Source organism: Catharus ustulatus, chromosome 6 (genome assembly GCF_009819885.2).
Source record: "Catharus ustulatus isolate bCatUst1 chromosome 6, bCatUst1.pri.v2, whole genome shotgun sequence".
Taxonomy (NCBI): domain Eukaryota; kingdom Metazoa; phylum Chordata; class Aves; order Passeriformes; family Turdidae; genus Catharus; species Catharus ustulatus.
In genome coordinates, this window is record NC_046226.1 from 20435396 (window position 1) to 20507484 (window position 72089).

Sequence of the window (72089 nt, forward strand, 5' to 3'; positions counted from 1 at the left end):
TACATAACCTTCAGGCTCAGAATCCTTCGTAACACACACAGTACCAGAAAAGTCAAGCTTGTAAGCTGAAGTGATTTCACAAAAACAGAAAGGGGAAAAGGGGAAAATGTGAGACACCTGGGTGAAATAAAGGAAGTCTGGGCTTAGAGCACCGAATTGCAATGTTTCTTGTGTGCTATTCAACATTTTCCTGTGCTAAAAGGCCACCCTAGATTTATAGCATATGAGGGTGTTTATAGTATAGACTATAAACTGCTCTCTGAAATATTTGGCACAAATATATTTCCAAAGATGAAAAATGGCTTACAACCAAAAAGAAAGTTAGACATTTGAGGTCATTGCTTTTACAAACCTCAGAGCGTCCTTGGCCTTAATTAAGCACGGGATTGGGAGTAACATCTGAGAAAAATTGTATCAGATTTTAACTATAAAAATTGATTTCTACTAGTTTATTCTCTCCTCTTTATTTCCGTTTTTATTTTCTAAAAATAAAAAGAGAAGCTTTGTAATATTCTACCTTCTGGTTTTAGTTTCTGTAAATCAAAGTCTACAGAGGCCAAAAAAATGAACTGAGGAATTTCTCATGCTTGTCCTGGGAACAATTAGGAATTAAAGATTGAAATAAGACTGCCTAATTTAAGCACATTTCAACTGAATAGTTTTTCAAAGACTGTTAAATGATGGTTCTGTTAGGTCCATCACTTGGCAAATACATCACATTTAGTAAAATGTATTCTGGGTGGGACAGAGCTATGCAGCTTGAAATGAAAAAGATTATTATGTTTGTGGTGATATTACATTACTAAAGAACTGTACTTTAAGCATGAACTCATTTTCATGCAGGTTCTGTATTTGGGAGGATTATTTTAATTATATAAATGCAGATAATATGTAGCAAAAAACAAAACAGCAACCAAAAACTTCTTAGAACTTTTCATCACAGATTTCCTGGAAGTACTCAGCGAGTTTGAAGTCTTATCTAGATCTTCAGGTTGCTCCCTGCAAGCAGCAGCCTCAAGGATAAAATGCAGCAAGTACTTAAAAGGCCCAGGAGAGTACTGGAATCTAGAACAGAAGATAAAACACACAAGCCAGAGGGCCAGGCTAGGTAGCTGCTGCCCTGGGAATTTCTGCATAGCACAGGATTTAACATCTGCTGCTGCAGAGATCCCATGGGCTGCCATCATAGTCCCTCAGTGTCTTTCTTGCAGCTTTTAAAAACAGCCCAGGTTAACCCACTAAAAAGAGCAGATTCTTTCCTGTCTATGCATCAGGCATGTGTTTTATATTTAATTTTGTAATACTGTGACTAGGCTGATTTTCCTATTAATATATTCATTAAGGCAAAAGAAAAAAAAATAGATAAAATAAGAGGGCAAAGGGAGTTCATAGTAAGAATTTTGAACAGCCACCACTTTGTCAGGTTCTAACAGATGCCAGATTATCCCCCAGTAGCAATCTGGTGACTCTGTTCACCATTGTAGCACACCACAAAACACCTTTGCTAATCAGACTAACCAAATTAATTCAGCTCTATTATGACTTGCTGTGGCTGAATATTTTTTTCAAAATACACTGTGTATATTCATTAAATATGAAGAAAGAGCCCACATGAATATTAAAGTTATGTCATTAAGGAGGAGAGGAGAATTAACATAGCAAAATCACTGTAGTACAAATTTTTATAGACCATTTGAAAATTACATGTTCTTTCATATTTAGAGTTGTCCAGAAGGCACATGAAATACCAGACTCACAGATATTAATATTGTTTATAACATTCCTTAAGTAGATTATAATTTCTCATGGCTGCTGTGCTGGTGTAAAATACTGTTAACATAATTTTTAGGTAAAACTATATCTAAAGACTTTAAAACATCAGAAGGCTGATCTTGTGACAGAAAAAATATTCATCCTGAAAGAAGCTTAGCATATTTCTGTTGCCTTATATATGATTATCAAAAGAATTTTCTTTACAAATTTATCCTCTCAACATATTTATTGATCTTGGGGATTGTGGGTCTGAGAGAGGGTCAGATTTGGTAACCTGTACACCAGAGCTAAACCAATTAATGCTGCCCTAATGGTTCCTGTTGGTCACTATTTACAGAATGTGATGTCTGTGCACCATAGCTAACCCTAATTATAGAAGCCAATATTTGCTGGTGCAGGTCAGAGCTCACTCCATATTATGTAAAAAGGTTACACTTCATAAAGAACTGCAGGCCAGTTGAGAATGAGCATCTAATGCATTTCTGCATTTTCCCTGATTTCTCCAAAGATTTATCTTTCTTCTTTATTAGCATAATGGCTTTCAGATTCAGGATCAGAACTGATTTGGAGAAGCTGGATTATTTTCCTTGATAAAGATATGTTACTGTCATTGAGTTCTGAATACAGAAGATACTAAATGAATATTCTATCAAGGCATTTAGTCTCAAGCATAAGCACAAAGATATGTAAAACTCATTCATATTAATGTCAGATGAATCAAAATCTTTTCCAGTGCCCTTTTTCAACCCACATTCACCCTCCCTAGGCTTTCTCTTAAACAGTGTTTACCCAAGTTACACATGGTGATGATTAATCAGCAACCCTGTTTTATCGTGTCTCCTGCCTACAGGCACAGAAAACTTTTCAGAGCAGTAGCTGTCTGTCTGTATCAGATGCTGCATTTTATTTTCAGCACAGTGTTTTAGCTGAGAAAAGAGATTACATATTACTCAGAGAAGTAGGCTTTCACTACCCAGCTTGCTGATCACTCAGCCTGATTTCATGCAATCCACACCAACAATAAAATAATCATTTTTCTAAATACTGATGTGGTATCTCTTTAGCTGCCTGTCAGCATCAACAGGAATGCCAAAGCAGTAGAACCTTTCACCCTGAGAAACCTTATAGAGGAGGCATTTAACCTCCTGGAGATGTAAAATTGAACTGGAGACTAGATTATGCAATAGCACAGGGGGAAGCACAGTGTAAAACGAAAATGCCATCTACAGGAAAAATGCTTCTGTTTTCTAAATGTAATATGAAATTCTCAATTCATTAATATTTGACTAAACATTGGAAATTTTGTCTCAATTTCTATTGACTACAGTTCATATGATTTCACAGTAACTCCATCCCAATTTCTCTACTATGGATCAATATTTTATTCAATTTGTTAAATACAGTATTCAATTCTGCTCATGTGGAATCTAATGTGTAGTCTCTGCTTTTGTCTGTCTGCTAGCACAGGAATATTGATGGAAATCAATGGTGTAATTGACCTTTCGTTTTTCCTTATGCCTGGAAAAGTTGAAACTTCAGCTTGAACTAAAATGTTAGGTAACTGAATCAGATGAAGGGAGGAGAAGGAAGGAATTTACAGTCTGAAATAAGATCTAGATGAAATACAAAAATGGCATTTTAATTTCTTAATTACGTCAAAATAATAGTCTCTATAGCCAGAGCAGATCTTAACTGGCACTTGTAAAGCACTTAGAAGCAATTGCACAGAGTCCTGTAACAGAACCATTTTACTACTGTTAGTTAAAGATGGTTTCTCATTTAAGTTTTTGATGTATTTATTCCTACTACTAAAAATCAGTGCTGCATTTGAAACACTATTTTTTGTTAGTTTGGCCTAATTGTATATCCCAGAAATATCCTATGCATTTTGACTGAAATCTGTAATTCCACACAAAGTTTTACTCTGACATAATTAGTCAAAAAGTATTTCAGTTTGCAGAAACAATCTGCCAGTGCCTAATTGTGGACGTATATTGCTCAAGTTATGGAAACCAGGAGACTTCATACATGGCATAATGCATTCAGACAGGACACTTTAGAGACTTGGTGTTTGGATGATTAGCAGAGCAGATGTTAAATGAATATTTTTAAATTACGTTTCCTAATTTGTAAATATAATTTTCCCCCTGGTCTTCAGTATGATAAACAAAACATTCATGGAGTTGGAATCAGAAAATTCTCTTTGTTCCATAATTTCTGCTTTGCTGCTGTTCAATTACCTGGCCCCACCAGGCTTCAAATTGCATGGGTGGTGAACTTTAACCAAGATCATATAAAGATTTTAGGTAACTACATTTTAAGTTTCCAGATGACTAAGAAACATACTAAAATACGTGGTTTAAAATATTATCTTCCAAAAATCCTAAAATTAACATCATGCTTATGGCAATTGTCATTGGAAAATAAGAAATTGGTACCTAATCTTATCTATCCTCTTTCCCTGCCTTATCAAGAGTCATCTCCAGCCTCAGGGATGCCAGGACATAACCCTGCATTATTCAGAATGAAAATTTATTTTGTAATCAGACAACAAGCATTTTCAGACAAGAGACTAGATGGAGTGGCACAAGCCTGCCAATGGAGTCATAATTTCAGTCAGTTGCTGAAAAACATTTATTCAGATAAAAAGACTTCATCATATAACCTATCTCCTTTTTGTGCAGTCCTTTTTTAAGTCCACTCCTGGGATAAGCAAAAGGAGACAGAGTGCAAGCCCTATTTTTATACGGATATGAAAACTTCAAAAAGGGTGAAATGACCCCAGCAATATTATAAAACAATCCAAAGATTATTTTTAAAGGCTGGAGTGGAACCAAAAGTCAAAGGAATAAGATTCGATACAGCAGAAATTAGGCTGAAAGGGGAACTGATAGGATGAGAAAGGACAGACCATGTCAGCCATTGTTTCGGTTGCTTGGTTTTGGGTTTTGTTTCTTGTTGTTTTTGTTGGTTTTGTTTGTTTGGGTTGGGGGCTTTTTTTTGTTTGGTTTGGGGTTTTTTTGATTTTTTTTTAAGAAACAGATGTTTTCTTCTTTTGCTGCATAGTCTTTGGACTCACAAGCCTTAAGGAACTCAGGAAGTTACTGACGACCCCTAAAAACCTTCAATAGATTATAACACTGAAATACATCCTGATTTGTCTTCCTTTTTCTATTTTTTTAACACAGTCTTGATAACATCATGGAATAAGAGAAACCCACAAAAATGTGAAAGCCCACTTTAGCTTAAGAAAGGTCACCGAAGGACACACATCCCAACTAGGTGGGGTGTCCTATACTGGGGAAGGTTTGGACCTACTGTGCTTAGACTAGTTTGATGATCTCTTCTTATCCAATAAATTCAATGTTTTTGGGACATACAAAAGTTGTTACCCACTGCAAGCCTGCCTTACACCAGTGAGCTGATAGATGCATGATCTATGCAGACATCTGAGATCTTCAGGTGTGACATCAGGGCTAGAACTACTGTGTACACATCTAGAAATCCTATGTAGACCAATGTAAAAAGAATCACCAAATTCTTTGAGAAAGCATTTCATGTCAGGGAAAGAGAATATGCCCAGAGATATTGTGCTTGTTTCTCTCCCCAGTTTGTCAGAAGCTGTAAAGCATTCTTATATTCAGATGTCTGAAAAAGAAATAAACTTCTGGTTTCTACAGAGAATGATTCCAAATCAAAAAAGGACTTTATTTGATCAGCTCTGTTTCGGAAAACTCTCTTAGATATTTTGATCTATTTTTTTTTTCATAGAAAGGATATATATTTGTTAGACCCTTAAGACAGGGAATCAAACTGCATTACAGCAGTTCCAGGGATAATTGCTTCTTCTTTTTTTTTTTTTTTTTGGTGATACAGATGCACCAATTACTATACAAAAATAGAATTTTCTCTAACACTTTCCCAATTAATCTTTCTTTTACTAAGATGTGGAATTACAGAAAACAAAGCCCTACATACTTTCAGACAGCTCAACAGAACTTTTCATTTGTGCTCCCTATCTTTTCATAAAGTTATGGGTTTTAAAATTAAAATGCATGTAAGCCAGTGTTTTAAAAAGAATATGTCTTCTCCTGCTCTTTATATAATTTTTACTGTGCTCAGACTAATACAAGATATTTCTTAACAAAGTTTGTAAACACAATTACTAGTTTTAGGTAACTGTAAATTTTGCTCTGCATTTACAAAATTCTCTGCATAAAGCACGTAAGTCTGTGCCATGATGTGATTTTACACTCAATGATTCCACAGACTGAAGAAAGCAAGGGCTGGAGCTCTGGTTTGAATCTTCCTCCAGTGAGAAAAACTATCCTACTGAGAATCAAAAGGACAGTGCCAGTTTCCTGCTTGACTTGAATGAGTTCAGCTCCTTCTTACAAACTTTTGCTTCCTATAAAGGGATTTTATTAATGGTCTCACTTACTAAAGCCTGACCAATTTTGGGGTTTTTTTTGTATCATTAAGAAACTGAAAAAACAAACAAACTGACAGACACATGAGAAACAGCACATTAAAAGAATAGATTCATAATATTTGGGGTTTGGAGAGTTGTTCTGTTCTCCTTCCAATACTTTAAATGACATTTTAAGGCCAGAAGGGTTATTAACAACTTCATTTTAAAGCTCTTAAAAATCCAAACACTGACTGGATTAACTACAAGGGTGCAGAGGACACGTTTCTGTTTCTGACTTCAGCCACTCCCATGTCTGTCAGCTTGTGTGAATTAGGGCTGAATCTGCTTACTGTATTAAAATGTAGAGTAACAGCAGAAGCAAATAAAATGCTGGCTCCAGGTAGTCTCTTGGGTTACATATAAGTCTGCAGTCCTGTCATTGCTTCTCTGCTGTTACAAACCTCCACCAAAGTGGAAGAATCAGAAGTCCTCTGACTAGAGCAATAATGGTATCTATCAATAAGTTGTTTGTGCTGATCCTCTACAATAAGTAGTAGCTGGGAAAATCATCTATATCACCAGAAGTACCACTAGTCCAGTGATGTGATCAGATAGAGGAAAAGGCCTCTTCTACCACCAGTTTGTGGTACACCATGAGCAATGTGCCAGATTTAGCAAACTGTTAGCTAACGTTATGAGCAGAGTTTTTCCAAAGGAGGTTTTTTTTCACTCTGTAAACTAGTCTTTCTAAGTAGATCACAGGAGATGTTTGCTTTGGTTGGTTTGGTTTTTGGTGGGGTTTTTCTGGTTGGTTTTTTGGGGTTTTTTGTTTTGATTTTTGTTTTTTATTTTTGTTTTGGTTTATTTTTGGGGGTTTTTTTTGAGGGGGGTATTCTTTCTCTTTTTTGTTAGTTCATTTGTTTTGCTTGTTTTCACAGAATCCCACTGAAAACAAAATGTTTGCAGGATTACAATATTTTAGTGCATGTTAGAAACATCACAGATTGGAACAGGATAAGCAACCCTGTGCTTAACTCCTGCAGAGAAGAAACATAGTGAGATGAGAAATTAGCAAGCCAGGACAGGTGAAGAAAACCCCCAAAGCTTTTTGTCAAATGTGATAGCATATCCTGAACTGGATTTTCTTTCAAGAATTGGACTGTACCTATACACATGCATGCAAGATGAGAATTTTTTAAGGAGAGCTGGTATTAGATTGTCACAATGAAGAAAAGACAGATTTTTGGGGACACAAAACCACTTTTCAGGTCTAAAAAAATGAAGAGATAAAAGTAGTGAAGAAAAGCACAGCTGGGAACAGCTTCCTACCTGGTTACATTATTTAAAGAAAGAGGCTGACACAAAATGTTGTCTGGTATCTAGTGATAAGAGGAGCATGTTGCTTAGGGAAGAGAAGATAGGGAAGGAAGCTACTGTATGCTAGAATTAAGAAATATGCAGTTGTTATAAACAAAGCCCTGGATATAAAAAAGTTCCCACTTACGTGGTTAAAAACTCAGAATTTGACTCAGAAACTTGCCTGGACCTCATAATCTAGAACGGACTATAATCCAAATCTCCTTTGGGATCGCTCAGGATCCTGTTCATATATTCACATTTTGTGACTTCTTATGTCTGCACTGAAAATGAAAGAAGAAATAGAAGTAGCAAAATTAACATTAAAATTTTTCTTTGTGTCTAAATGTCAAGTAAGGAACCCAGTGGAATTGTAAATTAGATTTATTTAGAAAATATTAAGCGTCTGGATTTGAAACATCAGTAAAGTCTTGCCATTGCCAGATATTTTTTATTTAAGAGAGAAGAGCAAAGCTCCATAGGAGACTTCAGGGATAAACCAAACCTGAAGTAGATGTTGAAATACATGCTTGTTTCCCTCTTCACAGACAACCTGTGACAAGATGATGTAAAGCAGCATTTACCATCAGCTTGTAAGAGATTATGCAGTTGTCAAAAGAGATGTCAATATAAGTTTTAGTAATTGCTTCCTGAAAGATTTTGGAGAGAGCCACTAAGCTTCAGCTGGGTTTTGATAGCTCTTTACAGCTGTGCACATCTGGGTAGATGCTGTGCTTACCTGTATCTTTAGTTATAGCTTGGTACAGAATGGCTGCAATGACAATGAGGTGTAATAAGCATTTTCTTTATGCATATATTATGATTTCAGTGTCATCCATTATAAACCACATGATCTCTCGCTCTCATTTTTCTTCATAACCATATGTCTGGATTCCCACAAATAAAACCATAACTACTGGTGCTTTTGTTTAACATGATTTAAAATTACAATAATGATTATGTCTTTCTTGGTAACTCCAAGTGCTTACTACTGAGTTGCAGTTCTTCTGCAGCAAGCTTTTTCTGCCTGAGATATACTGTCTCTAAAATAAACATTTTCTACTCTATAACAATGTCAAGAAAGTAGACAACCAATGCGGTCTAATTTTTCCAGATTATGTCTTTAGTCTTGTAAACATTTTGGTTCAAGCAGTTAGCCAAAACGTGGGGTCGTTTATATGAGGGGAAATGAATGATACAAGATAATCTTTAGGAGAAGGACATTTACTCATGAAGGAAGGACACAAGCTTTTATTTCCCCAAACATAATTTAAAAAATATTAAAAAGCCACTTGGGGTTTTATTCTCAGATTTTCTGTGTCTTGGTCATGGTTTTCAGCTCTGTCTATCCTATCATACCTGTCACTAAGGATACCTCTAGGATTTAATCTTTAACTTCTCTGCTGCGCCGCTTTTCAGTTTCGTACTTCAGCTCATGAACCACTTGCCAAGCAGTCCACTACTTGTGGTATTCTAAGTCTCAGAGAAAAAAAAATACAGAGGTAGGCCCAAGCCAAAATCACCATATTTGCAGCGGAAAAAAAAAAGATATTTTATGATTCAAGCTGGATTCAAAGCCAAAATTGTGTCCCTGTTTTTATTACATGCCCAGCCAATACTCTTAAATATCACATTCTGCATGTAGCAGATGAAACACGGAGCCAAAAACTGTGTTCCAAGTCTTCTTCTAAGGCCTACATCCACTAACTCTGTAGTTAAAGCATTAGTTGTGTTGTCCTAAAATACAATATAGCAGAAGGGCCTGTAACTTCTGTCAGTTTATTGTAAATTCAAATAAGCGAACATTAGATAAGAAGAAGTTAAATGTAATTCATTACAATTTTACTATGACTTTTGTCCCAATATAAGGAAAAACATTTGTTCCTGGATGAGATATTTTTAGATTAAAAAGCATATTGCAAAAAGGAACCTTTTTTTTTTAATGCAGAGATGGGCTGACTTCAGAACTAGATATGGTACATGCATTATCAGAGAAAATTCTGAAAAATACAGGGGGTAACTTCTCAATTTCTATTTCATTCTATTTCATTTCCTTCCCTTCTCTTTTCCTTTTCTTATTCCTTGTCTTGCAATTGAGAAATAAAACATCAATTTCTATAAGCTTTTCCTGGTTAGCCTGTCCTGTCTGTGTACAACTGAACATCCCATGAGAGGGAAGAGACACAGCTCCCTCTGCTCTGCAGACACAGACCACGAAGTGACTTCACTAAACCATTCCACTTTGATCCACGATCAGAGAAGTTTTTAAAAGGCAGAGAGGTTGTGTGCATGGAAACAGCAGGGAGGGAGCAACTCTGTATAACCCTTTGTAATGCAAGCCAGCACATGAATTTCTTGCACAAGCAACAAGACTCACCCCAGAAGAATAACAATTTGGGAGTTTAAAATTACACTGAAAGGAAATATAACAGACTTTTTAAAAATACTAAAAAAAATGAAAGGGTGGGGAGATGTTATGGATTTTTTTGTCACAGCATCATCATACAATACAATTTCATGCATTTCTCTAGCAGTATGGCTATAGATAAGCTAAGAAGGAAAATTATATATGCTGAGGCTTTTTGATTGCTGTGTACCTTGGAAATTTATTTTCAGTATCTGTTGACTTGGGCAAGATTTCAAAGAATTAATTAGATCCCAGCTTTACAACGGATGCACTGACACTGTTTAAATTGTTGCTCATTAATATTTTGTACTACAAAGTTCTAGTTTTATTTCTTAACAATTTCTGGTTTGTCTTACAGCAAAAATGGTATTTTGACACCCCTCTTGGAGGAGGCAAGAATGAAATTAATCCAGTTATTCAATTACCACTTTCTGAAAAGATCATTTCTCGTATGGGGGAGAGTGGGAACAAATCAATCTCCTCACTGATTAATTGAAGGTGGGTTTTCTCATGCAGCACTTTTAGAGGGCAGAGAAGATCAGAAGGACCTTAGGGAAGTCAGCATCTTCATCATGTCAAAGTGCTGTTCTCATGTCCTGACAGAACTGAATTGTTCAGGAGTGAGATCCTGTTGATTTATATACTTTTTTTAAAAAAAGAGGTATCAGTACATCCTATCCTTTTATAAAAACTGTTGGTTAATACATTGAGATGAAATGTATGTGGTTTTCTTTTTTTTTTGGAAAGACAAATACTTAACTGAAAAGACGTACAAGTTGTTGCTTGCAATTTTAGCTGAAATTCATCATTTAAAGAAAAAACTGAATTTAGGCATGTGTTCTGTCTATAGCCATAAAGTGAGATGAGCAATCCAGAAGTGAAGTGAGAACTTCCCTGGGATTTATTAATCTTGAAAGAGCAATATGAATTTCTCCTGTCATTTTGTGAAAGAAAGCTGACATGGATTATCCTGGCTCTCATAAATGCTTCAGCAAATTTGCTTTTTTTCTGATGAACAGGCACTTTGTTATTTGTCCTTACATCTTCCTTTCTGTTTTATGTGTAAATTGTTATCTATTTCTAAAGAAAATTCCAGTCGTCTGAGAATATATTTCAAAGGACTCCATAACAGCCATTTTGATGCAATACTCTGTTAGTGAATACAATGGTTTGTCTGTGTAGTTTTAATTAACTTCTTGTGAAACTGACCTATATTTTTATTCATAAATAACCACATTTCCAAAATATAAAATCTAAATTCTATAAGTCAGTTTAACAGATAAGAAAACTTTATTTTTTGTGCTGTTCTATAATTATCCTTGATTGATACCATGATGATGATATTTTTGTGTTAGGCTTTTACAAATTGTTAATGTGCCTTCAAAACAAGATGAAGAACTGTAGGCAAAGCAACTCATTGAGAAGGATTGACTGGTATTGTGAAACCAAGATTCATTTCAAGAAAATTATTTTCAACAGTGGTCAGACCATGCTACACATAATCAATGCCCCCAGGAAAAATGACGGATAAAAACCCTGCTGCAGTCATTGAGAGATTTGCTAAGTAATTCAAAGATGAGAAAAATTCTACTAGCTGTCTTTACTCCCTGTTTTCTTTTTTCAGGAATTGCATTTTGTCACCCTGACCTAAAATCAAAATATTCATTGCTCTTTTTCTCTTAAGAAGCTTATTGACCTTGTCTGACTGTCAGAAGAGTTGGTCTGCATTACAGCAATGCAACTGAAGTGAAGAGAACTGAAATCTAAAACTGTTCAGTTCTGGTGCAAAAAGGCCATTATATATGAAATTAATCTAATCATCACTGGACAGCTGCATTTTATGTACTGAATCTGAAAGGTAACCAAACTAATTAGAAAGGTAAGAGAGTTCTCTTGTTCATATGTTATGAAAGGATAATTATTGAAGGTACTTTTTCTTTTCTTATTTTCTTACTAACATAGGCTAGAATTCTGTCCATTAATGAAAATAATATTCTTGATATACTGAATGGTAGTTAATTTTTAAAAGCAAGACCTTTCTACTCATTGTATGTGAAACTGAGAAATTAACACAAAAAAATATTAAATTTGAATATTTTGGTACCTATGAATACATGTTAATATAAAATTATATTATTAAGCAGCCTTTTAAGTAATACATTATCCTAGGGTATTTTTACCCATCTAAGTCCAAACTTCTGAAGTTGAAATTGTCTTAAGTAGATAGCCTCCTCATGTTCTCAGCAGACCTTAAGCATGTGCTTTAAATTTAATCATATTTTCAAGTGCTGTCCTGAGGCTGAATGTTTTCCTTAACTATCACCTGCAGAAGAGAAGAACCTGTAGGTTTTTCCTATTTACTTTGTAGAACATCTAGCAAAAGACAACTGATAGTTCAATTCAAACTTTGGATAACAATGCAATGCAGTTGAAGATACAAGGGATTCCAGTGCTTAGGACAAGCAAAAATAAAAAACTTTGTTTCAAAGAGAATAAAGCAAAGGAAAGCAGAGCTTTTATCACAGTTTAAACATTTCCAGAATAATTCTGGTGAGATAAGGGGATGTATCATTGATTTTTACTTTGAAGAAGATGTAGTCAGAATTTGGACCATCTACTCAACAAGTCTGGAATCCTGCTTCCACAAACTAAGCCTCTGAAAGTGAATATATTTCTTTTTATAAATATATATGTGTGTGTATGCATGAAAGACTCTATTTTGCACAATAAAAGACACATTTCTGAATTAATTCCACTGTGTAGCTTGAGGTCAAAAATTCCTTCGTAATTTCAATAAATGATCAGTTGGCTACATGGACTTAGTCTCCTTTTATCTTTCACAGCTTCCCCACAAACAGCTCTGAACGTGCCAGATCTTGGAAACAGGCTGAAATCTGGCTGCTGACAGTAAACTTAGATTACTCCTGACAGAAATATTCTGCTTGGGAACAGCATTGAATTACGAATTTTGATTGCGATCCAGATTTGCCAGTGGAAGAAAATAATTTTTATATAAAGACAGCAATTTTGACATACTGTTTTCACACGCCTTTATTTAAAAATAAAACAAAACTATATTTAGTCTTAAGACATTACTTTGAAATGAATGCCCGAAAGTTTTCACTTTGAAAATACAAATACATTATCCAGCCTTTTTTGCAGCCAAGTTTTAGTAAGTTAAGTGATGCAACAATCTCCCCAAGACTATAAGTTCCACATATTGACTAAAGGTCACTAAAAAAATCAAACAATATTTCAAAAATGCTTATGGCATTTAAAAAATAAAACCTGTAGAAAATACTAAGAAAGGGAAAAGCAGTGGAGGAAAGATTGATAGAGATTCTCTCATCTTATTATATTTCTCTTTTTTAGTTATTTACAATACATTACTTTTTTCCCACTAGAAACAAGTTAAAGTAGAATTCACTATGTAAGAAAAGTGAACTGACAAGCCCTAAATTTTTATAAAACAGTGAAAAGTTTGATGGAAAAAAAGCATATGAAGGAGCTGTTAGTATCTCATTTAAGTACTGTTAGCTAGTAGAGCTAACAAGTAATATGAGCAAAGATAATGTTGGCAAAAGAAGTCTCTGTGTGCTTGAACATTTTAATAAATATATATTACATAGTAAAGTTACTATAACATTTTAGTGCATGATAAAGCATTATATAAATGTTAGTTAATATGTCTGCTTTAGTAATGTAGTTTCTTCTAAATCTCACCCTTTCAAATATTTTACACTTTAAATAGAAAAATCATGCCAGAAAATATATTAATATGCCTTATACATATAATAATATGTATTAATATATTAATATTAAGAAATGGAAAATAATCTCCCCTTACTGGCTATTATGCATAATTAGCTTCAGAGATTATTCTGTTTAAATAGTTTTGTCCTAGGATTTTATGGGTTTTTTGCCCTACTAAACCTAGATCATACACTGAATGTAATTAAAACATAATATACTTCAAACTGAGACCTAACAACAGGAACTGAGTCCCTAACAATGGAGTATGGTGTTATCCTAACTGATGAGGCATTTTGTTTTAATTCTAAGCGATCAGTACACAGGTGAAGCATGCTTTATGGGCAGTCCTGCAGAGGGAAAGCATCTCTCTTTTCCCAGAACACACATAAAAGACATAAAATGCCATATAAACATTTTCCATATCATCATGTTTCCCAGTCGGACCACTTCTGAGTGAGAAGTTTTGTCTTCTAGTCTTGTTTAATCTTCATGTTAAATTTTCCTGTAATAAAGGGTTGCCTGCTGTAAGTTGTGTACAGGTGGGGTCTCTGCTTTCTGGTTCATATCAAGTTCACTTGTTCCTTGTTCTTTTCACATTATTGTGCCTCAGGCTCTCTCTTCTTCCAAATCCTTCTCAAACTTCTCAAAAGTCTCCTCAAAAGACTTTAAAAAAATTTACTTACTTTCTAGGTTATCTAGCCTGTTTTGATCCCGCTTAATTTTAAAATTTTAATTTAAGCAAATTAATTTAAGTAAATATTTTTTATAGGCCTATATCTTGTCTAAGAGTATGTGTTTTGCTTATTATTTAGCTAAATAATGGGTTATTGGCCTCATAGTAATTACCTACCAGATGAGTACGAATGAGAAAGATTGGACTTGATTATCTGTCCAGTAGACAAGACACAAAGCTTTAGCAACACTGTGAGGACTCTACTGCCTTCCTCTTCTGGAGGCCACTGAGACATGTTCTGACGTGTGAGTAGAATTCAGTGGCTCTCAGATCTTCCTGCTTAAATCATGTATAGCACCAGCTGCATATGGCAAAAATATAATTTACAGCATTAGGCACCACTGGTGAGAAACCAATCTGAATTTTCTTCTGGCAGAGAATGATGGTCTAGAAGCCACACAAACCCTGTTAGCCCAGCATCTAAGTGAAGGTGTTCCTCCACAATGATACAAGAACTACCTTGAATTGGAAAATAATTTGAATGAAAAATGCATCTTTCTTGATTAGAATACCCAGGCAGACACCTAGGGATGGATCACTGGATGAGTGAAATCATCTATGCAGTAATTGTCTAAGGAGAAGTGCTGACTTAGAAGTGCTTCCAGTATGTTACTAGGGAAAAATCCTCATCTGTTGATCTTGATTCCTGCAAATCTTTTTGGCCTCATTTTATGTTGTATTTTTTCTTAATTTTTCTAAAAATTTTTATATATTGAAAAGCTACCAATTTATATTCATGTCAGATTGTATCAGAGTTTTGTCCCACAGTTTCCTACAACCAACACATAAAAATATTTAAACCTGCCAAAGCATACATCTTATACTATTTTATTTATACATTTTACATTTTAACCTCAGGCAAAAGCTAAGTTTAGAACTGAAATTTTCATGGAGAACAAGGTTGAAGCAGTCATCCTACACAACAGGAAATAAGCTGGCTCATGCATGAGACCTATGTTCCATAGTCAGTAGTGACAGGGGTATTTGCAAGTCTCTTTAAATGAAAGTAGAAAGATTTCCTCAGGTGTGTACTGGAGACAGAATACTTCACAAAAATATGGCTGTTCCATTTATATCCTTCTTACCTAAAAATGTCAAAACAGATTTATGGATTCTTATCACAATGATTATTTCAGCAACTTCTTACCTTTCATGTATGAAATAGCTATATATCCTTTCACGGTAATCATTGAACTTACAATAACAGTGACTACTCATTTTTTGTATTACCCTTTCTTTACTTTCTTCCTTTTATTTTCCTGGGCTGGCATATTGCTACATTCCATATTAACAGGAAAATATATTAAATAAATCTGTAAGATAATAAATAATGAAAATATTCTGGAAGAATACAATTTGAAAAATATAAATACTACTAAAGAGTCTAAATGACAAGGAATGCTAAGAATTTTAGCCACTCTTTAGTAAGTTCAGTGAATGCTTTACAGTAGTCTCACAGGATCTAAATTAAGCCTGAAGAGAAAAAGTTATTAATGTTATTCTATCACTTAGGATGATTAGTCATTTCTGAATTCTGGGCTTTTCCTACAGCACAAAACTAAAGGAAAGTGCACTATTAGGGACACAGAGAATGTATTCTATATTTTATTGGCAGGGCAAAGGATAGAGTACCATTCTTTACCTTTCTCGACAGAATCAGACTTCCTTTTTCCCTGTAGGTGAAAAACAATATTCACTGCAAAAAACTAGATTTGAAAATTCAAAGCAAATCACTTCGTATCTGTGGGCCAGGAACAATCTGTTGATATAACCAAGGATTTAATTTTTTTTCTTCTTTGTGTCACTATAATAAATCTGAAAAGAATTCTCTGTGAAACCTTCCTGTGAACATAAGCCTGTTCCAAGTTACATTTCTCTGGACAGAGATCAGAGAGGCACCCACTGACCCTCTGTTCCTTGGGACTCAGAACACCCACACTTAAGTGGAAAAGGAGACAACCTCCCTCAGGAAACCTCATCTGTGTTCTCAAGGCAAACAGGAGCTGCACTACATTTTGCCTGAAGCATTTGTAAGCATGTATTGAGAATGCCTTCCAGACCAAATCCAACTGGCAAAAGAGCTGAGAGACAGAGTCCAGAGGCAGCTCTGCATTTAGAGAGAAGCCAGAGCTTCAGACTAACCAACAGTGCAGTGCAGCACCTCATCAAGCACCTCGGCAAACAGTACCCAAAAACTAAGGCACTCTTGGAGCCTCAGTACTGCTAGAGTTAGAGTAGATCCAATTGAAAACTTCCTGGCCTAAATCTGATACAAATTTATTGTGATTCCTCTTATAAACCTGCATCCAAGTCCACAAAGTTATCCAGGAATTTTGTTATTTTGTTGCAGAGCCAGAAACTAAATCCCAAGCACCGGGGGAAAAAAATAAAGAAAAATAAAATGAAAAAAAAAAAGAAAAAAAAAAAAAAAAAAAAAAGCTATGTAAACACTGGATGTTTTAGTTGCAAAACTGAACACATATTTTAGTCTAACCTGATAGCAAAAATAATTGTTAAAGGCTTTCAGGAATGCAGATGGCTGTGCACTATGTGTGTTGAGAGAGAGCACATCTTTTGCTGACCCAAACATTTCTTTCAACTGAAAATCTTTCTTTTAACCCAAACTAAATTCAATTTACCATGTTTTATGATTTCAGCTAATTCTAAAACTCAAAAACATCATTTCAAAATGCCTAAAGATTTTACTTGAAGCTATACCCACAAACACATATTTTCTGAAAACTGCTTCTCATTAACTTGGTGCTCCCCAAAGAAGCTTCACTATTCTGTGAGTCCAAAGATAGCTTCTTACCCACTGAACTATTCTTCTTTGCTAATAAGTTTATAATAGCATTATTCTCCCCCAAAAAAGTTCAGCTGTGCTCCCATTGCAACTATTGGCCTCAAAGGCCTTTTAACTTTTAAATTAGAAGCTTTCTCAAATGAAAAGAAAATCACTCTTTTGTGCATTTGAAATTTTCTCAAGGAAGCCTTATATTAATTAAGAAGAAAAAGTTCTTATCTTTTTTTCAGTCAAACCTAATTATAGTGTCTAAAAGTACAGTCTCTTTGAACTCTTGTTTCAAGAGGAAGGGAGGAGGAAATCCTCAGTACTTTTTCCACGTGAAAACAAGTTTTGATCTAATCACATTTGGTTAACCAATTTTAGTGGATTTTGTGCTTTTTACATATTCCTAAGAGATATAGAATAAAAATATTTGAGTAGCAGTGGAATTATAGTAGTACTTGTGAAACTAAAAAAAACATAAAATATTGCATTCAAATGAGGACTCTGAAGTTCCTGTTTTTCTAGGAAACCTCCTTGATCCGGTTATCAAGCGGATAATCTCAAAGGAAATGTGTTTAGTCTTATCTGAACCTTGTGGTCCTTGTCAGAGTTCAAGGGTGATTAGAGGCTTCTTCTGCAGATTCTTCACTGTAGGTACAATTGGCACTATGTTATCATGGCTCACAGCTCTGCACAGAAAATGAAAAAGTAAAACAGAGAATTCAAAGGGCAACATCTATCATGCTGGTCGTGCTTTGGCAGAATCTATTGCTCATCTCTGTAGAACAAGCACGAGACTGCTGTATCAACGCTGCAGAATCAGGTGATACTTGAGGATAAGGTCTTTTATGATCATTCAACCAACTGGTTTCCTTGTATTCATTTCTGGAGCAATATCCCTTGTCAGTATTGATCTCTGCCCCTGTTAAATATCCCACCTAACATCTTCGAAGACCCTGTGTAGTGATGCACTGTCTTTAGCCCCATCAGGAATATTCTCAAGCAATGCCACCATGTCAAAGAGCAACATACAGCTCTCCCAGGGAGCCACCATGGGATTATAACAATGCCTACACTTCATATCTCTTCATATTATGTATGAGGGTTATTACTGAGCCCGGTCCCCACTAAAGACCTTCAAATGACGGAGCTCTCTGTTACAATCTGAGAGGAGTTAAACAAAATAGGCTGCCAAGTCTGAAACGCTGTGGAGAAGGGATGCTCTGGGGCAGAAATAAGCCTGAACTGGTGTAAACTGGTGGGATCTTTTAGCTCCTATATCTGACCTGTTAGAATCTGACCTCAGCCCAGGGCAGCAGTCTGTGGCTCCAGAATGACAACACTTATAGTCCAGACAAGAAAGAAAAGAGGTGTGCAGAGGCCTTAAGAAGGGCTGCACCTGCCACCTGTGAGGCTATTCCTCTGAGAGAGAGACACATCCAGTCATGCCAGACAACCAACTGAACAGCCTCCAAACTACAGAACTTGAGTTACTAATGAACTCAAAAGCTAACATATTCCAAGTTAAGAAAGAAGAAATTGTTACTTTTTGAGTTGTAAATGCCCCAGATTAATTGTCTCAGTGACTCTTCCTGCTGAAAGGGAGCAGTTACCTCACCTTTGCCTAAGTTTCCTCATGTGTAACAAGGTTGATGATTCCCAGAAGTAAATCCCACAGCAAGTTGGCAATGCTCTTTTAAAATAGCACAATGCTGAAAAATGCTAATTATAATTCTCATGACTATGCCCACCCTAACTAATTATCGCACTGCAGCAAAAAAAAGTGCTTGTATTGGAATAATAGCACAATTTATTTATGAAGGGATTGTTTTCTGTATGTCTCAGTCTTCTCCAAGTATACAAATTCAGTGAGGTGAAGTTATTCCATATTTATCCAGTTCTAAATTTTAATGAACAAGAATGCCATACGTCCATGAAATTTTTAAAACCAAAAGATGAATTAGATTAATCCACTTCACAGCCCTTCATGTTCTGGAAAGAGGTATTGTGCAGACTTTTAGGTAAGTAATGGTTAATTTAATTTAATTATTTAGCTATGTAGTGCATTCATTTCAGCTCAAGAGAGAGAGTGATTAAAATGCAAGAGGATGGAAATCTTGATATCACTATGCAAATTTTCAACATATTCTTAAGCAATCGTGTTAAAAAATTATATAAACTACCATAATTTTCTGGAAAAGTCTGAATGAATTCTAATTTATAGGTGCCAAAGATGATCTTCCAATATATATGCAGTTCCTTCTTCTTCAGTGCTGTTATACTCCTGTCCTACAAAGGCATGACACTAAGCTAATACAGCTTTCGTAAGTTCAGAGGAATTGTGAGCAGATTCAGTTGCTGATAGGAGGAATAAAACTCTGGCTGGGGGAAGATTGCACTGCCTGGGCGGTGGGCAGACCTATGGTGGAAGAGCAGAGAACACAGAAGGTGAGGGGGGGCTCTAGTCCATTAAACATCTCAGGAGCATGAAGGTTAAAATACTTTGATGTGCCCTAAGCTAGTAGCAAATGTGGGCTTACAAACGAGCAAATGAGGGAAGTGTGCTGGAAGGTCACCTGCAGTAAAGGTGCCGAGGGGCCAATACGGTGCTGGCCAGCCCACTGTCTGGTGTCACACTGCCCAATGTCCCACTGCCCAGTGTCCCTGTCCCACTGCCCAGTGTCCCACTGCCCAGTGCCCCAAGGCACTGCTCTGTGCCTTGTCTTCTGCCTCAGTCCAGTCCTTTGCTTTCATAAGCACAATATCCACTTAATAAATCCAAATTAAAATTAAACTCTTTAAATCCATCTTCAATATCCTGACTCCCCACCTACCCAGGTTCTCATGTTGCTTTCAACCCTTAATGGATTCTTCTCTCATCTCCATTTTCTCCCCAAAAAGATGAGAGACCCCAAAGTCTTTGTTGCCTCTCTTAAGAGTGACCCTTCACTCTCAGAACACTTCTAACAATTTTCTCACGTTCTGGTATTTTTAGATGGCAAGCCAGAAGTTTCACTGCACAAGGCAAGAAAGCAATTTACAGCTTCATGTAGAAACATAGCTGCTTCTAGTTCATTTGTTTTTCATCTTGATTATCAACACGTTTGTCATCTCTCTGTAATTTATTCATTATCTTTAGACAAGGGATGTGAAAGGGAGGGGTGGGAGTGAAGAAGGAGATAAGTGTACTTGTCAAAATGGGAAACAGATGTTCTAACAATGACTGGAGACAATTAATGTTCTCAGTAGGTATCAACACACAAGGTCCATGGATTGCTTCAAATTTTTGCAGCAAACAGTCTTCTGGAAAATGCAAATACAAAGGCTTTATTTTCCAGGCACGTGAGAGCATGTCTTGTTTGTAATGAGCTGTCTTAAGGAACTTCACATTGCTTCTTGAAAGCGTGGCGGTTCTGATCATTGCTGGCCTAAATAATAACAGAGCGATGAAGGGGGAGCTGGGCACTGGTAGCAGAGCTAACGAACCTGTCACTGCTCCCTCCCTCTGCTTCAGACACAGCATGCAAAGCAAAGCGTTTAGCACATGTTTAACCTTGAATTGCTCAAAGTCAATAGCACATAAGTATGCACCTAAAGCAAGTGCGTACTCTGAGATTGCCAGGGTAGGCATGCATCTACAAAGGTCTCTGCTGCCCTGGGCTCTTTCATTTCTTCATGAGGAATGAGCCCCTTGCCCTTAAGGGGCAGCCCCTCATCTAGTCTCCCATCCTGTACAAAAAAAACAAACAAAAAAAACCCGTTAGTACAGCCAAGGCCTTATGATCAGGCTTTAATCTGTATCACTCTGGGAAATACTGCTGCAAAAGCCAATTACAATAAATAAATGTTATAAGACAGCAAAAAAATCTATAATTAATAGATCTGATCTGAATACTAACATTTGTAATAATAGTTTATTGTTCCATGCCCCGTGTAGATTTCATCTTCCCTCTCTACACTCTGTCAGTTTAATTTTTCCTTCTGGTGTTCTGTTATTGAAAAAGATCAAACACCTACCATGCCCTGAAAAGTACACCAATTAAGAGCTACATTTAAATCTGCATGAATGGGCCTATCACAAAGTTAATTGGAATAAACATGTTTTATATGATATTGTTTGAATTCTGCTTCAAGCCTGATTGTTCTCCCTTATAAGCTTCCTTTTTGATGATTTATATTCTTCCTTTTCTCACTTTTCCTGCATTTGTTTCATTACTGATTGATTAATTATAGCAAACACCAGCCTTAGAAGTTCTTCCTACTCTTCCACCCCTTTCTTCCCAGCAGTCTCTCTCCCAGCTGGCCAGAAAGGGCAAGGTTGCACAAAGGGCAGCTGCTGATTCAGGTGTTCTCCTGAGTACTCCCTCAGCTATGGAAAAGGATTCCTTCACCACGGACCACACTGGGCTTTCAGATTTAAAAAACACCAATAAGCCAATCCAAAAGCCTGTTATATATTATATATGGCAATGAGTTCTACATTAGATATAAAATAGTACATTTTTACATGCTATGAAAAACACAACTTTTTTCTGTTTGCCTCATTCCTGCTGCCATGTCTATTATTAAAAAAATACTAGTGTTTACTTAGTGACAGTCAGAAAATGCTCTATTTTTCTTTCCAGTGCAATGACTTCAGCTAGGCATCAGCACTACAAAAATTAGACAGGGAGTATGGTAGTCTGTGGTCACTATTTCATAAAATCTGGAAGATTTACAGCCAATTGGTAAGATAAATTGATGTCTGCAGCAACAGGAGCACTAAAATTTGATCAGCATATAAATCAAACACTGTTTGAGAAAAGCACGGGAAAACAAATTCTTGTCATTCTACTATCACTGGGATCAGGGTCTTGGGGTTTTCTAAGGTGACAAGAATTAACTAGTCTAAAAGGAACTGGAATGCTAATTTCCCTCTCTAGCTTCTTATCTTCTGGAATGAATCAGCTATCCAAAAGCACGACTGATTAAACTGCACTGCTATCACCAGACCTATATCAGGAGCAAATTTTATTCAAGGGATGTATTATTCATTTAAATGCTGGGGTATGACATTTTTAAACATGCAAATGTGACTGAATAATTTTTACAGGGAAGACATCTGGGAAAGGAAAAAGTTTCATTTTTGCCAGTCATCATGATTTTGTGGCATCCATGCATGGTACACAATATGAAATCAGTTCATAAAGGACAGGGCAGCTCCTCTTCATGCATGCAATGTATATTTCTTCTCTAACAGTACTTCAAGTATCGAGGTAATCTATTTTTCATTTCCAGCACAGCCACATTTATTAACAGAGTTAATAAGACAGTTTTTCTCAGAACATATTGTCTGTTGTCAAGATCTAAGGATTAACATTGTATTGCTTGTCTGAATAGAATTACTTTCCCACAAGACTTGCTATACCAAGTTAGTTACACGGTCCAGTGGGTCTGGGACCCTGTCAGATGGCAATAAATAAATGACAAATAAATAAAATTTCAAAGAAAACTTTAATTCTCATATACCAACTCACTCCAACATACATTATGCACCTTGATAATTGTTGCAATACAGCACATGAGAGGAAAAATTTTCTTCAGACCTCTGTGGACAATTAGTTAATGCCCTAATACCCGGCACTTGATTAGGGTTATCTGCCAGGCATAGCCACAAACACAATTATCAGAGATTCTTTCAGGATTACAACAGCCTTATCACATCTCTGATTATGATAAGGAACAGTAAAGCATTCACAAACCTCTGTGGTAATCCAGATGAATTAGATTTCAGTAATAAAAGTTTGTTAAAGGAACTTGTTCTCCTAGCCCAAATCACACATAAATATGTAGACTAATAACTAATTATCTTAGATTTTCAGGAGATTATTTTTCTGGGAAGTTGTCAACAGCAATTTTACTTTAGATGTGGTCCTAAATTCTCAGACATAGTTAGTTCATAGTTTCCAGACGTTTGATAAATGGAGGAATGTCTTTTTTACATGATGTGTCTCCCTCCCTGCACTAATTAACTGTTACAAACATGGAAAATATCTATTTTGCTATGGTGCTGCACTTTTCAGATCTTTTCATTTAAGAGATCAGAAACAATCCAAATAAAAGTCTTACCACCTGGCTCCTTCACATCACTTTTTGCAGTGGAATTATATAAGATTATAATTTCCGTTTTGAAAATAAAATGGAAAATAATTATTCAACAGTGTCCTGGATGGACCCTTAATTAGTAATCTGTGCTTGCCTAAAACACAGCTGATTTGATTTTTTGCTGGGTTTCTGTTCCTAAAATTGGCAGATGCTGTAGGCTCTCCTGGAAAGGCCTTAGGAGAGGGGGAAGCGAGGATTGGTTTTTTAACCCAGCAGCATCCCCTACTGCTGATTTAAGAATAGTAATGATTCAGCTCCAAGGCACCGCCCAGGTGCCCGGACGGGAGGGCAGGGCAGTTCCCAGCACACCTGCAGGGACAGCAGTGGGGACACGGAAAGACTTAGTGCCCCCGTGGGACTCACAGGTGACTCTTTAAAGGAAAGCTATGGCCCAAATAATTCAAAATAGTGAGTGTTTCACTACCATAAAAATATCAGTGACTGGAGTAGCAATTTTCTAAGGAGCCTTGACCACAAGAGACACTTGTTAATTTAAAACAGACTGGCTTGAACTGTTGTGGTTTCTCCCAGTGAGCCCTATTCCCTCACAGAACATATGCCCATGTTTCTCTTAGTTATGTGACAGCTGTCAGCCCCAAATTGGCTTCCAGGTGTTCATAGAAAAAATGAGTCTTTGAGTGAACTTGGGATTTTTTTTTGTTTTGTCTTGCAAATATCTGTATGCCTACTCATAAATTTGGAACATTTTTAGATGCCATAATACTGAAATATACACTCACAAAATCCTTTTATCCCCAAGGGAACCTGTAGGCACTACTTTCAATTTTCATTTTTAGGAGTATTGAATTTTTTCTTTATGTATGAACAAAAGTTTGCAAAATATATACACAGGTAGAGGCAGGAGTCTGAATATATGTCTACTGATTTCTCTGCATCTTGCTTTCTTTATCTATTAAATTGGGTTAACAGTACTTCTACATATCCCAGGAGTGTTGTCAAAGCTTACTCATTAAAGTTTGTATAGTATTTTGAGATCCTTGATGGCAGATGCTACACAAGTGCAGAAACTTATCACTTGATAGATACAAATAGCAATTTACTCACAGCCTCAACAGTGTTCAGTAGGGGAGTAACTGAAGGATATCAAATGCTGCAGGCTCAAATCAAAACGAGCTCATCAAAATAAACGATTTAGCAGAGGATTCCAAGCACCCTGCTTCTTACAGATGAGATGAAAAGTTCATCCCTTTCTCTGCTTGACAACAGAGAATAAACCATAGCACTGCACATCACTAACAGTGGTAGTAGCATTATTCTCTGTTGGAGAATTTCACTTTATTGTAAAGCCCCATTAACTGATGAATTGAGGTCAGAATGGTTCATGTTATCACTGTGAGTACAGAGAAAAGCTTGGCCCAAACATGGAAACCCAACTGACTTTCATCATGAAAAAAGGCTCGGGGACATAGGATAGTGATATCTGCAAGTATTGCCTTATAAGAGTGTCTTTTTTTTTTTTTCTTAGCTAGTCTAATCAAAGAAAAAAAAATAAAACAACCCCCACCCAACTTTTAAATATGGGGAATGGATCCATTTCTGTGTGATCTACAGGAAGGAAAGATTTCTGCATCCTCAGTATGGTGAAGAGCAACCAATGTGAACTCTTCTTTAATTTTGAGGGTTTATATTGACATAGCTATGTATGCCCCTTCCGCACATAACCTAACTCCTTTAGAGCAGCAAAGTCTCTAGCAGATTCATGAATCCTCAGTGCTTCTCAGTGTCTGGAATTTAAAACTTTTTATGAGACAGGACTTTCTGATTCCATCAAATCTCCAGAATTTCCGTGCTTACACACTGTGCTTGACACCTAGTCTCCACTAATTGACCCAATTTGCCTTTTGAACAGAAGTCTGATAATGAAATTTCTAACACTGACTACAGCTGGACTAGAACTAATTCAATCACATCTGACCTTGTGACAGATCAGGTATCTTACTTCTCAACCCAAGTAGTAATTTTATCTATGTAACTAGAAAAGAAGAAGGGAAAGAATTTCAAACCAGAACAGAACATAGAAAGTTCTGAGTCAGGTTTTCTTTTACTCACAACCAACTAGTCCAACTCGAGTACAGCCTTGTGACTCTAGACATGTTCTGCAGCTTCAGTCACTCTTAATCCTCAGCACTGCTGTAGTTACCAAAGAGGGAAATACCACTGTACATCTTAAATAAGGGTGCTGGTCTCAAAGCCCAATCCAAAATCCTTTTGAATCTGTGGCAACTTTGAAAATAGCTTTGAACCAGAACTTTAAACCAATTTGCTACACTGATGGAGTTTCAGATGCCAAACTGACAGATAAGAGGTGCAGCTTATTTCCTAAGCACCTTCTACTCCTATTGATTTCTCAGATCAGGCTGAATGAATGCTTTCAGTATGTTTCTTGCCCAAAATGCAAGCTATCTTAATGACATTATTCCCACAAAGCTGGCATAAATTATTTATAAGAAAGTAAGAAAGTAATCTTGAAAACTGAGGAGGAAGATAGTATTCACTTTCATTTTAGAGCCTCTTTTTTAACTTTTCACAATTTATGATGAAGCAACTTATTCCTTTCTAGTCTTTTCTTTAAAGAAGATTAATTATTTTCATTATTAACCAAAAGGTTTTCTTCTATTTCAAAGAAATTATAGGGCGTTCACCAGTGGGATTATTCTAGTCAATAAACTAATTATGGTTATGACAAATGAAGGAAAAGCCATTCGACTTACCTAAACACTGTGATTTTAAAATCATTAAGTATGCGATTTTCACATTTCTTGAAAAAGCAAAGTAGATTTTTCACACGCATTTAGTCACTGTTTATACTATACAAAAAAAAATATTGAAATAAGTATATTGCCTCTGGGAATTTCTAGCTCCACTACCTACATTCATTTGGTGTATCCTTGTGATGTCATTTAAGTTGGAGCAGGAGAAGAAGAGCATTGAACTTCCTTTTCTTATTTTTCTGCTGAAATTGCATGCCAGTTGAAATGAAGTCATTCCAAATAATGAAAGTGGCATCTTTTTGCCTGAAAAATAATATTTTAAAAATTCAAATGCTATAAAGACTTCCTTGATTTCTCCCTGCTGTCATCATCATCATCATCACCATCATCATCATTACAGCAATTAAAATTTTTTTTTTTCACAACTTGGCAATGGGCTAAGAATGTTACATTAACTCTACATTACAAATAAAAATTTAAGAACTAGCATAGTGGTGTTTTTCTGAAAACTAGATATAAAGTCACTAGCCAAGTCAGACTTCAGTTCAAAGGCAGGGACTTTACCTGCAAATCATTAGTTTCTCTTGCTTTTTGTGTACTTTCAGGACATCTTTTTGACACAAGTTGAATATATGAGCCCAGCTAGACATTACATAAAAACTTGTGATTTTCCTCAGCTGAATGTACCTGTTGCCTTGGCATAGACTTGTAGTCTACTGCAACACAGAGCTAATTGATGGGTTCACTGAATCACAGAACCAAAGAATGGCTTGGGTTAGAAAGAACTTTAAAAATCATCTAGCTCCAATTCCTTTGTAAAGGGGAGGACACCTTTCACTAGACCACATTGCTCAAAGCTCCATTCAACCTGGCCTTGAAATGCAAATTGGGGTTGGCAGGAGGATGTTTTTGTTTGGTGGATTTAAGTATTGCAGTGCAAATGTTAGCATAGTCCATACTCCTTCTCATTCGTGGTGGTTCCTCTTGTTTTGAAGCCATTGTGACAGGGTTACAAGTGTTAACAAAATCACATCCTCAAATTTGGGGACATAGTAATGTTTTTCAAAGGGATGTGATGAAACGAGAAGGAAAAATATTTAGTCTGGATTTTGAAGACCAATGACTAAAAACTTCATCATCACAATCTGAAGTATTCCAGCCATGCCACTAATACCTCTTCCTTCCTTTTTGATAGATTGCCTCCCTCATGTCTTCATGAAAATCTTCCAAAATCAAGCTACACTGGAAGGGATTCTGAGGTAGTTTATACAATCAAACTGTGTCAGATAACAGTAATAATATATTAAACCATCATTAACACTCGATATCTAACTGATAATTTCTGCATCAAAGCATAAATTCTGCATTTACTGTTGGGGATTTCTGATAAAGATTTAACATTCCATTTTGAATCAACCATTCAGCAAAGGGGACTAGGTGCAAAAGTTGCTAAAAGTTCAGGAAATTTGCTAGGTTACAAGCATTTCTGAAAATCTTTTGGGGCTTGTAGAACACTCTTTGACCTACTTATTGACTCTTTGCAGCTACATAAAGTTTTGGATTGGAGAGGAAACTAGAACGATTGTTAGCTGAAGATACTGCCATTGCTCTATTAAAAATACAAAACAAAAGCCAAGTCTTTGCTGTGCCAACTATCTCTTCCATTTGCTGGGTTATGTACAGGTCCAGTTTGAATGACAAGCTGGATTAAAAAATTGATTGAGATCTAATTCACTTTCACCGTTACGAGTAAAACTGTAATGAGGGTCAGAATCCATTATTTTTACACAAGAAAAGAATAGGGGAATTAGGGGAAAAACTGAAATTTTGGGCATCACTGGTCCTTCTTCATAACCACAGATGCATGCCATCAGCAGCTGCTATATGGCTGGTCCTCAGCTCTGAGGGAAGACATCATCATCAGAAGTCATATTAACCTGGTCCAGAAAATGGGGAGAAAAATACTTGTTTCTTTTTAGTCCACTTTCCTCTATCCTTTTCACTTTCCCATTGCATTTTTCTTTCCCACTCTATAGATTAATCCTTTCAAACACCTCTCCTACGCCCATTGAACTTTCAGCAGTGACTTCTGACTTTTCTGAAGCTGTTCACTATTGCTCGCAATTTTCCCTTACATGGACCACTGTCTGCAGTCTCAGGATTACTGGCCTTATTTACAAGGTAATGGCATACAACACGGCCTTTACATTGATTCATTGATATTAGGCAATTCCCTTGGAATGCCATCAGTGAATGTCATTCTCCATATTTATTGAGTTTCTACTTTTCCTTCTACCTTCAAGTCACAGTTCAATTCTGACCCTTTCTGTACATCATCTCACATCTGACTGTTTTTGTGTTCTTTACCGCTGTTTGCTCCACCTGTTAGTCCTTAGTCTCTTCTTACTCACAATCTTTCACATCTTGCTTTTTATACAGCCTCCCAGACTTTTTACAAAAAGCCGTCCTCTCTTTTCTCAGTAGTTACAACTTTAAATCCTGTCTAATCTAGTTCCCACTGACACAGCAGATCTCATCTTTGTCCTCACACAGTTGCAAGTCCTCTCCCTGTTGTGTCTCAGTTTTCTCTCTCTTGACTTCATGGGGGAAGTGCAGGGACCTCACATGCAGAGAAAGATTAACTGGGATTTACATGTCCAAGTTCAGACATGCTTGTCAAAATACCCAGCCAGTTGAGACTTAAATTTGGAAGAAAACAAATTCCCCAAATTCCTCTGAACTAAAATGTGGGGCTTCCCAAGAGTTAAAAGCTTTATGCCACTCAAATGAGCAGGTTTGCCACTAACTATGGGAAGACTCACATATGGGGTATTTCTTTTGCCTCTCCTTCTCAAACAACTTTGATCTAGTTGACTGAGAAGCAGCTGGCCAGATCACAAATTCCAGATTCTAAGGATTCATTGTAAATAAAGAAATAATGGTTTCTAATTTTTATGTTTGTTTTGGGGAGTTTGTTTTTTAATAATACCACCAGGTGGAATAAATACATTAAATTTTGTCTACTATCTCAAAGAATACAAAGCTGCATTTCCCAGTCCTCAGAGGTGGCTCTAACAGAATTTGTCTGTCATGAAGACGTGAACACTTGTGCTCAGCAGTCAGTCTGCTGTATAATTTAGGAATGATGAAAACTTTGTCTCAACAAAGACTAAGAAAGCAAAGATAGAGGTTATTTTGAATAATGGTCCTTTTTGCAGTGCAACCCCACACATTTAGAGCATCCAGCAGAGCAAGGCAGCCCCTTCTACTACAGAGATAAAATGAAAGTTTTGGAGGAAAAGTGAGAAATACCCTATAGCTATGGCTTCACTTGTACAATGCCAGTCTGTCTTTAAGCTGTTTTATGTATATATTGCCCAGTTCCCCAACCATCTTTGTAAATGGGAATTCTATAGGCATCAGAGTGAACATGGAACAGAGAAGGCTGCAATGGCAAAGTCTCTGCTGATGGTTTGAACTACTCAGTGAAAGCGTAGATGAGCAAATCAATTTACAGAGTATTTATGGCAAAAAAAAAAAAAAAAAAAAAAAAAAAAAAGATAATTAAGCCAGCAGTGGAGCAATGGAAACTAGTAAGAGCAAGGATGGGGGGGGGGAAATGGCAAAAGCAAATTAGGGTGTAAAGGTTAAGAAAAGAAGCTTAAGTTCACCCTTAAGTATGGCCAGATGAGTGTGGGATAAATGACACAATCTGAAAGACAGCACAGTGAAAATGTCCTGGCTGCTCAGCAGCATCATTATTTGTATCACACTCCCACCCAGAGGCTTCACATAAATATCAGGGTCCCATTGCGCTACATATTGCACAAACACAGCAATAGTCCAAAGTCATAATCACAGGAATAAGCAGAGAAAAAGCATCAGCACAGCAGCATGTAGGAGGTAGAGCTTGGATGCAGGGAGCAAAGTGAAAAGGTTTCATGCCAGAAAGTCTCTGGGTTTGCTACAAAGGATCATGAACCTCTCAATGAACTTGCAGCCCAGTGAGTTCCATGTACTTCCAGGTGCTGTAATCAATGTTTCACAGAGAGATAATTAGCCCTCCTCACCCTAAAGCTCTGCAGTGCTAATGCTTTTCAGCACAATCTGTCCATGACACCATGGTAGAGTGCAGAGCCAGCTTTATTATTTCAGTTTGTTCTGCTCCTTTTTACTGCTATTGCTCTCTAAGGTTAATTGTACTCCCTGTGCTGATGCACAGTAATATCTATACACAGACCTCACTGTATGGATTCTTTCTTTTCCTTTTTTTTTTTTTCCCCCTTTTTAATCAATAAGAAGTTAAAATGCCATGCAGCTTTCTCAATAAAATGCCAGAAGTCATCCAATGAAGTGGAAAAGGGCAAGAGTAAAGGAGCAAACCCTTGACCCTCTCTGACTCAGCCCATTCTACTCTTGGGCTAGAAGAGGATTCAAAGTAGATGAAAGAAAAGACACAGGATCATCCAAAAGCAAGCATTTTCCTTGTGAAAGGTGTATAGCAAATGACAGCAAATACCAGGGCCTGGATTTCTGTGCCTCAGTCTGCTTCCAAACCAAAGTCCAAGATCCAGCTAAATGCTTAGGCCATTCTTTCTTCAGATTACTAAATTCATGTTCACTTCAGAGCTATTTGGGAGACTGGATCAGTGGGAGTCTCATCAAGGATTTGGAGATATATCCTTTTTGGGATAGGCTTCAACCAAAGTGATTGCATCCACACCAGGAGTAGCACAGACATCTGATCTTTGTCCCAACTTGTAACTAAGGGTATGTAGAAAAGTAGAAAGAACAAGACAAGTCCCTTGTAAATGTCTTGCTATTTCAGCAGCTAAGTGAAACCCAGTTTTGGGTTTAAAGTGGAGGCTTGGGTTCATCACATGCTAATACAAGTATTCTGCAGGTTCAGCTATCTTGTCACATTGGACTCATAAATGGACTCAAGATCACAGTATGAGATAAAAAGAACCACTCTGAAGATTCAGGACCATCAGAGGGACTAAATCCTGAAGTCACCACGTCCACAGCATTCCACAAGCAATTGAGGGGAGGACAAATGTATGTCTTTTAGCATCTTGTTAAATGAGAGAAGTTCTGTCTTAAACAGCAGCCACATGGCTGCTCACAGCACTTGTTCTGCATGGGGTCACCTTGCCTCAGAAATGACATCCTACAAATCTGCAACTCCAGCAGGTGTTTCGCAGTCAGTCTCCAATGTTCTGTAGATCAGTTTCTCAGGGGTCCACAAACAAGCACAAAGATAACCAAGTTCAAATTCCAGAGCTCAAGTTCAAAAATGTAAAGATTATAAAAGAAGCACTTCAGCACTGAGACCACTTAGCCAATTAGGTTAGGAAAAATTATCTTTTTCTTATTATGTGCACTGCAAGAAATTTATCCCAGTCTCTAATAAAACTGTCATTAGAATCTGATGAAAGCCAAGTGTACTGTCAGATCATTCCATGCTGATATCTGTTACAGTATGTTTCCAAGATAACCATTTAACACTGCTCACTCTAGCAAGTATCTCTGAGTTATATTTTAATTTCATTTTGTAAGTAGAAAGATAGCATTTTAACAGGTATCCTAACATATTCATGGTAGTAAGCAGTGAAGAGTTAAATCAGATTATTAATTTCATGCTGACATCAACCTATGCTGAAAGTAAACAACTACCTTTGCTCTCTTTTGCATGATCTTGCTTCTTCCCTTGCTTTGGAACAGTTAATACTTAACTCAAACAAATCTCTGCTTGTTTGGAAGTTTAGATTTGAGGAACAGACCAAGACAGATGGTTTCTTTCTCTGTAAGCTATTGATTAATGGATTGTACTAAATGGTGTGACATGCCCTTTAAATGGAATTTACAAGTAATATATTGTATGGCAACTGCATTATTAATGATTTTGATACCTGGTATTTGTGTCTTCCTTCTCTGAATTCTTCTTATTTATCCTGGTGAAGGTAGAGGGCAAATGCTGGTTTCCTCCTACTTGCTGGCTTTTGTTCTCAGAGTCATATATTGTTGTAACCCAATACCCTACTGCTTTAAGAATGGTATATCCCTTTAACCCTGTAACCCCTACAAGACCAATGGATTGACCCCTGCAAAGGGATTGGCCTGAAGCCAAGGCTGACCCCTCCCCTTTCCTGACCCAGAGAAAAACCCTGAGCCCACGTGTGGACTCTCTCTTTATCCCCATCTCTCGCTCTGACCGCATGGAAGCCTAAGAATAAAGCAGAATACCAACCCTGGGATAAGAGCCTTTAATATCTTATGTTCTACATGAAACAGCATCCCAGGCCAGCTCTGCAAGGTAATTGGGGAGCAGGCAGGCAGTAGGGTGCTGTTTCAATATATGTTCTTAGGTTTATTCCTCTTATTCACATTACAGCTAGTCTGACAATTTTCCTAACTGTATGCAAGCACAAAAAGGAAAATCTTCTCTTGCAAGAAAACTATCAAAGCCTCTAGATATATACATCTATGTAAAAATTCAAAATGACTGGAGAGTTCACTCATCATTATTTAAAGATGTTTACAGTACTACATAAAAAACCAGAGAGAATCAATCTTGATTTTTGCTTGGAATTTTTTATTAGTTAAAAATTTCTCTGCTTATTTTTTCTGCCTTTGAGAGGCAGCCTGCAGTGCAAATGTGCTATTTTGTTTACCAAGAAGTAGACTAATGTATGGAAAACTGAAATAAAAGGCAAAGGGAAATTAAAAAGCAATTAAACAAGAAGGAAAATTTAAACAAAAGCATTGTTCAGTTCTTATTATTCATTCTTTTTAGAAGGAGAGAATTTTGAGGGATAATTCACAGAAAATAAAGACATTGCAGAAAAAACACATTTAATCTTCACAGGCAAAGGCGTTCAGGGACATGTTTACTTCAGACCCTTTCCTGAGCTGTTGGAAAAGAAAATATGGTATCAACCTGATGAGTCAAACCACAATGAATTATAAGAATCAGGTTGACCTGCTGCGGAAACTCCTTAGTAAAGTAACTTGCAAAAGCAGCAGTGGCACAACCTACTCATGAGTCACCATTAAGACCAAGGAGCTGGCTCACATCAGGTAATCATGCCTAGAAGCTTTATGGAATGCTGAATATCAGATATTGAAATCAGTCTTAACTTGAACAGCTCAGAATGATCCAAGGAATGACAGATTAGAGCTCTTACCTGGCATATGTACCTAAATAAACATATGACAAGGACTAGAGGTAATTGAAAGTCAGAAGCGCCACTTGGGAAAATTTGAACTTGTGAAAATAATTTACCTATTTCAGAATTAACATTCTAGCTTCCAAAATGAGAGAATGGGAAGTAAAATCCATAAGTAATTGCCTGAGAAACTCAAAACATTCAGTGGTGGAATTTCCCAGGATGTCACAAACTCTCTCTGAGGCACAGTCTAAGCGCACCTCCATTTCAATTGCTGCTGGACCTAGGGAACAGACTGGGAACCACGTGGGCACAAACTCTGGGAGGAGCATCCAGAGACAGACACCAGGCTTGGAAGTCAGGGATTTTCATATTCACCTTTGCAGCAAGAATCTGGCAAGCCTGATCCCTTGAGCTAGTCTGAAGTGGCAAATTTGTCTCAGAATGGAAGATGCTTGAAACTCAGGCTCTGGAGGAAGAAGCCAGACAAGTTAAACTTTTTTATTGAAAATAAAGTTCTACTCCTACCATGCAAAAAAATTAAAATTAGTAAATTTTTTTTCAGATTAAAATAGCCAATGTTATGGAACAACAGATTGGTCCCACAGAGAAAGGAAGAGAAGTAATTACCATTGGTGACAGGTGTAAAAGTGTGGGTGTGCTCTCTGCTAAGCATGTCAGTATACAAACTTAAACCCTGTGTAATAATTATACTGTTCTACCCTGTCCTATGGTGTGACATACAAAATCTCAGTATTTCAAAAGACCACTATAAAAAGAAAAAGTATTGACCAGGGCTGCAAAAGCTTTGAACAATGAAGTAAGAATAGATACAATTCAATATTCATCAAAGTAATTTCAGGGACAATTGCTGCATTCCAAGAAAGAATATTAATTGCAAGCATTTAATTCATCTAGGGAGAATTTTTTAAACCTCTTAAACATGCAAAACCAGCACAACTGTCTCAGAAAAACACATCTGAACCACATCTTTTAAAAATTAAACCAGAGAAGGGAGCTTTTTCTCCACCAGTTCTCTTGTCTCCAAGCAGTGTTTGAATAGTCCACTGAAGACACTGGAAACATTTTCAGGAACTGTGCAAGTCTTCACATTTTATGCAGCACTGAAAACAAGGATGGTAGAGAAGAAGATGGGATTTTAAGCCTAATCATCTCAGGTGTTTTCATGCAGAAATTGAATTTTCTTGAATCCATTTATTGAGTGGAATGTATTGAATTTCCTTAAATGAGAGATTATTTTGGCCTTTGTTTTTGCATCATTAAGCAAGTTTGTTTTTCTGTTTAACATCAGGGTTTACACCACTTCCAATAGCCAATGTCTTCCATGTTCCAGTTCAATGTCAAACTTTCGGAGACACTAGCTGTGCTTAGGTGCACAAAACTTCATCTCTCACACATATATTTAGCTTTACAGTCAAAACTAAGTATAACTCACAAAGCAACAATGTACATTGGAGCAAAGATTCCCATTTTAAAAGAAAGTTACTGTTTTTGTAGACTCCATAAGAAGAACTGAATAAAATAAGAACTCATGTGATATCTAAAACCCGTCTATATAGAAACTAGTCCACAAGTTTTAAAAATCTACCTCAAGTTTTATAAATTGGTTATAATCTGTTTTCCAAGTTATATTAATTGATCGTTTTTTATTATCTGTTTATTTAGAATTTTTTTTTTTTTAAAAAGTGTCTTAGGAGTCTTTCAGTGCATTTGAAGACAGTAAGTAACAGAAGTTTTCTAAGAAAATAAACTTGGTATTATGGAATTTTCACCTAATTAATGAAAACACAATACAAATCACAGCTTATAATCTAACAATGAAAAGAACTAATTAAAAAAATAGCCTCGCAAAAAACATCTATCTGAACAAATTGCTAAGCAAGAATTCTGTAATGTGTTATCCACTTATCTGCAGGTTTTTTTAGAGTAAGCCATTATTTCAAATGGATTTCACTGACTTTTATGTTAAAGATAAGTGGTAAAGTTGAAAACCCTTTATTCATTTTTCAAGTGAAGTAATGATAGCAATTGAGGAACATGATTTTTTTTCCCAAAAGTATGCTATTTCCTTATGACTCAAAAGATTGCAATAACAGAAATTAAACCGACAAAGAAAAACATGGCAAAGAAATAAAGTAAATTTACTGATGGAATCACTTTCAGAAAATGTGTAAACAATCAGATGTATTTACTTTTTCAAAGATAACAGAGCAAAGAAATGTATTTCTTTCATTAAACTACACAGTCCTATGTTTCAGGTTACTGCTTAGGAGATGCTAATGTATTTGTGTGTTGATTCCAGAGCTAGCAAATGCCCCTGAAGAAAAAAAGAAAGTCTACTCTATCAAAAGTTTTCTCATTTGCTTATTAAAACAAAGTGAAAAGTCAAATTATTGTCTTCAAGAAGCTAATTGAAATTATTTTCAATTTTCCTGATTTAACAGCATTGCATGATGAATTTACAGGCAAATAAAACAAAATTAACTATAGGTTTTCCTATAATAACTTGTTTCCATTCACTTATAAGCCACCTCTTTGACCCAAATTATTTCTTTCTGAACTGATTTTTTACACACTCTCTAAAGATTTCTTTTTCAAGGGACAATATTCTTAAAAGAGTGCAGATTTTCTGAAGCTCACCTTACACAATGACAAGAATATAAATTCTACAAAAATATATACATAAACTCGCATATATAGAAAAATACAAAAAATCAGAAGTTTGTGGATGCTTCACTGAAGAAATAATGGTGTCTAAAATTCAAATTCCTAAATTTGGACCTTCTGTGGGCAAACTCAATGTCTGCAAAATCAGAAACTTCACCATCACCACATCAGTGATGAATGGGGCACATGGTAACCACAATTCTCATTGCCAGAATGATTTGGTGGTGGAACAGCAGTCATACAGTCCCAGTACCATTCTCACTAAACAGGCAGCTGTTGTTATGTGAGGCATGGCCACATCCTGGTGGCAAGATCTAGTCTGTGAAGCAGCGCCAGCAACTGAACTACCTTTCCTATCCTTCCTCCTACCTTGACAAAAGAGCATTAGCAGGAAAATATTTTCTGTTGTACTTTCTCCTTATAACAATGTTGATTTTAAAAGTATGTAAGTTTGAAGAGAAAGAAGTTAGCACCTTATATTATGAGAATGCCCTGTTTCTTTCAGCATCTCTTGAAACCTCATCACTGTAAACCCTACCAGCAGTGATGTGCCTTCTTTACACGCTATCTCCCTCCTTTTACTTTGAAAAGGAGTGCTGTCCCTTTCCTCACAAAGCAAAAGGTCAGGAAATATCTGCATTTAAATGGAAATAGTGCTAACACCAGGAGCAGCTCATAATTAGGGATTATTATCCCGCAATATGGAATGATTGATACAGAGTTGAAGCTAATGACTTTAGAGATGACTAGGTCATTTTGTCACCAGTTGTTTACTCTGTCTATAGTCACAAAAATCTGTTTATCTTAACCACTGCAGAGCTCTGCATGATGCTTGATGGTTAGGAGAGAGAGTATAAACTGTGACTCTGTAATGCACTATGATATGAGCTGAGCACATGGGAGATAAATGTTGAAACCAAAGAGAAAACTTAGCATTTGTTTAGATAAGTAAGCTGCAGCACAAATGAAGATGGATTTTACTGTCTTTCAGGAATTTCTGCATCAGACGAGTGCTACATCTGAAACCTGTGAGGTTTGAACTGAAATTACTGCTTTCAAAAGTTACAAGAACTCTGTTTTCCATTCCAATTTTTTCATTTGAAGCAAAGTTTGGAAAATGATTGAAGACAAAAATGTGCAAGCAAAACCACAAAAAACATTTCTAGGTGAAAATGTCTGACTATACCTAAACGAGGTGGTAAAGACTAACACACCTGTTAGAAAACCAGTCTTTTGACCTGATTCAATACAGAATAGGAGAATCTACTTGTACTTTTAAAGGCAACAAGCCTTAATAACCTTCTTAATCTAAGCATGTTCTCACATGCTTCCCTGAATGGAGGGGGAAAAAATCCTAGCTCTCTAAGTGCATTGCTGAACCAAATATTCAACAATACCACTGAGTCATTGCAAATAAGGCCTGAATGAATGCTGAGTCAGCAGAGCTACTGGGACTCCTGGGCCTGCTTCTTCATAACCAAGGCAAAAACAAGCAAAAATGAGCTCTTTTCCCTATGCTCTCAGAGGTGGGAGGAATTTCACCAGTCTCACCTATGAACTCTTCATTGTTAAAGACGTGCAACACACCCCCAGTTGCTTTATACCTCGAGCTCAGGAAGATACAGGAGCTGGACACCTTCATCACTCCAGTAATGGGGAAATAATCAGAGGAGACGATGCACGGGAGGGCAGTGCCCTGAGGGAGAAGGGAAGAAGCAGGGAGGTATCAAGAGACTGTGGCTGATGCCATCTGTCATTACTGCAGCTGCCTCATGGAAGACAACCCTGTAACAGAACCCTACTAATTTCTTTGTAAAGTATCTCATTAGTCCCCCTCTTCCTGAACTGCCTCTCTATTAAAATGTGATAAATTAATTCTGCCATTCCCAGTTCCAGCCTGTCCCCTTACTGAAATGTAGATGAGTCATGCTGGCCGGGACTAAAGATAGAGATAATTATACAGGGGCCAGGGAAAGTATTTCATTTGCTGACTGCTGAGCTGCCCTATCAGTAGTGGAGATGGGATCTCCCATACTTCCCTTTGCTCTAGGAAACTCTGGACAGAGAATAAGAGGGTACGGAAAATGAATATTCCCTCATGAAAATATTTTATACACAGGCTCTGCATAGCAGGCTATTGTAACATACATCTGACTGACCAGGAGCAATGAACCTTAGGGGCTTGATACTGGGATCAGCTTTCAGTGCTGTGCAGGTCTTCCCTGTTCAGCTCCCACTATGATAATGCAGTAACCCCTGGGTGCAGGACAGTGTCTGTAAGTGCTATCCAAAGATACACCCAAGGTACACACTGGTATGAGTGCTCTCTTTGCCTCTCATGGGGATGCCTGCCTGTGCCAGCTGTGCAGTACGGACATGCTGGAGGGCTGCAGCAAGGCTCTGACCTTCCCTTCTGCAGTTAGTGACTGCTTCTGAGAGGAAAACGTCCCCCTGCTCTGTGTGCGGTGTTTCTGACTTCCATCACACACACTCACACACAGGCACACTCTGCTGACTTCCACTGGGCATTTAATTTCTGGCAGGAAGTTTATGGGTCATAGTGAATCTGAGAATTTGACTGATTTTTCTTTTAGCACATTGCCCTCTTAAACAGTGACAGGATCTCAGAGCCCCTGTTACTTTTCACAGCCAGCTAAGTGATGCACTGATGTCTCGCCAGCTACATTTGAATTCAGTTTTGTGCAAGACAGGAACATCTTCTAGATGTGCTGGATTTTACTTGCATAAGGAAAGAAAATAAAAAAGTTATGAGTAATCTGAGGAAAAAAAAAAAAAACCACCTTATTTTATCCACCCTAAACTTCATTAGCAAAAATAAAACAACCTTCTTCACCACCATAATCACTGTCCTCTGTTATTTTTTTTTTCACAACAAGAAATAATTCAGAATAGACCTAAAAGAGTCATGATTTTATTTATGTTATATTTCATTTACATCAGAACAACAGCCATCCCACTGTTCTGCTGTGCAATAGCTGAGAGAAAATCAAATTAACAACGAATGTTGTATATGCTTGAATAATTTCCATTTCCCATACCTCCCACACTTTAAATGTTGCCCTTAACCAGAAGCAGAGTCATTCTGTGCATGTGTGTTGCCTGTAGCAAGCAGGGCCACTAGCAAGTGTTATATAGGATATCCAGACAGAAACCCCCAGCGTAGGGGCTGCCCAGGAATCCAGGGATTGTAGGAACTCTCTGGTAGAATTTACACTGAAATGTAACCAAGTAAATGAAAGAATTTATAAGATATTTAAAAAAACAAATCAACAATAGTACAGATGTACCCCTTCCTTTCTTATCCGTCATAAAGCTTTTTTTTTTTAATTTCTGTTTCCTTTTTTTCTATCTTAATATATTATTTCATATACAAAATGTTTTCAGGTAAACATGCATTAAGCAAGAGGATCAGCATGGATCAGCACAGAGCAGAGGCAATGTGTCTGTGAGAGAGCGTGGTTCAGGTGGATGATTCACCATGTAACAGAAAGAAACAGGAAGAAATTCTGAAGGCAAGTATATTTGAGCCCCTCAAAGATGTCTCTACACCTCTCTGTCCATCTTAATCCCTGAATTTACCATCCAAGCAACTACTTTGGTGAGCAAAGAGTAATTCTGCAGCGTACAGAGAGTAAGCGTACAGCTTGCCCAAGAATCTGTAGAGGTCAAGCTCTTCCAAACATGCATGATAGCTTTCCCACATCACACCCAAACTGGCTGTTTGCTGGCTGGCTGAACCAGGGTCACAGCACAGTGACCGCATTGTTGCCATCTGCAGAAGCAAAGACATGGCTAGTGAGTGCTAGGGAATGCATGACACTGAATCAATATCTTCATGTCTGAGCAGACATAAAATAGACAGTTGTGTAAATGATATGCAAAACTGAAAACAGAAAGGACATCATCAATTCAGAGAAAGAATGGGAAAGAGATATCAGATAGGAGGAGACTGAAACCACTAAGACAATTCATCTTATTTAGAGCCTTGAAGTTTGCCCTTAAAATGAGCACAGTAGAGACAAATTGTTCCATGGCTTACAAATTATTAAGAAGCCATAGCTGGCAGTGGTCTGCTGGTTTCAAGTAAAGATTTGAACACAGTTTCTACACTCTTCCAAGACAATATCCTAATCAATGGCTTTATCTCCATCTCTAAATCTGTTCTAGATGGTGTGAAATAGCCACTGGGGTGTAAAAGTGAAATCTCATTGCTTCAGTTTGCTAATTCTCCAGCTGCTGAGATATCCATACTTTCTTTCAGGGTTTTCTTCCACATTGACTTTATAGAATATTATACAATAAGGCTTGTATATGAATACCTGTAGAATTGCAGTAATTTCACGAATACAAGCCGCACCATTTTGACTAAGATTTGGCTCCCAAACCAGAAATGCGGCTAATATTCAGGAGCGGCTAATATGTGAATAATTTTCTGACATTTACAACCTCAGAAGTGCCAAGCAGAGTGCCGAGCCGAGCTGAGCAGCTGCAAAGCCGGCATTTCGCTATTGTTACAAATTGCTACTCTGTTGCATCGCGGGTGGAGCCTGGCTCCCTGCAGGCAGCACAGGGGGTGGGGAGAGAGGTGGGAGAGCTCCTTCCTTCCCTCCTCTGCCGCAGCCCGGGGGAGAGACGGGGGGGCCCCGCGCTGCCACTGCCGTGGCTCTGGGAGGTGGCGGGGGCCCCACGCCGCCTTTGCCGCGACTCGGGGAGGAGGCGGGGTGCTCCATCCCCGCCCACCGCGGCAGGAGCAGGCAGGCTCCATCCTGGCCCGCCGCCACTGCGGCAGGAGCTGGGAAACTCCGTCCCCGCCCGCTGCCGCCACCACGGGCGTGGGAAAGCTCCGTCCCCGCCCGCTGCCGCTGCCGTAGGAGCGGGGGAAGCTCCGTCCCTGCCTGCCACCGCGGGGCAGCGCCGGGCCGGGGTGACCGAGCCCAGTGGCAGCGGCGGCCGGCCCTGAGCGGCCCCGCCGAGCGGCAATGCCGGGCTGGGCCACCTGGCCCCGTCGGCAGCCCCGAGTGGCCCGAGCCTGCACAGCCTTAGCTCAGCCAGTAAACTCCACCCTCCCGCGGTTCTGTTACTAATTGGCAACTTTGTTGCACGCGGGTCCTCCCTGCGAACGACAGAGCGGCTTATACTCGGGTGCGGCTTATTTATGGACAAAAACCGAAATGTTTGCCAACACCCAGAAATGCGGCTTATACTCAGTGCGGCTTGTATTTGTGAATTTACTGTAATTCATCTTTTTGTGTATTAGCATGCTCTACACTGAGTGTCATTTGCTCACATTTACCAGTAGAGAGTGAGGAAAGTGGGAGATGATTCATTATTGCAAGGTATTCTCTAATTTGCACATATGTTGAATTTTGAAAGGGATTGTGGATAGAGGTGTTAAAAGGGTGCTGGTTTCCAGTGCACTTGGGAAGTTTGCAACAAATGTGCTTTTTGATCTCCTCTTGAAATCTCTTTTTTTAATAAAAGCAAAGTCATGCTATGAATATAGGTAGGTGCTTTGTGAATTTTCAGTACACTGCTGCCTCTGTAAAACCCCTACTGATTAAAGCTCCAGACCTGCAATTTTAGATTCTTTTCACATATTAACATTCCCAGGTATATGGTGTGGCCCACTACTCATGTTTTCATTTAACAATTTCACTCTATATCCTTATTAAAATGTTTTGCCTAAAAGATGTCTATACACAGGAAACTAAAGACAGTTTCATTTGTCTGTCTCAGGAGGGTGAACACCCAAGAAAATTATGACAGAATATAACTCAGTACATCCAGAGAGGCTGAATATTTTGAATCAGATTGCTGAGACACAGGTGCCAACCCCTTCATTCAGAAGAGAACCTCTGCACTAAATTTGGGCTGTACATTTTGCTTTTAGCATCAGCTGCAAAAAAAAATATAATTGAAGAGATGTGAAACCGATTATTTTTGAATGAAGCTTTTATAAGAAATTAGACCTAAGAATTTGGACATTGTTTTCTCCAGATATCATATGGTCAAGAATGTGCATGCCCTGTATCTCTTCAGCTCTCCCTCCCCTTGCAAGAGACCTATGATGCTGAGGTGGCATAAAGGGGCTGTATGAAACATCCACGAACAGAAAATTCTCCAGTTCATAGGAAAAGCCTATTTAGCAATCACAAGCTGACTCTTGCCTTGTGCCTCATCCCTGGCCTGGGAAAGGTGATATCTCAGGGCCAGTGGCTGTGACAGAGAGAAGTTACACTATACATTTTTGATGGTACAGAGGCTACTAAAGGATGTCAGCCAAGCAGTGGAATTAGAGAAGCACAGCTGAGCATCATCTGAGTTTGGGCTGGCCCTGCTCATAAAGGAAATGTAAATGGGTTTATCAAAATTGCATTAAGATTACAGGGGGTGGGTGATGTCAGCATTCCATGATGTGTTAAAGGAAATCTTTGTCTTTCCATTGTCTGCCCACAGTATTCTGCAGCAGCATTTGTAAGCGATTCCATTTTTATTCTAAAATATCGTGACCAATATGATTACATCAATTCTGTTCTCCCTCTATCTCTCCCTACATTTTCATGAAGCAAGCTACCCTCAAGTGGGGATGAGAACAGAGAACAGGCAGAGAATAAAAGTACAGTTTAATACAATTAAAAAAAATAATAAATTCTGCTAGGTTGTATTCTGTAAATGTGTAGAGTCAAGAATTACAAGAAATGAAGCACAGAGCCTCAGAAGAAAAACAAACCCTTAAATATGTATATGTTAGTATGTTTACACATATATACATATATATGTGTGTGTCCATTTATACTATAAACTATAGTTTGCACTAATCACAGACATTTCAGGTAGAGGTCCAACCTGTGGCCAGACCCACACCTGGACAGGCTTCAGATATTGCCACCTTGAGAGATTACCACTGCCACAACCAGTAACATATTTTTCCAATTAGTTTCAGGGAGGAAATGAGACATTTTTCTTTGTTAATGCCTCTCTCTCTTCCTCTGCTTGCCCATCCATTTTATGCTTCCTGATGGTGCTCAGGAGGCTGTCAGGTTCCCTCCAGCACACTTCCTGCTTCCACCCAGCAGGAATAAACTGTTAGCGCTTTGTTTGAAATGATTCCTGAGAAGTCTGATTCCTCTCACCAAAATGTGAATAATTGTAGCATTTGACTCTTGGCTTCCTCCTCGGGGATCCTTCTGAGTTAAATAGTTATTGAATTTATCCTAAGAGAGATTGCCAAAGAAAACTTTATTTGAAGGACAGAGGGGGGAACAAACTGTTTGCTGAACTGAAAAAAGTTTGAAATACTATAAAGGGAGAGAAAAAGTCCCATAATGGAAGGTGGAAATCTAGGACAGACAAATCAGGCCATAAAATGTAAGATCAACACAGCAGTGGGAAGCAGGAAAGTATATCCTGGGCCAAACATACCAATGGATACTATTACACACACTGACCTCAGATGTCGTATACAACACACATCTGCAAACCACCCCATACTCCAAAGTCCCACATTACACCAAGCTCAACAAGTCCATGCTGGAAATGAAGAGGCCTGTGTCAACAACAGTTAAGTGCTCAGTGTGTGAATCTAAGACACAGACATCTTCAAACCTATGTATCCAATCTTTCATTTCTAAACTAAGGCCACTGCTTTCCTGTTTTAAACACCAAGAATGTGGCTCTAAGCAAGGAAAAAGTGGTCATCCTTCTCAACACATCTGCTTAGCGTATGCCTTTTAATTGCACAACATCCAGTCCAGTGAAGAGGCAGAAAAGCATGGCAGAAACAGCACAGCTCTAGAAAAGGGAGCTTAACTCTCTTTGGACCCACCCACCATGAAGTACTAACAAGGCTGCTTAAATAACAGTAACTGTTATTCAAGTGAAATGCTAATGAGCTCCATCCAAGACAGGTGACTTCAAACTTCCCAGTCACTTTCAAGTGCAAAGCTCAGATGTGATTTTCAACCCTTGTGGTTTCCATCTGAAAAAGACGAGCATAAGTACTTGAAAGAAAGTTGATTTCCAGGTGTTCTAGCAACAGTCGTCTGTAAAAGGTGTCAGAGCAAAAGCCTGCTTTCTGTTAAATTTTTAGCTTAGCTGTGAAATTGGTAGGTGGTCCCCCACATGGAGTAGTAGCATCACACTTTGGCTTGCATATAAACTCAGTCACCCACTAACAGTAATGACATGGTAGCAAAAGCCTAATAGAGGATCCCTTACAACTGAAATATCCTGTTCTGATTTGTTCTATTCTATTCTATTCTATTCTATTCTATTCTATTCTATTCTATTCTATTCTATTCTATTCTATTCTATTCTATTCTATTCTATTCTATTCTATTCTATTCTCCAAGTGAGCTGGTCAAACAATGGGAGATAACATACAGTCCTCTTGCTACAAGGCACTAGGAAGCACAAGATTTTCAGCTTTATCTCAACAGCCCATCTTTCCAAGTGCTTCCCATAAAATGTGCATATATGCAACACTGGGCTGTAAGATTTTTTTCTTTGCTTATGAAGGAATACTGTGATTCTGATACATGTTACCATGCTAGCCACAAAAGGCACTAATTAAGCCATTTCAGATTTGCTTCACCACAGAAGCTGAAAAGCTCATAAACTGATTAAAGTACATATCCTCACATTTTTCTGGTGATATAAAGAAATGACACCCCGGAACTTAGCCTAATGAGAGGAAACGATGCGCCATCAGACACAGGTCCTGTCACCTGCCCCATTGTACATACTAGAACATCAGAGCCCAGCTGGAAGCACTCACAAGAACCCTGATATAACAACAACTATTGTCTCCATTGGCAGCCAGATGTTTTTTTGTGGTGAGAACCAAGGCTGTGCTCTGGTCACCAAGAGAGCATGCATCTCTCTCATGGCTTTTCAGAGTTCCAGACCTGGGCCCATAACTTCAAGATAACATAAACTCCTCTATACTCACAAGTCATTTTCCTCTGTAACAAGAAACTATTAATGGTATGGCAAAAGTCTCTGCAGACAAAGACTCCCATTTTCCCCTGAATTTTCTGCCATGACACAGCTCATGAGAATTCACAGATTCTCTGAGAGGCAAAAGAGAAAGCACCATGGTGGGGAGACTCATCCTTGCTGACAGAATTCCTGTGCAGTTTAAATCCACCCTAAGAAACAGGCAGGGCAATGGAGGACCAGTAGATATGTGCTAGAGCTACTAGCCTGGGGGCAACTTGTGTCTTCACTGAAGTTTAACTAAATAGTAGGAATACCAAATTGTTATCAAAGTGAAAACATTGACAAACGTAAGTGCTGATGAACTTTCTTTTCATGCTTACCTGTGGTCTCTAGGTATTTTACTTACAGAGTCAAATCCTACCTCATTTTTCTGCATTCCCTTCTGTTCACATTGTGTAGACCTTGGAAAACTATTGACAATAGTTAGGATTGTCACTAGTGCAGTGAATCTCAGAAAAGAGAAAGGGAAGTCTTAACACTTTTACTGAGACAGGAAATGTGAAGCTTTTACAGTCAAGCCCATGGAACATTAAATCTTTTAGTACTCTTTGGAGTTATTTCTTATCTCTCTACTGAATTGTAATCAGGGTGCAGATAACCAAAAAGCAGGACATTATAAGCAATCGAGTTCACAGTTCTGTTTGTGGCATATTTTGTCATTGTTACCGTAGGATCTCAAGGTACCTCCACAAAGAGTTCTATTTGTGTGTGGGAAACACTTGTGACAGTGGTCAGAAAAGGGAAGCCTTACTAAGGGAAAGAAGGGAGATAGGGAAGTCCTAGAACAGCTTTTTATGGATTACAAAATCAAGATCAGGATCATACATGCTTTAATAATTATTTCATTCCATATGAAGATTACACTCCACTGATGACCAGCCGCTTTCCAGAAAATAGTCTCCGACATTATCCCTTACAATTTAGATTCCCTCTGCCATGTTCATTTGGGAGAATGAATGAGAGTGCCAAGGTGTGCAGAGGAAAGGAGATGGGTCCAGCCTGTGTTCATGGTGAGTTTAGAGAAACCACATGTTAAGGATCACTCTCTCATCTCCCAAATATCCATGAACATGAGAAAGGAAACCTGAATTGGTGACCTCCTGAGCAATGGAGTGAAAACAGAAGCAAAGACCATTACTGCTGTCCCTAAACCACAGTATTCTCATGTTGATCAATAGCAAATAAGGACTGCTTTTCATTCAAAACCAGTCCCTATTTTATCCCAGAGCAATCACAACTATACACAAATTTATAAGAGCTGTCATGCTACATCAGATGAAAGGTCACTCTGCTAATACCTAGGGAGAAGTATAAGAATGCAGCAAATATGATTTCCTCAGTGCCTCTTGCAAGCTTTTTGTAATGTGAGACTCAGAGACCTCTGAGCCAAATAGCATTTTTGTGAATATGATGATTCTCAATGGACTCCTCTTGCAAGAACTTATCCCATCTTACATCAAACATATACAAACTTTCAGCCTGTGGCAAGGAGGTTTGTTTTCCAAGGATTTAATACCCAACTCTGATCTGACAAATTTTTGTCATCTTGGCATGGAGTTCTCAGGAAATCACCTCTGGAAAATGCTGTGGGAAAGTCTTCAGAAAAGAAACCTTAAAGATAAGAAAGGGAAAATTATAAATTAACCTTGGGCCAGGGACAGCGGGTAGCTCGGAGATTCAAGCAAAAAAAACCACCAAAGGGGTAAGGTATAGAATCCTAAGGGAAAAACCAGCAAAATGGCACCTCATAATCAAAGAGGATTGGCTTAAGGGAGCAGAAGAAATCAATGAGCAGAAGAAATCAATCCTTCTTCTTCTGACCCATGCCAGCTTTGTAAGGGAAGACTCTTGGGGTACTTTATCAGGTGGTGAGCCTGCCAGCACTTTGCCCTGTAGTTCTCTAAATCCTCTCTCTCTCTCAGATGTGTTATCTAATAAATATTTACTTTATACTTTTAAGTCTGCTTGCAGAGTCTTTTTGCAGACAACTACGGTGCCAAAATGAAGTATCTCAATGAGGGAGGTTTGCACTGTTCAAAGTATAAGTAAAGCATTCGGAGTTACATGCAGCACATTAGCAGATGAATGGGTATGATCCAGTCTTTAGAACTTGAGACTTCTAAATGAATAAAGCCAGTATGTCTTCCTAACCCACAATTTTTACCCAGTATTTCTTTTTTTGTTTATTTTTACAGACACTGTGCACAAATAAGAACTGTATTCTTGGGCCACTACCAAGCCTGACAAGAGCAATGAACAATACTCACAAATTTTAAGGTCAAACTCTGTTTGGGGGGAACCAATACCATTATGGAAGCAAATACAGTACTGAGAATAAACACTGCTTTCTTAAGGAAATAAAATAGATGTAAGACATAGGGAAATTGTCACTCTAACATATCCACATCATCAGACGGAAATACCTCAGTCATTTGGGATAAAACAGCACTGTCAGAAGATGAGTGTTCCCTACTCTGACAATAGATGCTGTGTCTTTTATATAGCAGCAGGAAATTATCATCTGTCTTGAATACATTAATGCTTTAGTCCATTCTCATTATCCCTTGACTCACAAAAACACTGGAGTTTGTTTCATGGTGAAAGTCCTAGGAAAGTGTCTGTGGGAGACAGATACATATGGAACTTGATGGCAGAGAGAAGGGAAGGCACTATTTCATATGTCAGCAAGGGAATTATTTAGTCATGTATGCCTCACAAATGTGGTAAATGTTGCCATAAAAGTCTCTTCCAGTTAATAATTAATTTTCTAAACACAAACATGTTCTTGTCTCACAAGAGAAAATACACCACTCACTGAGTTCATGCTTACTCAGAAATTTCCCCTTTATCCCTCTTGTACATTGTGTCTACCCAAATTCTTTTGTAGCAGTAAACTTTAAACTAATATGCATGTGCTTCAGATGTTCCCACGTTCAGGAAGGATCTCAACCAGCTGTTCACCATGGAGGGCATGTAGTACTAGCAGTTCTGCTCTCTAGTTGTATTCCCACAGCCATGTAGCATAGGCATAAAAACGTTTTCCAATTCATTATCATATCTGCCAGCTTTCTTTCATGTAATTGTCCAAAAATGATTCATGACAACACCCCTGGATAATCACTGTGTATAGTCAAGAGAGAAAATCCACAGAAACATTGAATGCCAACCTCTCCACAAGCTTGAAAATGTTGTTACTGTCACTAAGTGTTATTAGTAATTCCAGCAATAAAAGAAAGAATATCAACATTGTATTTAACAAGCTTTTCCCTTGTACAAAAGTACAGGACTGCAGATCATGTGCATGGAGACAAGGCAAGCTCATGGCATCCCACCTGGGGTTTCTGGTTTTGATGGAAAGTAATGAGAGTTTGGCAGCTTTGGCCAAGTATTTAAGTGTTCTTGTAATTGCCTCACAACCCTCCAGTCAATCTGCTACAAATGTGTGTCTGGAACAGCAGAGTCCCAGAGCTAAAGCAGCAGAGTTGATGTTAAGTCAAAATTGACTTTCATAGCTTCTGGCTATAGTGACCCTCATTCTTGCAGCCAAGACACAACACCCTACCAACAAAAATTACTAAAATTTATCTTCAAACTGCTAACACAAACTGAGGAGGAAATGCCAACACAATAAACCCTAGGATCATTAAAGCACAGAAGAGCATCCTTGACACACTCCATGTACTTCAGCTAGTGATCTTGTGGTAGTATAGAACTAGCTGGGAAGTAAGCCCCAGGTAAGACACTCCCTTCCCCTCCATCCTCTCTGGTGAGAGGGACAAAGGCAGAGACCATCAATTGAGATAAAAATTTACTGAAAGCAAACAGCAATGGAGAATAAGGAACACACAGTAAGAGCAACAATATTAATAGCAAAAGCATGTGAAAGAGAAGGTGCTTTACACATAAAAGGTGTTCATCACCTCAACTTAGTTCTGCCTGGCCACTGAGACAAAAACAAGATGGCAACATTCCTGCAGCTCGGCAGTGACATAGAGTTAGTTATTCCTGAGACAAAAGAAAGCAGATGCTCTCCATAGCTAGTGCCACGTGGTCTCCTGAGACAAAGACAAGATGGTGAGTGCCCTCCACAGCTGGCATTCCCCAACCCCAGGCCTAAGACAATGAAAAACAATGATAGATAAACCCCCAAAAGGCCAGATCATCCATTTTGCATCTCTCACTTTCCAGAGTGCTGGGCTTGGTTGTGGTCAGCAGTACTTGGCTTGGTTCCTTGCTGCTGGGTTTGGGCTGGGCTGGTTCACCCAACACCAGTGATCATCTTAGAAGCAGTCTTTCTTGAGATATCCAGTTGCCTCAATATTCCTGAATGACAGGAAGCAGTGTGAATGCCACCACCATGAATTTGTGAACCTGCTTTAAGGCTGCATTTAATAGGCTCTCTATCCCAGCATTTTCTAATATACTCATCACTGTGACACGGAGCACATTATTTGCTTCCTCCATTGTTGTCCAGAGGATACATTCCTTGTATGAAAGCCATGATGACATTTATGGTTTTGCACTGAGTGGAATAAGCAGGCTCATTATTAAACAGATCCCATTCAGGATGTAAGAAGAGAGGAAATCTAACTGTCTCCTCCAACAGCATTCAGCTTTCTGGGGAAGCACAAACAGCTACTTGAGACCTGTAATACAAATGGTTTGCACATAATCACCCAGTCTCTTCCTTTTCAATTTTTGGACCAAGTGCAGGTGCCAGTGAATGCTGTTTCCCACCTCTTTTGGCATAGTGTGGCATCACAAATCATAACTTTCCCAATCCCAGTCTAAACTGTCTTGTAGGTTGTTGGCAACAGAAATAAGAATCCTAGGGCTCTTTACATAATTTCTCACAATGTCAAAGGAATGTTAAGAGACTGAAATAGTATTGGACTATTCTTTTCCAGCTGTGCTGGATGCCTATATATTCTCTTGATGCATTAACAATGGAACATGAGGATACTAAAGAAATCCATGAATCACAATTGTCAAAATGAAGCTGCTTTTAGGCAATGGAAGATCATGAAAAGTGGTGAGACTAGTTAGGACAAAAGAGAACGTACTCAAAACTTTTTTCCAAACCATCTGGGCTACACAAAGGGCTGTAGCAGATTAGCAGACACTAGGAACAGGGAAGGTGCATTAGGGCTGCCAGCACATCATGGCTACCTTGGCCCCAGCAGGATTGCTCTCTATACAAGACTCTGTAGTACATCTGAAAGTCCTGTTTTAAATTGAGCAAGCAATACATCTGCTTCAGCAGCTTCCTTTGGGGAAATTATTTCACAATTCCAGTAAATCTTGTCATTTAAGACTGCTTTCTGACCAGCACAGCGACCTTTCACTGGCCCTCATCTTCATGCACACAAGCAAGTTCACTCAGCCTTTTTTCATTCTTCTCCTATACAAATCACTGAAATACAAGCAGAGGTTGCAAAATTCTTATAGGAATGAGTCTGGAGTTGGCATTTTTGGTCTCTTTAATCTCACAAAAATTGAAAAATTGTGTCTTTTTGACCACCCTCACTCCAGTATCTTGAGACATTAGGACATGGGTTGGACTCAATGATCTTGAAGGTCTCTTCCAATCTAGTCATTCTGTGAATTCTGTGAATCTTTGCCTCTAAAGTCCATCAAAGCTATCCCATTTTATTCTTGTTTTCTGAGTGATGTCACTGTCATCAGCCTTTTACTTCTTTATCCCATTATTACCTACACAGCTTGGTTTCAATACTAAATTTTTCATTTTTCGTTTCAAATTCTCTGGCCCTTTGAATAGCACTTTTTTTTTTTTTCTTATAGAGTTATTTCCTTGTAAGATCATAAACCTTAATCTCCCTCAGTGTATGTCATGTACTTAATCCAATATGACACAGACAGACAGCATCCCAAGTTAATACCTCCCCAGTGACCTCCCATGTAGTTTTTCCTCTTTGTATTGTTTTTAAATATCTGCCTTGGGAACAGCCTCTCATTATTTGTGAATAAAGAACTGGGGGTGAACCTTTTTTTTATGAAACAATAATTAACATTATTAGTGAAAACAATATAGTTAGACTTTTAAAGAAAATTAACACAACCAAGTTGTTGTGGCTGCACTTTGTATTTGTCTGGATGTCACATGCTTGTCTCATTCCTTCTTTATTCCAGAAGGGTAAAAGTAAATAGCAGGAAAAAAACCATATAACCTGGTTTTGTCTGATACTAAAGCCTTTGCATTTCATAATCCATGCCTTTCTTCTCTTGGCTTATTTAAAATACAGAGGGCAATATCATTTTTCTTGGTGAATATTGAACAGGAACCCAAAATAATCTGATTTTATATATGTTCAGTTACTTCCTATCTTTTGGTCTTCCTCTGCTCTCAAGGAATATGTTTTGTTGACTCTAATCAAGTTAGACCCAGAATGTCAGCTGAAGGGGAGGAATAGGATCGACCACCTCCTACTTGAAAAGGCATATCTGAGCCTTTAAATTAAAGTTGTCAACAAGCATAACAGCTTTTCCATAATTTTGCAACTCTTCCTCTTGTAAATTTCTCAGTTATTCTGTTCTGATTTTTAATGTACTCCTTTCAGTGAAATTGGCAACGGTTTTTAAAAAAAAGTCTATTTGATGCTTTGTGCTGTTGAAACAGAAGAACAGATGGTAGCAGAAACTAACAGGAGACCTCTGCAGACAGTTCTGAATAAAAGGGCAAAAAAATGTTGTTTAAACCACCAGTATTAACAGAAAAAGAAAGAAACAAAGAAAAAGTTACTATAATCTGTCTCTAAAATAAGCTCTTCTCCATAGAAGCATCTGTTTGTATTGTATTACCAGTAATTTCATGGTGGGAAAAACTAAATGATCTCGGATCTGACACAGACTAAAAGCAAGATTTACCATGGCTCAGCTGTCTTTTAGGAGCTTGTTCAGCTGCACTAAATCATATATTTAAGATCCAACACAGATTAGTTAATCCAGCAAAATGTTTCAGTGCATTGAACTGTTTCAGTGCATTGAACTGTGCTGGACTAGAGCAGAGCAGAAGGGAAGGAGCCATGTTCACCTCCATGACTGACTATTCACTAATGTCTTTTAAATTTTCCTGCCTAATTTCTTGCCCTGTGGAATGCAGCTCAGAAATCTCTGACTCCAAGACAGATTCCTATGAGTTAAGTGCAGCAGGAAAACATTATTAGTAAATGAAAAAAATACGTGCTCTCAAAAAAACAAATAAAATTACATTTGCATTACATATAAGATGATCACTCTTCCTCTGTATACCAGATTACCATAATATCCTAAAGCTCCTTCTTGTTATCCTTTATTGCTGGCTAAAAATATCATTTGAGACCCGAAAAACTTTTCATTACAATTTTCATCAAATCAGATAACTTCTTATAAGAATGTTTATTTCAAAGATTAAGGATTTTCTGACCAGCAGAAGAGTTTCACTGGATTATCTGTGTGTTAGCATCGTGGCCACAAATTGTGATGAAGCAATATATCTCACCTTACATTGTGGAAAAAACATATGGTTGCTGTGTATAAGAGAAAGAGTAGAAAAGTTCAAAGCTGATAGTCTGAGACCTTTTCTCTCCATTTTTTGAGTGAACTACAAGAAAAAAAACTCAATAGTTAATTCAATTTTGTTATTATTTCTTTAATTTCCACAGGAGAATTTATTTTGCAGAATAAATTTAACCAATTTAAATTAACACAATTACCCAGGCTCTCCATTCACTTTCATTTCCAGTCAACTTTTAATCTGCATTCCTATTGCCAATAAATACAACTAATTGCACCTAGTCAGAAAGCAAAGAAATATCTTTCTGCTTCTCAGATCACTTTCTTTGAACTTTTCCAGCAGATACCAAAGGAAACAAACAAACAACAGATAAAGTCCAAATTCCAAGGTAGGACTCATGAACATGTAACCTCCAGGCATCTAATAACTTCCAGGTGCACATCACCAAGTGTCTCATCCTTAATTAATTAGCCAGCTGTCCTGGTTTGTCAAGAGCACTAGAATAGTACAGGCACATCTTGAAGGTGTGCTGACTGGTTGAACTTTCAGCTCTATGTGTGATTAGAGGAAACAGGGAAAGTGCTGCTACAGAGTTTCATACAAGTAGAGGCAAGCTGAAAATCCAGTCACAAAATCCCAATGTTTTCTATGAAAAGTACAGCAAGTCTTGTACAAAGTCAAATGCATGAGTTTTGTCTTAGCTCAGTAATCAGATCAGGGAACATACAAATTGCAATAGGAATAGTTGGATAGTCCTCAGGGTAAAACACCACATCCCCTGGCAGACATCTGACTTTTCTTTAGAATGTGATAAATGAGAACATTTATCACATTTAACATCTTCCTTATTCAGTTTGTTTTATTTAGTTTTAAATGTACGCATCTCTATTTTTATTTCATGATACAAGCTGAGGCTAGAAGGAAATTTTTACCACTTGTTAGAGAAGTTAAACATTAGAGATGAACCTTGCAAAAAAGGAAAGTATTGCAAATCTCTCAAGAAAATTGTTTGGTGATCCACTGGAGCACGAGAATCTGAAGTAAATATAGAGAATGGGAAGCGCAATGAAAGTTTTCAGAGCAACCAGATCTATGTCCATTACTCAACAGAGGGCACGTTGTTAAGAATTACCATGCACTGGATACCAGTGATTTACCTCAACCACAAGTTAGAAACAATGCTGGACCAGCCATTCCAATGAGTTTGCTTAATTGCAGTGGATGCAGCTGGGTAGAACCTGAAATCAACAAATTCAAACCACTTGTGTTTCATCTTGTTTTCAACAACCAGAAAGCTTTGACTATGGAAACTGGAAACCTCTAGATTATTTAACTCTTTAGGGATTTATTCCTTTTTGTTACTAGTTAAGAGAAATCTAGGAATTTTGAGATAAAACATGTGACAACTGTTTTGTGTTTTTACCTAAATAGAACCTTTGACTGAGGCCTGGTTGTTCTGGTGTTCCTAGGGTGTTTAGTTTCCAGTTAAGCAAACATACTTGTTTCTTTTGCTTTTATATTGAGCAGGGCTGGAGTGGATCCCAACAGATTCTCTTTTAACTAAATCACATTTTGCTAAAGAATCATCCAGGAAAGAATATAGTCGTGTTTCTGAGGCATCAAGGAACAGAGCATCTACCACTGTACTTGCTTTCTTACTGCTTAGGTCTTTTGTTTATATGTTATTTGATTAGATTTTTTTTTTCAAGCTTTATACTTTCTGACTCACTATATTTTTCTCCACTAGATTAAAGAACTATTTACTACCAGGCATTTTCTTCTCGGGAAGGCGCTTACATGCTGCAATCAAGTCACTCCTTTAGGAAAACCTCTTAAAGCCCATGGTATAACATTTTTCTATAGCACTTCAATTATGTTTTCAATGCTCTCCTTAAAATGTAGACACTTTGGCTAGACTCAGTATTCTAGTACTGGCTCTCACTACACTGTGTACAGAGTAAATCCCTCTTTAATCCTACTTGTTAGTCTTTCTTAAATTTCTGGGCCTGGAGCATTTTTGCTGTTTGGTTTTATTTTCCCTATAGGAGTGTTCTGGTAGTCCCATGTCACTTTGCATTTCAGGTCTAAACCCATGTCTTTTCCTGTTTCACTACTTTCCTGGGAACTGAGCCTTATTCTGTAACTGTGCATGTATTCAGTTTCATAGACAGAAGCCCATGATTTAGCTTAGTTGAACTTCTATCTTTTAAATCTTTAAATTTGAAATTGTCAAGGATTTAATATTTACAGCTAGAAGATTGCAAAAAAATGCAGGTGGCTGCCATCTAGTACTGATCCTCACACATTCCCACAGGAGATCATCTGTAGATGTAGGCTACAGATGGGATAGTGAAAAATAGTGTCCTATTATCCCTTTAACCTTAAAGTGAAGGCAGGGCAGAAGCAGAATTTACTTTAATCCATAGGAATTGACTCCTAACTGTCAAATTATTTCACAGCCCAAGTAGAAAGAAGCAGGGGAAACAGGGAACTGTGTTTCTTCTTGTGTCTCACATTACCTCAAAAACATTTTCCCATGAAGATTCTTCTCCATCGCAATGTTTCTGAATTAGTGGACAGTTCAAAAATTTATTTCAGTTTCTCTCACTTTGCAAGTTTTCTTCAAATGCTGAATCTGTATCTCATTTGCCCTCTCCTTTTGAGGCACCAGAAATCTGGATCTGGATTTTGCACCCAGCAGCAAGGAAAGGGTGTCTGTAACAGAATAGAGTAAAATACAAATTAGACAATAACTGAAGGCCAAGGAGGAATTTTCAGTATGATTTTGCTTCCGAAAGAGAGAAAATAAAACCGGCTCTTGCCTGGTAACTCCATTGCATAAAACGTGGTGTCCTGGTCTTAAGATTCATCATTCATCTTCAAGTCTTAATGGTAAGTCAGAAAATGAGATCTAAGACCTCTTCGGTTTGGCATCCTACATGCAACTCTTGAAATTGGCACTGGTACACTCCCCTAAGGGTCAGCTCTTGTTCTTTCCTAAATAGTATCTTCCACAGTAAACTCATCTGTTTTTATTCTAAATGATTACCATTATAGAATAACATATGCAATATTTTCATTGGTTTTTTGAAGAATATTAAAACCTTTTATTTCAATCGAGACCTACCATGTACGTTGGTACTTTGGCAGCCTAATGTAGAACTATTGAAAAACTGAATTTGGAAAATATGGATGCAAGATTCAATTTCCTAGACTATCCTGAAAGGGTTTTCTTGTTTGAAGAGTAAATTAAATATACTTACATAAAGTCACAAGGGATGGAAATCCAGGAGATCTTAGTCTGGTCTACTGTGGAATTGCTTGTTCAAACATTTATCTTTAGTATTGCTAGAGAAAACAGCTCTGCCACTAAGTAAAAGAGATTTTTTTTCAGTGATTTTGATTGCTCTGTCTTGGTATCTCACTTTAATATTAAAGTCTGTGGGCTTGGTTTACACAGGTCAATTCAAGTTTCAGATGTAACCAATTTCAGCTGATAAAATGACACCGCATTTCTGGAGACAATAACTTCTGCTATAGTGAGCATCAATAGTCCTGAAAATCTGTCACTGGATTCTGTGAAGATGAGCACCCAAAACTGAACCATAAATTTTTAGTGCCCTTATTTGAAACTCTTGTCTTAAGTTTACCTGCGTCTTTCATTCTCCAACTGCAAAACAATGTACTCAGACTGTGACCTACCTTACACTCAGCTTCCCCAGCTTGACTAACTTCTTATCAGAGGGAATAAGTTATTTTAGTAACAGATCCCAGAGAAATGTACTAACACCAAAACATTATTAGCTTGCCTCCTTGGGGAAATAGATGGTCATTTTCCTTTGAAGTTACAAATATTGTTTGCTCTGTGTAATGGCACAGCAATTCCATGCACGCTCTACCAAAGCTGGCAAATACCTGTGGAAAGATCACATTTCTAGACATCCTCCAGGCTTAACTTCATGACATTACACATAAATATCACAATGGAAAGGAGCTTTTTGCCGACCTAACCACCAAATTTATTTTGAACACTTTAGTTAGTGCCTGTTCCAGTTTCTAGTCCACATCAGCTTCATTTAATTCAATCTTGGGCTTTCTGCCTTCTTCAGAATGTGCTGTGTGCTCCAATGACTACATAGAAAGCTAAGGCTCCAGCTACCCTGTGCCACTGATTCAGACCCTCAAATGAGTAAATTAATCAGAGAAAATCTCAATCTCTCTTCCATGCCCTGGTCACCCAAACTGCTGGAAGTCTTCAGAACCTGCAGTAGGATTTTAAGCTGTTTTTTCAGGTTTGGGACTCAGCCCGCAATCAATCTGAAGTAACTTTTCATGTCTTTTACTAATATGCCTTTTTGTCTTCAGAGCCTGGCAAGTCCTGAAGAGACAGATCCCTGGCTTAGCCAGTAGAAGAAATCCACCTCGTTATACCTTCACAGGAAAATCTTAAGACCTTTACTGATTTGAATAAAGCTATTTTCAATCTTGCCATCAAGGCACCCTGCAAAACAGAAAAACCTTCTCTCAAAACACTTTGTGGGGATATGTGAACATGTCCCTGCTTCTAAACCTGTCTCAGCCCTTGGGAGGGGGAAGGAAACAGGAACTATGCATTGATATCAGACAGCATAAAAAACATACATCAGATTTCAGGCAGATTGTATTTTCCTGTCTTGTTAAATCTCTGTTGGGGGAGAGAATGGAGACTTGTGCCTGAATTGTTTGCTTTCCTCCTTGTCATTACCCATTTAACAATTTAAACTCTCCCCTTCTTAATCTGAGGTGACTTACAGAGGTTTCCTATCAAATACAGACACTATACAACACTATATTAGATTATACACTTTGTCAGAAAATTGGCACTTTATATACTAAATGATAGCCTGTGCTCTACAACCATGCTATCATTCTTGCTCTAAGATCTTGTCAGAGCCTATAAATTAAGTGAGATTTGGCCCTGGAGTTATATGAAAAGGAGGGAAACAAGAGAATGCTGCCTCAACTCACAGGACTTATTTAAAGAAAAATTCTCTTCCATCTGACCCAGGGCTATCATCTCACCACAGGCTGCCTGTTTTACCCTATACATTACAGAATGAGCAGCAGCATTAGGATACTACCTCATGCTATTCCCTGACAACTGCATCTTGAGTGTCTCCATCTATAGGAACCACATCTCCTATTGTGATGCTAAGCTAAAAGAGATGGTCTCCAAGTGTGCACCAGATCTGAAACGATAACCTTGCGTGCAGCTCATCTCCACAAGGCAGTAGGTCACTGCTTTGTCACTGAGACACCATTGCTCAGAAATAGCACCCAAGTGACTGCAGAAAAAGGAGGATACAGTGTCAGATCACCCTTCTATCCCATTTCCATGTACATTTTTACCCCAGGGAGAACTGAGGAATCCTTGCACTGCAGCTCTTTGCTAGCCACTCGTGAGGAGGTGGAGGAAGCCCTTTGACACTGTAACTAAAAAGACTCAGAAAATGGACAGAAGAACAATGCTCTGATGCAACGTTCTTGGGACCTCTAACTACTTTCATTTAGACGTGAATATCTCACAATAACTGGGATAACTCTGACTATAATTTGGTCTGGCAGCCTCCCCAGAAGGAGAACTAAATGCTGTCTTCACACTTGCAGGTATTCTTACTTCAGGGGCAGGTAGCTGAACCATCTACAGACTTCTTTGCTATTTTTAAAAAAAGACACATCCAATTTCAAAGTAATTATTAGGCTTGCATGGTGCATTGGTTTCAGGCAGATAAGGTGTGTGCAAACCACATGAATGATCACTGAAAATCCCAGTAGTGCTGTGCTCCTGAGCTGTTCAAGGACTCAGAGCATCAGTAGCGTTCTTGAAGCAGTCTGCTTTGCTGCAGAATGCAAGTGAGGCTGTATTTGTGTGCAAAATAAAGGCAAAAAAAACCATGAACAAGTTTCTAGAAACATACAAGTCCTTCTTCAGGTCTGAAACAGAAGCAATGAAATTTTGATTTAATGACAGATAAGGAAGATTTTTTTCAAGTGTAAATGAAGTTGGTTTGGCAAAAATCAAGCAGGAGGAGGGTATGAGAACTGCCTGGTTTGGGGCCATACACACCCTGGGTTCACGCCCAGCGCACAGGGCTGTCCCAGCAGCCGGCTGCGCTTCGCCAAGGCAGAGTTGCTCCTCTCCTGAAAGCCCCTGTCAGCGTGGATTCACGGGGCAGGACAGCGGTAAAGATGGCACAGTCTCCTACTCCGGTCTCCTTTAAGAGCCTTGCGGCAGCCCGGGGGGAAAGCCCTGCAAACGCATAGTGACAGTGCTCTCTGGTGGCAGCTGGAACCCTCACCCAGCGCCTCAGCCTGCACGGAGCAGAGCATGTGCTGCATTCCCAGCCACTCTTCTCTGTCCGTACGAGCTGATGAAGTCTAGCAGCACAAGCAAGTATATAGGCAAGCACAGATATGCATTTTAAAACCTCCGGAAGTTGGGCAGATAAAACTCCAATGGAAAGTCTCAGAGCAGGAAGAGTGCCTATTTTCAAAAGCTTTGTGGAAAATGCTTTTATGCTCTGTCATACTGGCACTTTTTTTGTTTGTTTATTTTACATGGAAATGGATGCTACAAGCTGAAAAGAAGTTTTCCTGGCTCTAAGTTAATGCCCACCTACCAGTTTCACCAGCATGAAAGCTCTTGGTACAGCAAAATACAGAACAGGGACTCCCATGATGGCTGTAATCTGCAGATCTCCAGACATTTTACATAGCCCTCTGATGAGGTTTAGAGTATCACAGTAAAGGAAATATGCATATAGATGGGTCAGCTGTAGAGAGGTTCAGAGCCTTGTCAGTTGAAATATAGCAAGGAACATTGATTTTTTTCTCTACCTCCTACAGAAATGACAGATTTGCAAATACCAGAAGCCACATGCCAGACTCAGATTTTCTTCTAACAGTGTCATCAACTACAGAGGGTTTATCAACACAGGATCACGGAAGGTGATCCTGCATTGGAAGGGATGGGATCTCTTGAGGTCATTTGGTTCAACCCCACTGCTGCTCAAGCAGGGGCACTTAGAGCAGGTTGCCCAGGACTGTCCAATCTCTGTTAATGCTTCATCACCTTACTGTAAAAAAGTATTTACTGATGTTCAGATGGAACCTCCTGTGTTTCAGTTTGTGCCCATTGCCTATTTTCCTGTCAGGCATGTCCTTCCATGTTTTAACATACACCAATATTCCATATTTTGTGGCATATAAGCCTTTTCTACAGCCAAAACCATCTGTACTGGCCATTTGGATGCTTTAACCTAACACCCTATTGCTGTGTGCAGAAGCACTTGACCAACAGCCTGTTAGAGGGAGTACCTATCCTTCAAGAGTATGTTTTATTTTGTTTATATGGGAGTCAGGCAAACAAGACTTTTCAACAACTTAATGAAATGTTGCTGTGAAAGCTTTCTCTGCCAGTGGGATGTTTTCTGATATATTAATAATCACCACTATGTATTTTCAGTTGTCAGCATTTGCTCTGGCACCTCTGCCAGGGCTTTCTGGCAGACCTGAGCTTGCACTGACTATGTACTGAATCAAGCAAAGGCAAGTGGGGCCAGAAGCAGAGGCTGCACATATATATACTCAACACAACCTCAGCAAACAGAATACTGCCAAAGGAATGTGATGACATGGTATTGCTGGTTTGGAGGGCAGGCAGGCAGGCAGGCAGGCAGCACCTGTCACAAGACTTCAGTCTATACAGAATATAGAATTAGACATTTTAAAAGTTAAAAAAAATCTGCTAGCACACAACCAACTACCAATTCTTGAATTCAGTCATGTACATTTTACACCAGAGAAACTCAGCTGAAGCCAGAAGACAAGCAATAGGCATCATTTGAATTCACAAGCCTGTAACTCAATGAGGACCTTATTCTCACCTATGACAGTGAGATTGAAACAAGGTGGCTGGAGAGCTAAAATAATAATAATCTAAATATATAGAGTCTGTTCAGACTGAAGCTACCACATGGCACCTGAGTCCCACTGGCTGTTCAGGTACAGGCTCACAGCTCATAGCAAATGAGGAGACCTCAACTTATCTCACAAAAAGATTGATGCTGTATCAAAACTTTTTGTGCTTTTTGTAGGCTAAAAGAGTACCTAATGCTAACCTTAGCATACATATGATTTTCTGTTTTTTCACCAGGTCAGTAATATTCCCACTGAACTCCCTGAAATGGCTCTAATTAAGCCAGGCTAGCTGTTTTACATTAGCTGGATGTCCTTTTTCACTCCCCACAAAATACACATACTTCAAGATTTGTGTGGTTTGCTCTGAATACCCAATATTAAAAATTAAACATTTCACACTGATTTCTTTCAAATAAGTCATTAAAAAAAAATTCCACAGCCAGTGCATGAACAATCAGAGAAAAGGAGAACAGAAGAAAATTGTGTTAAAAGATGTCTGTCAGAAACTCTTCACTTCTTTTTACATTGATCTCTCCAGAATCAACCTGGTAGAGTTGGGACAAGGACTTTAGTCCCAGAAGTAGATATCAGCAATGCTTCATGCTAGGATTCACAGCAGGTTTTACTGTTGCTATGGTTATTCAAATCTTTTGTTCAACGGAGAGAAATAAATTCTCCAGGTCTCTGCAACACATAATAACACAGCCATCTCCCTGTCAGGCTCTCCACATGGGGGTGGGCTTCAACAGCTTCACCCTAAATTTAAACATCAAATATCAAATGGAGGTTATTTAAATATTTAAGAGACATTAAAAGCAACCATTACTTAATAGAGAAAATGCAGAATGGAGAGGGAGAGGGAGAGGGAGGAAGGAAGGGTTCCTGCAAGGGTTCCTTGCAACACAGCTTATTTTGTGAATCTGTGATTCTGTATCAAGGAAGGCTTCAAATCAAACTGTTCTCTGATGCCGGAGAACTTTCTCAGGTGTCTTCACTTCAGCATGCCATGTTCAGAGGGCATTGTTGTGCAGTGTTTTCAGCCCCATTATTCAGGCTCATCTCCCAAACCAGGGATGCATTTAATTGTTTCATCCAGACTCCAAAACACCCCATCACTGTGTAGGGTCATAATCTCAGCTTTCTTGTTCCTATTCAGCAATTTTCTTCTGATTCACCTGAGGTCACATTAGTTTTCAGCAAAAGTGTCACACTGAGAGCTCTTCTTCAGTCAATTATCCATCCTGACTTCTAACCCCTTTCAGGGTCACTGTTTCTCTGGAAGCAAGCTCTGCATGTGAAGCCTATTTTCCTTCTTCCCAAACATAAAACCTTGCACTTGTGCTGGTTAAGTAAGAACTACTTTTCAAATTAACTGGATTGATCTGTCAAACTGATCCAACTTTACTACTGTTTACTCCTGCTAATGCTGCGTCCTCTGGCAATTTTACAGGCACTAATTTCCCCACTGCTAAACCTTTAATAAAACCTCTGAATTGTATTAGACTGAAAAAGATTCCCATGGAACCCTGCTGGAAATACCCTCTGTGGATGATGATTCCTCATTTACAATTCCTTTTCTGAAATCCATCAGACAATTATAATCTATTTATTATGTGCTACATTAATTTTGCATAGTTCTAATTTTTTAATTGGAATGTCATGTGGTATGAACTCAAATGCTTTTGAGAAGTGCAGGTAGATGTCAACACAGTTCCTCTTATCAACCTATCTTGTCAAAAACAAAGCTGTGTTTGCTTAAGCAGATCTGTTCTCCATAAAGTGAGATGTGCAACAGTTGCTGCATAACACTCTGGATTGAAACAATTCTGCATTCTTAATGAGCACTGAGGAACTGTAGAAGCCCAATTTTAAATGGGATACAGACCAGTTGCATTTTCTTACTGCCAAGCCCAAAGGTTTTCAAATCCCAGTTCACTGCATTTTTCTGTAATACATACTATGCTAAAACTCAAAGTGTATGTGGATAAAGAACTTATTTGGGATCTCTCAGCATTTCAAGCCACAAACACTTACCTACTCTGCAGTATAAGGAGATGGACTGAACAGGAGATTTTCTTACTCCCTCCTCGTTCTGTTTAACTAGTTCTGTCTATCACGTCTAAGGAGTCCTTGTGAAGAGTCTGTCTCAGCGTTTAGAGAACATGTCCTATAAGGCAATAGAAATACCTTGCCCTGATGACATTTGATGAGAAATCTAGAAGATAGTTTCAGCTTAAAGGTATAATTGACAGGGGAGAGAAAATACAACGTAGGATTCATGGGTTGAGATAATGGCAGGGAGACATCATTCACCAAATACTGTCATGGGAAAATTAGGCTATAGTTGGGGATATTGATTGAATTTATTACTAACGAAATCAGAGCAGGATAATGAGAAGTAAAATAAGACTTTAAAAACACCTTCTCCATACCCCTCCCTCTTTCATAGCTCTACCTACTCACCCAGGGCACAAGTAGAAAGGGAATGGGGCTTATGGTCAATTCATCACATCTTGTTTCTGCTGCTGCTCAAGGAAAGGAGTCTTTCCCCTCCTCCACCATGGGGTCCATCCCATGGGAAACATTTCTCCATGAACTTCCCCAGCCTGAGTCCATCTCACAGGCAACAGCTCTCCATGAACTGCTGCAACATGGTTCACTCTTCCATGTGGTACAGTCCTTCAAGGACAGGCTGCTCTATCAGGAAACCTGCTTCAGCATGGGCTCCTTTCTCTATGGGTCTGCAGGCCCTGTTAGGAGCTTGTCCAGCACAGGGCTCCCATGGGTTCACAGGCATCCACCTCCTCTGGCATGAGTCTCTGCCATGGGCTGTGGGTGGATCCCTGCATCTCCACCATCCTCCATGGGCTGCAGGGGCACAGCTGCTTCACCAAAGTCTGCACCACAGACTTCAGGGGAATCCCAGCTCCCGTGCCTGGAACACCTCCTCCCCTTCCTTCTGCACTCACCTTGGGTGTCTGCAGGGTTGTTCCTCTCATGTACTCTCACTCTATTCTTCTCTGGACACAAACATGCAATCACTTATTTTTTTTCCTTTTTCTTTTCTTCTTCTGAAATATGTTAACATGGAGGCATTATAAACCATTTCTAATTGACCCAACCTTGGCCAGCAGAATGTCTGTCTTGGAATCAGCTGGCACTGGCTCTGCTGGACATGGAAGAAGCTTCAACAGCTTCTCACAGAAGCCATCCCTGTAGCTCCTGTGCTACCAAAATATGGCCACACAAATCCAATACAGTCTTGGACAGCCTTAATTTGGTGTTGGCTTCTTACAGAGAAAAGTAAAACACAACTGAATAGAAATGGGGAAGAAAACAGATTAATCATAACATTTATAGTGTTACAAAACATTATAAGCAAACTTGAGACCCCCAGCTAATCCTTCAGTACCTGATTATGGTTTCAGATGTCCTGAAGGCCTTTAGATAACCATGTTCTGCTACTGTAAAGCCATTTGGCAATTATTACTATAGCTGCTTGTTTAAAAAAAGAAAAATATTGAAGTAGATAAATAAGGCCTAGGATAACAAATATATCATTCACCCATTATCCCCTCAATGTATGCATCCTGCTGGCACAGTTCAGAGTTCATTTACATGATATATGCTTCTACTTCAGCCTAAAGCAAGGCTGGCCTTCATGTCATTTCCTGTCAGGATCTGCTGGACCTCAATTATTTATTTGAGATAAATGATGTAATAAAAACACACTTTATAGTCCAAAAGCCACCTTCATCAACTGCAGAATTCCTGGCTTACTGTTTGATTCCCACCCCCCACCAAGGCACTTGTCACAGTAAAATAAATTATTCTGGCACCTAAGCAACAGAACATCCACTTATTTTGCTCCTTGTAAATAGCCTAGCTGCCTCAGCCATCACAGCTGTTTTCTTGCTCCCTCCAAACCATCTTAGCAAAAGGTAACATGAGAAAGAAGAGGAGGGTAACTTGTAAAGCCTGTAGCCAATGCACCACCTGAAGGAGCTAAAACTGGTAAGGCCTAATTGAACTGGCCCATGTTACATTCATTTCTCTGCTCTGCTGACTGGAACAATCTAAGGAGGAAAGGGGCTAGAAAAATTTCCTAACATTGACAACTTCTTTATCTTATTTATCCAGCCTGCTGATGAAGTGAACAAGAGCTCACAGGGCTGACTAAATTCAGTGAGAAATTAAAATCACCAGCAATCAGTTAGTTCTGTCACAGAGCAATACTCAGTGAAATCAAAAGCTGTATAACAACAAATTAAATTCAAGTCTATCTCCTCTGTGTGCTGTTTCTCAGTTTATGTATATAGCAAAATACCCCATGGGGTGTGGCAAAGATTAATCTATTAATGTGTTGTATTTGAAAACCTAAAGTGCTATTAAGTGCTAGACTGATTATTTTAATCAACACTGTTTTCACACCATCTGCAGTTCTATGGGTACAAATGTAACTGTGAAATTATATTCCAGGTATACAGAATCTCTCTCCACCTCTCAATTTGTATTTCATCATTAGCACAGCATCCAAATACTTAAGATGAAATCAGATTCAACTGCAGGATGAAAGAAAATGCAGTACGACCACATTTCTTCTTCTGAAGGGCCCAGACAGCTATTGTCAGATAGTCGGTTGAACATGAGACAGTTTTGATGTACATAGTCTTGATATTCTTGTGTAGGAGCCACAAAGAGGGGGGTTAAAAATGTAGGCTTTTTAATTGTCATTTTCCTCAGCAATACAGCAACTAGAAAAAGCAAAGTTTAGACAGAAGACTTTCAGCTCTGAAACAACAGAAAGTCACATACTTCATATTTTCTATTTACAGGTTAACACTTTAAAAATAAAGAGGATTAAATATTTTATTACATAATTGCAAACAATAAATACCCCTTGTAACCTTAAGAGAAAAGCAGCCAATAGATAAATCAAAAGAGAGAAGGTTTAGCAAGGAATCTGATAGTGCTTGCTAAATAAACAGAACTGAAGTGCTAAGGAATTGCATCCTGAATTTTGTCTGGTGTTGCTCTGCACTGATAAATAGCTTTGGATCATGCTCCTATATGTTACAGCTGTGGTAAAGATTAGCTCTCAACCTTGATACTAGAGGGTTATGCTATTCTTTATAAAGCAATCTATGGATGAAAAGCCAACACCCCCACCTTTTTTTTTTTTTTGATTACTTAATATTATTGAATCCAATATCGACTTCATCGCTGACTCAGAATGACACCTGCTATGGACAGAATGGCGCCTGCACCAATTCTTTTCACTCAGCCCAGTCTGCAAAGCCAGTGGAGCTACAGGGGAGAGGACAAATCAACAAACATTGGAACTGTTATGAAACCGGCAGTTAGAGAGAAAGTAAATCTCTTACAGGGGTACAAAAACCATAGCTACCCCATGTCAATGTGAGCAAATAAGTGGAACTAGGCTGCCAAAGAGATTTAAGTTTTTTCCCGTCCTCTCCTCTTCCTTCCACTCCCTTCTCTCTTTTCTTCTGCACTAAAATGTGTTCAAAGATTCTAGAGTTTGAGTCCTTTTTCTCCATGGACAAATATATCAAAAAGGCTGGAGATTTCTAGCCAAAAATGCAAAAAGGTTAATTTTTTCCTGAATTTACATCCGCAAATCTTCACAGGAAGCAATCTGTGTAACCTCCATGAATTAAACACACTACAGTAAAAAGCCTTTGGCACCAGTTGGGGATTAATGGCTAACTGGAAAGATGATGGCTTGAAGAAAGTTGAGCCATCATTAAGCCTGTGTTGTAATGCCATGGTTACTGCCATTATAGGCCATTTTAAAAGCACTGAAGAAAATAAATATTACAGAGCAAGTAATTTCTTGCATTGAGCCAGTAACTCTTGAACCAATTATTACAGCCTCTGGCTTTGCTGCTTCATTGTAACTTTTCTGAACCCATATCTGAACAAAACCATGACTACATGACAGGTTTCCAATGGTGCTTCCATTGCATTGAAACCCAGTCATGAAATTGGGCCTCATATACTATAAAAAAGTAAGGCAATTATACTGATTTAAAATTATAATTAAAAAAAACCCAGGGAGTGATAAAAAACAGTATCGGTGTATCAGTCCAAAATGCCAAGCCTTCCTACATGCAACCTTTTCCTCAAACTCCTTACTGTCTTTTTTCTTATGTTACATGTAGTCTTTTAAACTTAGTGAAGTTAGAAGAAAATGGGCCTCATTCATGGGTAATATGGCAAGACTCACCACAAAGCAAGAATTAATATACGCTTCTCTCTTTTGAACAGTTTAAGCCATATCAGAATGACAATATTTTATCTAAGGACAGCCTTGTTATCCATGGTTAAATCAACCTGATGAAATAACTGAAGAAGATAACTTAGGTCTTTGACGTGGGAGAGAAAAGACTTGACGTGCAGCCCCATCTACTTTAGGGTCTTCTGGCAGTCAGAGTTATTTGAAGAATCTCAGTTGTTGGCTGTTACAAAATTCCACAACACCGTTCACATAAAGAATAAAAACCTTGGTTTAATTCAGAATTGAGCCAATTCTAAAGCTTCCACTAGCATTTTCCCACCACTTCTCCACCTATACATAGTCCCACCCCTTTTATCAGCTACTGGAGGCCAGACAAGGGCAGAAAAAGAAATTCTTCTAGAGACTTTTGAGCTTTTCACATTTTAATTTTTTTCTAGTATTGTAAGGCTTGAAATGGGTAGACCTAGGAGATGAATCATCTGGGATTTATTCTGTCTGGAATACAAACAGGAGAACAGTTTCTACAGGAATAAAAGTAAAAGATTCATCTGACAAATGAATTCAAGCTAAAGCACAATTTAGGCTTCTAGAGGAAATCCACAAGTTTGCAATATTTCATTTTTTTTTTTATAGGCCCTTCTTTGGACATGTTAGCTAGCATATTCTTCTATATTATTAATCTGTTTCAGTCCACTTTGCTTTACAGATATGAAGAAAAATAGGTACTTCATTAATCAGCTTCATCCAGTAACCAGTAAGGCAGAAATTTCAATATGTTGACTGAGAAAAAAAAAAAAGCAGACATAAAAATATGCAAAACTGAAAATCATCTGATGTATAACTCCTCCCAATACAGTTAAGTAGTCTTAGTCATTACTAATTACTATAAACATTTCAGCCTTGTTTCTTTTTCTACATAAGAAGTCCTGTTAAAACTTACATCTTTTGAAAACTATAGGGATTTCACATTCAGTCAAGGTATGTTTATGTTAACAAGTGATACGCTGAAATTCTGTACGCATGACACAAAATAATGGAAAGGAAAAAAATCAATGTTTGGGAAGTTCTAGCTGGCAGTTGAACCCCAAAGGTCTGCACTAGCAAAGTGACAGGTTTAGCCCATTCCTACTGTTTACTTTGCTTAAGTCAGCTACTTAAGGAAATCACTGCAGATACCTGTGGGCAAATAAAAAATGTTCATAACAGCTAATTTCTGAAAAACAGTCACAGCAATCACAATAGTCACGGAAATAATTGGGAAAATGTATTTCTCAAAAAATCACTTTCTATGTATTTGTTTCTTCATCTTGGATTAAGCGTGGTTGTCATGACATGGAAGCTTAAAATTTCTGCTACTGGACTTGGCAAGTCAAATGAAACATTTGAATAAATAGCATTTACAAATGTAAGGTAATGCAACAAGATCCTTCAATGCAGCTGAAATCTGGTACAGATTCTTCAAAGTCACCATGAAGATAACACTATTGTAGAAATTATGCAATTATATTTTCTCAGCAGGATTCCAAAGACCAAATTTATCTATGCCAGATCCATAGTGGCATCAGCTACATGAAAAAGACAATTATCCTTGATGATATATTGTACTTGTTTGTATCTCTCTGACAGGGACTAGTGTTCACTTCCAACTCTGTGGTTAAGCACCACCCCACCCATCTTCTAGAGAGGAAAAATAAAGCACAGAGCTGGGATAGTGAGAGAAACAGGTATTACAAGTCAGTAACTAAACTGCGAGAAGAACCAAGAACTTTCTACTCCTAATTTGGCCTCTGTCACCTAATGAAATATGAAAATTGTAGGTTTAGAAGAAGAGATTACAGGTGTCCTCGCCCCTGATAAGTCACAGCTGTGACTAATAAAGGTAAGTGTGATAAAAGGGTGGGCTGGCTGGTCAGAGGTTTCCTGGAGGTAGAGGGCTTGGAGGAGGTAGAGGAGCCCTGAGAAAGAAGGAACAAGCCAGTGGGAGACAAAGAAGAACAAAAGAAGGGAGAGAGCTGCTGCAGTAAAAGATCTGTTATGAGGTCTGATAGAGCCTGCAGTCACAGCTGAGCTGGGTAAAGGCTGTGCTCAGAGTCTGCAAACCAATACTTGCAGTCACAGCCCAGCAGGGAATGGCCAGCAGTCAGAGTCTGCAGTTGGACCCTACAACAGGAGCTTCCTGTAGTCAGAGTTAGGATTGCTAATCTGTAAAGAAGTATAAACTGCGACCCTTTTCAAGTTGTTGAATGAGAGTCTGTGCTTTCTAATGGTAGAGATTTCTATCATTAATGAGAGGTCTGCTGCAACAAAAATATTAAGAGTGGGAGACAAGTGAAGCAATATAGGTACCAAACAAATACTATGTAGTTACTTCATAGTCTATGTCTCTGAGTTCTGTTCTCTAAAACTCTTACTGTTACCTCCCCCATTTCTTTCTCTCTGCAGTCAGAATCTGAAAAAAGATTCAAGAAATCTATTTAACATTCTTCCCATTTCTAATATTCTATTGAAAATATTAGCTACTTGACATAAGTGCAACTTCTTTCAATGCAGACTTCTGTCATAACAGAAGAATAATAAAATCATTACATGATGAGGAAAAATCACTGACAAGCCTTTCCTTTTTTTATGTCCCTCATTTCCACATTACCATTTTCTATTTTTTTTCTTTCCCTGTTGAATGTCTGCAACAAATCTCATCTATTTCTATTTTTAAAGCATTGTAGTCCAGTCATCTTCCTTCTCAACCTTTTTTCATGTGTTTATTATTTTTTTTAATATAGGATCACATTCTCTGAAAGTCTGTTCCCAAGTTGCTCATTTTCAGGTGATTTTTATCATGCTTTCTGCCAGTAAAATAAAATTGTCTTCCTTATATTATACTAGTGCATACTAGAGTATGCACTTCATAATTTAAGTTAGTTCATGCAGGGGTCACCTCAATATTCTCATTGTTTCAACTGGAAGAGTCTAGATCTGATCACACCTCTTCCACATTATTCATGTCTTTGTGATTTGCTGTCATTCTCAAGCCCTCCTACTTTAAATTCCCTGCAGGACCAATTTCTTCCTGCTGTAGCTGCACAATCTTATGCCATCCTGTACTAAGTAACATTGATAACACTGTTCACCTCGGGTAAAATTTGAGATTTCCTATCTGGAGGAAAAGCTCTCTAAAAACAGAGACAAATGCACTTGACTACAAAGAACGCATATAGATTCATCTAAAATATACATCACAGGAACAAAAGAAAGCGGGGTTGAGTTCTTTACTATGTCACAGGTCAGACTGAACAGTTAACTTGTTTTTTTCCTAGTCCTTGAGAAATGCAAAGTGAACACTGTGTTGTAGGAGAAAAACAAAAAACAAACAAACAAAAATTAAGCAGATCTGTAGGCTAGCTATAGCATCATTCGGTTCAGGCATGGAAATGTTTCTATTTTACTTTTTCTTCTGGTTCAATAATTCTGAAAGTCTCTTTCTTCCTGAAGACCCTTTGGAAACCTCTACAAGCAGAACTCCTGGTGAACATATGCTACAGAGAGCATTACTGGGGGTGAGAACATGAGAAAACCAAAAGATATGAAAGCATCCATATGACAGTGTCAATTGATCAATGACTTTAAATCTCGAAACATACAAACTCTTTGTACACTGGTCAACAGAAACCTTCTGTTTTACAGCTCTTCCTTCCTTAGCAACTTCTTGATAAAGCAGCAAGGCAGGTTATCAGAGCAGCACTTCCCTGAAGAATAAAGGCAAATGTTAACTACATTCTCAGATTCTATAGCATCGCAAACCTTACTACAGGAGAACTAGCAGAAGTGGCTGAACTGCTCCAGTCTGTATCTTACTGCCAAGTTTGGCTGTTTCTGCAAATACAATAAAAACGGGTCTTATTTGCCATCTGGAATTAATGGAGAAGTAGTGTGGAAATTCTGCAGAGCAATAAAAGATAATTCAGTTTTAGAAGAATCTTGTCCAACAGCCATAAGTATTTCTCAGTAATCACTCAGATTCATATATAAGGCATATATGTGTAATAGACCAAATCATGCAGAGTATAGTCCAGAGCTGGGCAAAGGAAAATTGAAATGCATTCCTTTAGGAAGGGCATGGAGCCAGAATATTCAACATATTCGAGCACAACAATATCCTTTTGATTAGTTTATAGAGACTTGCCATTTACTGACACAAGGTAGAGCTGCCAAGGCAGCACTATTGTTTATACCAAGTTGTCATTCATGTCCCTCACATTTGAATGCAAAATGAGAATCAAAAAATCACAGAATGGTTTGGGTTGGAAGGGACCTTAAAATCATCTAGTTTCAAATCCCCTGCCCTAGGAGCAGGTTGCTTAAAGCCCCATCCAACTTGGCCTTAAACACTTCCAGGGACAGGGTATCCACAACTCTTGGGGCAACCTGTTTCAGTGCCTCACCACCTCCACAGTAAACAAGGTCTTCCTAATATTTAATCTAAACCTACCCTCCTTCAACTTAAAGCCCTTTCCCTTGTCCTGTCACTTCATGCCATTGTAAAAGGTTTATCTCCATCTTTCTTGTAGGCTCCCTACAGCTACTGAAAGGCCTAATTTGGTCTCCCCAGTTGCTAGGATGAACAATTCCAATTCTTTCAGACTTTTCTCACAGTAGAGCTGCTTCATCCCTCTAATCATCTTGGTGGCCCTTCTCTGGACTTGCTCCAACAGGTCAGTGAATTTCTTGTGCTGGGGACCATAGAGATGGATGCATTCCAGAGATAATGAGATGGCTTTAGTACCTGCTGGCTTTTCTGTATTTGCACTATCACTCAGATGAGTCACACTGTGTAAAAAACAGAATAGAAAAAAACATCAGTTAGAATGAGTATGAAGAGTATGAAGTTTTTTGCTATATCCTTGCTTTAATTTCTAACATTTATTTTAATAGAGTTATAAAAAATGCTACAAGCTAATAATGCGGTACATAAAATGTCTTATTGCTTATATACAGTAAATAATGCCTGGAAATTATCTCCACTAGGCAGAAAAGGATAACTCATAATTTCAAAAGAGAATTGTCATATCAAATTTGAGCTATTTTATATATTCCCTAATACATCACAAGGAGGAAAAAGAGACCAAAAGTAGAAACCTTCTATGAGTGAAGGTTAATTCTCTCAAACCTGACTGATCAAAACATGTTTAAATTAGAGTGAGATTGTTATTAATCTCAGGAGACCAGAGGAAGTGAAAGAAAGGAACGATTACTGCTTCCTTATCTAAAAGCTATAAAACTTATCTTTTGTGCTTTTATAATTTTTGTGTTGAAGAATATATGAAGCACATTGAACAAAAACAGAATATAGAATAAATTCCTTGGTTAAATGCATTTTATGAAGAAA